We start from the raw sequence: 59,921 nt of genomic DNA on the forward strand, positions 1-59,921 counted from the left end.
TTTGGGGAATGTGTTCATTTGCTTTCAGGCTAAACTATTTAAAGTACCAGCGTGTAATTCTCTTTTTCTATTTTTTTTTCCCTAGAACTACTTTAGCTTGCCACATTGGCTTGTCGTATTTTATGGAAATGGAGTAGCTTCATTAAAAAAGGACGAGTTTCTGAGCTCTTACTTACTGATATTTTCTTGAGTTAAACAGGTATTTAGTTAGCTGCAATTCCTAAACTGACCACTAGAGGGCAAACAAATGCAACAAATTATAATATAGATTTGAAGATTGAACCAATATAATTAAATAGTAAAATATTGTGTTTAATTTATTCAGTGGCTCAAAAATAACATAGTTTAAATTCACTTTGTTTCAATGATGTGGAGTTAAATTAGCTTCGCACAAAATATCAGCAAACTATTTTGCATTTCGTTCAGCGAGTTAGCCAAACCGCAGGTTAGCTTAGCATAGCGAGGTAAAAATAATACTACAGCGAATAGTTTGTGAGCCGTTAGCATTTTTCCAAAGCCTGAAAGTGAAAGCGTCATATTTCCCAAACTGCCGCGCTATCTCTTTAACCGAAGCTTGTACAGAAACGTGTATTTGACTCGTCATCTCGTCCTGAAGCACAAATGTTTGGATCATATTGAATCTTCCAGTGTAGCAGTGTTTGTGAGACGTAACGCCGCTCGTTTTTTTGTAAATAGGAAACCGGAAAGTCCTTCTGGTTGAACTCGTTCTCGGTGCCATGGAACAAAATGAAAAGAGAAGAAGCTTTTATGTGGAAGACACTTTATTTTTCTGCCCTGTTGATAAAACTCAGAGGTTTCCACTGTGTGTGTGTGTGTGGGAGGGGGGGGGGTGGGGGGGGGGGGGGGGGGGGGGGGGGGGGGGGGGGGGCTGTTTCTATAAACTTTAAAACATTGTGTACTTTATACAAGTCTAATTATTAGTGTAATGTTTTCTATATGTACCAGTTTCGGGCACCATCTGTATAACAACGGGATGTGGATGTGGTGTAACGTCACAGTTTTCTATGTTCTGTAACTCCTGAATACAAATACTGAGAAAACAAAAACTTCCCTCTGTTGTCGTCTTGAGACCCGAGAGCCAGAATCATTCTGACTCTATGAACAATTGATATGGTCGAAGGTCAACGTTGATATTCACGCAATTACCCTGATAGGAACCTTCGTTACACTGATAGGAACCTTTGTTACCCTGATAGGAACCTTCGTTACCCAGACAGGAACCTTTGTTAGCGAGTTAGGAAAGCTTTGTTATCCAGCTAGGAACCTTCGTTATCCAGATAGGAACTTTCATTACACTGATAGAAACCTTCATTAAGTTTGATATTAATTTTCGTTAGCCAGACAGGAACCTTCGTTAGCCAAATGGGAACCTCCGTTACCTAGATAGCAACCTTCATTACCCAGATAGGAACCTTCGTTAACCAGATGGAAACCTTCGTTGAATTTAATAGGAACCTTCGTTACCCTGATAGGAACCTTCGTTAGCCAGATAGGAACCTTCATTACCCAGATAGGAACCTTCGTTAACCAGATGGAAACCTTCGTTAAATTTAACAGGAACCTTCGTTACCCTGATAGGAACCTTCGTTACCGTGATAGGAACCTTCGTTAGCCACCTTTGTTACACTGATACCCTTACCCATATCGGAACTTTTTCAACGATGACATCAGCACTGCCGAACACTTTACCCGGCTGCACCAGCAGCAGCAGCACCACCAGCAGCAGCAGCAGCACCACCAGCACCAGCAGCAGCACCACCAGTAGCACCAGCAGCACCACCACCACCAGCAACAGCAGCAGCACCAACACCACCAGCAGCACCAGCAGCCAAAGTGGCTGAAGTTCAAGACGTTTTGTTGCTGGAAAAGCTACAAAAACAATAATTGCAGGTAAGATATAGTTTCACGTTTAATGATAGTAAATATCCCACGGCTGTAAATATCTAGAAAGGTTTAATGTGACTAATTATGATACCGGTTAGCATCAACTAACTAATAGCAAACAATGTCATGTTCTCTTCCTAACTACTGAAGTGTCTTTTGGACAGCTCGTGGTCACGTTTCTTGGTTTTGAAGTGTTTTATATGAGAGAAAATGGAGCACGATCCCGAGCGAAGCCTGTGGAACTGCTTCTACAAGAAGGTTGAACGTTTTGAACGTCGGTTGTTTCCAGCAGCAGCGACGACAGACGCAACAGGGAGTCGGTCACCAGTTAGCAGGGGAACCAGTACATTTAAAACACCGGGTCAGAACCCGAAAATCATTTCAACTAGTTGATTTTCTAATGACTTGGAGTTCTATAGGCCCCCCGGGTTTACCTGTTCAATTACTCACGTGAGAGATTTTCAAACGAACTATTTATTGGAAGAATGGAGCGATTAGAAATCTACTTAGACGTTATTCTAGGTCACTGTTCTGTTTGATGCTGTTGTACCTCAAACGGCCACTAGACGGCAGTAAAACCACTTCACCAGATCTACTGTAAACAAACAAGAATACAATTAAGTTTATTATTCAGAAATAAAATTAGAGGAACGTCAACATATTTTACATTGATTACCCTTTTTTCCCACACAATATTGATTGTAGAAATATATAACAAATCTATTCAGTTTTCTTTAGATGCCCTTGTGTTTGTGTGTATATATATATATAAATAAATAAATAAAATGTCATAGCTACATTTTAATGACTTTATTCCAGTTAAAATATTATTATAGGACGTCAGTCGATCACAGAACACTGTAAACAGAATATTTGGGAAATTAGAAGTTAAAATTTTTACTTGTATCAAGAAAAAAAAGAATCTTGAATTTGACTTATAAATACAATGTACAGAGTATAAAATGAGACGCATGCTCAGAGAAGATAGTATTTAAGGTGAAGCAGGTTAAAACAACAGAAAAGTGTAACACAGGCTCAGAGAAACAAACTGGAAAAGTTTTGTGAATTTTATTAAGAAAACAAAACCATTGGACAAGATAAAAACCAAGCACTACTGATGGAATAAATAAGTCAAAGCAAACCATAAATCTGTACAAGATCTAAAGAAAAATAAAATGGTCCCAAGAAAAAAAAAAATTACAAAGATTTAATATCTCACAGCTCTTTTTGTTTGTTTTTCTCTTAAAACAGTCATGAGCAAACTAAAAGCGACTGGCTCGACAGGGTGAGAAGCTACAACAGAAGTGAGTGAACGTGAAGCCGTTTTTTTTTTTTTCTTTTTTTTTCTTTTTTTAAAGTTCCAGCCGGACTGGGAATGAGGTATATGCTAACCGTCCTCTGAAGCGTCGGTCCGAGGTCGGGACGTCAGAATCCACGCCGGGAAGTTCAAGTAAAAAAACCGAATCTGCACAGGAACCGGGAGCGCCGCACCAGCACCGTTTAATTCAAGACTCCAGTCGACCTGTTCTTCTTTTTAGCTACACAAACATCTGCAGGTCGGCTCCACAACAAACAACCAGGAAACTTCACTCAGTTCTGCACAGAAACTCAAAACGTTTCAGTTGGTGTGGAAGATTCACTGAATTATTCTGACTGATCTTTGAAGATGCGCCGTCTGCGGCAGGCCCACGGCGCCCTCTGGAGGCCGTTTTACTTACAGCAACGTAGGGAGGATCAAAACGTTCAGACGCGTCTCAAATCGTCAGAATATCTACGAAAAGTTTTGTCAGTTTGTTTTTAAACACAAAGATTTTTAACATTTTAAAAGAATTCTGATGACAAAAAAGGTTTGTGAAAAGATTGAAATGGATTTGATGATTTAGGCGACGATCATTAAAAACTAAACTTTTCTGCCGTCGTAACAGTTTGAGATGCGTCCGTTCAGGAAACAAGTTAAAACTATAAAACACGAGTCGACTTCCGGTGGACCAAAAACAATGTAAAATAACAGAGAAGTGGAAGTGACTGCAGATCGAGGAGTTTCAGAAAAACGAGCTTCGTGTTAGTGTTTGAACTCCAGTGGAGTTCTGAGAGCTCAGCGAGAAGATCCATTCAGTTTCAACAATCAAAGGTTCATTCTTATCCACGATTCACAATATGAACTTCCTTTAACCTTCCCGGTTGGTTGATAGAAGATTTGATTTGGGATTTTAAAAAGATAAAAGGTTCAGAAAATAGAGAATTTTAAGACTGAATTTCTTCAGGCGATTACTTTTTGCTTTTAACTGATTTAGAAATGGATCATAGCATCAAGAACGAAGAAAAATGTTCAATATCAAGAATAATAATGAGAGTTAAGAACAAATGTTGGGATTTAAGCATAATCAGAAAATTACATGAAATTTTGAGTAAAACCAAATGTACTTAGTCATTTGTTGGGTTTGTGAGGAAACGCTTTCCCACGTCACATTTTTATTTCATCTTAAATGTTTTGATTAAAAAACTAAATCAGAGGGAAATTATCTGAGAATTTATTCATTTTCTGAAAAGAAATTTTGGAATGAAACTCAAATTTCTTTCAAATAAAATGTTAAATTTGACGTCAAACTTTCATTATTGTTTTCACTGACATTTGTTAAAGTGATGTTAAAAATATAACGGAGGATCGTTGGAGAAGAAGGAGAAGAAGAAGAAGGAGAGGGAGAAGAAGGAGGAGGAGAAGAAGGAGGAGAGGGAGGAGAAGAAGGAGGAGAGGGAGGAGAAGAAGAAGGAGAAGGAGAAGAAGAAGAAGGAGAGGGAGGAGAAGAAGAAGGAGAAGAAGAAGAAGGAGAGGGAGGAGAAGAAGGAGAAGAAGAAGGAGGAGAGGGAGGAGAAGAAGAAGAAGGAGAGGGAGGAGAAGAAGGAGGAGAATGAGAAGAAGGAGGAGGAGGAGAAGAAGGAGGAGAATGAGAAGGAGGAGGAGGAGAAGAAAACGCATCTGAATGCAAACTTCCCACTTTTCTCTCAGGAATGTTCCCCACGTAGAACCGTTCCATTAAAAGAAGGATTTTGTTGTTGTGACAAACCAAAAGTGACGACGAGGTGAAAAAACCCAAACAACAACAAAAGTGACTCAAACCAGTTTGACCTAAACCAGATGGACCGGTTCTACACTGGCTGGTTCACCTCACGACTACCAGAACAACTAAAAACTGCAGGTTGTGTTTCTTAATCTTAAGATCGTCTCCGACCCGACATAACGACGTCGTCAAGAAAAAAGTCAAAATGCTGAACGAGAGAAGAGAGAAAGTTTAGTTCAAACGATGAAATGAATCGTGACGCTGCCAGTTTGAAAGTGGAAGAACAAACGACGTCACGTGAAAAAACTAAATGACCGAGTTGTTTGAAAGTTAAAATTATTCTTAATGTTGGAAAAAGAGACGGAGGCATGACTGACGGAGGACTAAATAACTCGTAACACCGGGACCAGGACCAAAATGTTGGTTAAGTCTTTGTTCTTGATGTTACGACTTATTTATGGCGTCATAACGACCCGATCGAAGACAAGTCCAAGGTAACGTCGGAGAATAAAGACGCAGAAATGTCAACCCAACATTTCACACGTCGAGAACAAAGAAGAAGAAAGTCTGAACTTTCAGTCCGTCAATTAACTCTGAGCGCCGCCATTTTGACTTTTCTCTTGATTTAACTTGATCCTCGCCCTCGTGTTTCACACTTGTAGCCGTTTGGGTGTTTTGAGTCGTGTCGCCTACGAACCACAGACTCGTTAAAAACGATAAAAACAGGTAATCGACCAGGCGATGAAGAGGGAGAGAGAGAGAGAGAGAGAGAGAGAGAGAGAGAACACGACTTCCACTACAGCAGCAAATCTTTCTGTGATCGATTGTGACAACCTTAACAGTGCATTGACCCTCCTGAGAAAGGAACCCTAAACTTTTCCTAAACAAGCGGAGAACATCAGGCAAACAGGAGGCGGATCGGGAGGGTTGAAGCGCTGCGGTCTGGACCCCCCCCCCACTCCCAAAACCCCCTCGCTCCGAGGCCACCGCTCGGACTCTGGTCAGCCTCCACAGATCCTGAGCTAAACCAGCGACACGAGAAAAGAAGAGGTTTCAGAGTGACGACCTGATGGAGGTCTGGAGGAGTCCTGGTGGAGACCTGTTGGGGGCCTGGTGGGGGCCTGTTGGAGACCTGTTGGGGGCCTGGTGGAGACCTGTTGGGGGCCTGGTGGAGGCCTGTTGGGGGCCTGGTGGAGGCCTGTTGGGGGCCTGGTGGAGACCTGGTGGAGACTTGGTGGAGACTTGGTGGGGGTCTAGTGGAGGCCTGGTGGAGTCCTGGTGGAGACTTGGTGGGGGTCTGGTGGAGACTTGGTGGGGGCCTGGTGGGGGCGGAGATCTCCGCTATCACCTGCTTTAAAACGCAGGCCAGCGACCAGGTTGATGCGGGCTGTCGGCACCGCCCCCTGGTCATGGAGGGGATTGCATGGTGGGGGGGGGGGGGGGGCTTAGGGCGCTTCTCTTGGCATCAGTGAAAAGAAGGACTGGAAGGAAGCACGGAGGGAGGAGGTGGAGGGAGGGGGGTGAACAGAGGTAATAGCCACTCTCCGTCTGACTGAAGCAGACCGGAGGGCGAGGTGGAGGGGAGGGGGGAGTGAGACGGAGTGTCCATTAGCCCTAAAGATCTCTAGAGTAAATGGGGGGGTGGAGGGGGTGGGGGTGTCCCGGCCCAGAAACTTTTTAACTCTCCTCAAAGTCCTGAGACGAGGACTCAGGTTTACTCTTCTTACTGGGTGGGGCCTCGTCCTCTAGATCCTGAAAAACACAAACACGCTGGGATCAGAGTCAGAACGCGTTGGTCGGGGGGTTCAGAGTGTTCAGAGCGTTGGTCAGAGTGTTCAGAGCGTGGTCGGGGCATTCAGACCGTGGTCGGGGCGTTCAGAGTGTTCAGAGCGTGGTTGAGGCGTTCAGAGCATTGGTCAGAGTGTTCAGAGCGTGGTCGGGGTGTTCAGAGTGTTGGTCGGGGTTCAGAGCGTTCAGAGCGTTGGTCGGAGCGTTCAGAGCGTTGGTCGGGGGGTTCAGAGCGTGGTCGGGGTGTTCAGAGTGTTGGTCGGGGTTCAGAGCGTTCAGAGCGTTGGTCGGAGCGTTCAGAGCGTTGGTCGGAGCGTTCAGAGCGTTGGTCGGGGGGTTCAGAGCGTTGGTCGGGGGGTTCAGAGCGTTGGTCGGGGCGTTCAGAGCGTTGGTCGGGGGGTTCAGAGTGTTGGTCGGGGTTCGGGGCGTTCAGAGCGTTGGTCGGGGGGTTCAGAGTGTTGGTCGGGGGGTTCAGAGTGTTGGTCGGGGTTCGGGGCATTCAGAGCGTTGGTCGGGGCGTTCAGAGCATTGGTCGGGGCGTTCAGAGCGTTGGTCGGGGCGTTCAGAGCGTTGGTCGTTGGTCGGGGCGTTCAGAGCGTTGGTCGGGGGGTTCAGAGCGTTGGTCGGGGGGTTCAGAGCGTTGGTCGGGGCGTTCAGAGCGTTGGTCGGGGGGTTCAGAGCGTTGGTCGGGGGGTTCAGAGCGTTGGTCGGGGCGTTCAGAGCGTTGGTCGGGGCGTTCAGAGCGTTGGTCGGGGGGTTCAGAGCGTTGGTCGGGGCGTTCAGAGCGTTGGTCGGGGGGTTCAGAGCGTTGGTCGGGGGGTTCAGAGCGTTGGTCAAGCTTGCAGTGGGAATGTTGTGAGCTAGTTTGGGGGAATGCTCAGCATGTTGCTGCCACGCGGAGCAGACAGTTGGAATGTTTTCCTACACCGGAATACTGAGAGCAACTTTGTTAATGCTCATCATGTAGTCGACTCATTGAGCTCCGGTATCGGGATGAAAGTGGGATCCAGTCAGGATGGTGTCAGGATGGTGTCAGGATCCTGTCAGGATGGTGTCAGGATGGTGTCAGGATGGTGTCAGGATCCTGTAAGGATGGCGTCAGGATCCAGTCAGGATGGTGTCAGGATGGCGTCAGGATCCAGTCAGGATGGCGTCAGGATCCAGTCAGGATGATGTCAGGATGGCGTCAGGATCCAGTCAGGATGGCGTCAGGATCCAGTCAGGATGGCGTCAGGATCCGGTCAGGATGGTGTCAGGATCCGGTCAGGATGGTGTCAGGATCCGGTCAGGATGATGTCAGGATGGCGTCAGGATCCAGTCAGGATGGCGTCAGGATCCAGTCAGGATGGCGTCAGGATCCAGTCAGGATGGCGTCAGGATCCAGTCAGGATGGTGTCAGGATCCAGTCAGGATGGCGTCAGGATGGTGTCAGGATCCAGTCAGGATGGTGTCAGGATCCGGTCAGGATGGTGTCAGGATCCGGTCAGGATGGTGTCAGGATCCGGTCAGGATGGTGTCAGGATCCGGTCAGGATGGTGTCAGGATCCGGTCAGGATGGTGTCAGGATCCGGTCAGGATGGTGTCAGGTTGCTGGGAGCGCAGCGGGAATACCGAGGGAGGTGGAGTTGTTGGCATGAGAATGTTGGGATACAAGTTAGAATCGGATTAATGCTGAAATTTGGCAAATTAAAACAAAATAAGATTCTATAAATTATTTCCAGGGGATTGTTGTTGGCTGTTGTGGCTGTGGGGTACCTGAGTGGCTTTGCTGTCAGAGTCCTTGTCCCCGGAGGACAGACTGTCCCTCTTGGCACCGTGTGGTCGCTCTGAGGTCTCCGATGACGGGACGGTCTTATCTAGAACATGGAAACACACAAACACTTCAGGAACTCCTCCGACTAGAACGCTTGGAGGAAGAAACGGAGAGCTGAAGCTGTGAAAAGACGCTGCCTCTTTTTAACAACGCTACAATGACACCGTGTGGTCAGGTGGAGGAACTGCACTCAGTCATGGAGGGAAAAGTCTTCATCCACATTAGGATGAAGTTGCATCATCAACTGCAATTAATCCTTAATTCCTAATCCAGAATGCTTCTGTATTCAGTGAGGTTGACCACTTCATGTTTTATGTCACATCAGCAGAAGATTCTCACTTCAGACACTCTGATATCGAGGCAGATTGAGTTTCATTGGTCAGAATCTGCAGCTAAACACGAACATTTCCATTTCCATTTCCTGAAGCACACTGTAGTCTGTGCTAATCTGAGCTCCCAGATTCCCTTTAATGACTTACTGCCCTGGACCTTCTCATCCTGTCCACCATGCACTGTTCTGCATTCTGGAAACGGTTTTGATCTTTTTTACAATTGTAAGATTAATTTCGACAGCCTCAGATCAGACGAAGCTTAACAACTAAGAAGTATTTTATCCTGAAGACACGTTTACGTTTCCATGGAATCAGCAGAAACACTGAAAACGATGTAGTTCTCATGTTGCGCCACTAGGTGCTGCTGTTAGTTTTAGTACTGAACACACACACACACACACACACACACACACACACACACACACACACACACACACACACACACACACACACACACACACACACACACACACACACACACACACACACACACACACACACACACACACACACACACACACACACACACACGATATTGATATGTTATTAAAGTGACTGTCAAACTAAAACCACCAAGTTGGATTGTTATTAAGGTGACTGTCAAAATAAAACTACCAAGTTGGATTGTTATTACAGGGACTGTCACAATAAAACTACCAAGTTGGATTGTTATTATGGTGACTGTCAAAATAAAACTACCAAGTTGGATTGTTATTATGGTGACTGTCACAATAAAACTACCAAGTTGGATTGTTATTAAGGTGACTGTCAAAATAAAACTACCAAGTTGGATTATTATTAAGGTGGCTGTCAAAATAAAAGTACCAAGTCCAGGAGAATATGAACTGGGAGTCATGGCACCACGAAGGAAACTTTGTTCTGATTGGCTCTACTGAGCATGTGCAGAAGAACTACCATAATTTCCAGACTATTAAGCACACCTGAATAGAATGTTAGCCTGTGCGTTAGCCTGTGCGTTAGCCTGTGCGTTAGCCTGTGCGTTAGCCTGTGCGTTAGCCTGTGCGTTAGCGGCTGGCGTCTCACCCCTCTTGCCATCGGGGCTCGGCTCACTCTTGGCCTCGCTGCCTTCGCGGTGCGCGGCACCCTGGTTCTCCGGGGCGGGGCTTGTGCTACAGCTGTTCTCCTGCTTCACCGGGGACGAGTCGGCTATGGAGCTCTGGTTACTGTTGTCATCTGAGGACAAACACACACAAACAGTAAATAAAACCAGGCCCGAATGTAGAGGAATCAGAGAAAACGTTAATACTGCAGTTGAAATGGAACGATGTGACGTCTTCCGATGAAGATCACGACTCCAAGGAGACTTGGGCTCCATTGAGACGGCAACATTTTCAAGTTAGAACACAAAACGTCTGTTTACGTCACAACGATGATCAGAGACACTGAGAATGCAACTTTTTGGAAACACTGGTCCTGCGCAGTGACGCAACTTTAAAGAAGAGCAATCAGAGAGTTCTGACGCCCCACAAAATTTGGTGAAAACTGTCTTGTGGTTCTGACGCAGTCCTTAGAGCCTGTAAAATATGATCCTGATTCAGAATCCGAATCCGGATCCGGATCACCCCCCCCCCTCCAAAATGAAAGGGAATCTTCCACGGCCTAAACTCGATCTGTGGGGAAGAGTTCAACCAGATCTGTGCTGCAGTTTTGACGTAATCTTGCTCAACAGACAAACAGATACATGTACGCTGATGATTCGATTACATCCTGGACAGATGAGTACTCTACAGTACTCTACAGTACTCTACAACAGTATCAGTCTCTCAAACTGCAAGAGAACAAAAACTCCACCAGAAAGACGTCCAAAGCTATAGATGTTCCTGAGGTGTTTCATCGGACGTTTACGACAAAGAAGCATTTCAGCTTTTCCCTCAAACATTTGATCATACAAGTATTTTTTTTTAACAATTTTCTCTTTTGTGTCTAGTTATGTTCTTTAACATAGTTTCTATAGTTTCTTGATTTCACTTATATGTAGTTATTGATTTTGCATTTTTTAATTTCCCCCTCGTGGACGAATGAAGACAAAACTGATCGACTGATCACTTCCTAAATACTTATCTGTGTGTGTGTGTGTGTGTGTGTGTGTGTGTGTGTGTGTGTGTGTGTGTGTGTGTGTGTGTGTGTGTGTGTGTGTGTGTGTGTGTGTGTGTGTGTGTGTGTGTGTGTGTGTGTGTGTGTGTGTTCCCACCATGCATGTCCATCATTCCCGGGGAGGAGCTGTTCTCCGGAGTGGTCAGCTCTGATCCGTACTTCTCATCTTTGCCCTTCTTCTTGTTTTTGTTCTTCTGAAACAGAAACAAGTTCACGTCACATCAGTGTTTCCAGAACCGGCGCCGCTTCTCTTGCTCCGCCGCTCGATGTGTTCAAGGTCCGACCGACAACCGGGACAATCTGTTCATCGTCTCCCTCTGTTCACACCCGATGACCTTCCAGGTCCACAAAGTCGCACTGAAGTTAAAATAAACTCACGTCGTCTGATTTGGGCTCCGTCACCGGGACCCATTTGTAGATACGAAGAGACGTGTCTCCGACAGTCACCCACTTCTTCTCCCTGAGACGGACAAAAGAACCACATTTAACGTGAGACGACTTCACACCAACATTACAAAGTAAAAGCAGAAACTGGGACAACAATTATTTCCACTTGTGGAGATTTTCAATTCAGATAAATCCAGAGAACGTCTGAAAGAGAAACAAACTTTACTTTGATGTAATCGAAGTAACTTTTCATGTTTTGTGGAAGGAAAACTTATCGACTAATAATTTTCATTTGAAACATTAAAAAGATCTTAAAGTGCTCTGATTTCAACCTGAAGCACTTTCCATCATGACTGTTTAATTTGTTATTAAAAAACAATCTTTTTTTTTGTGAGTAGAGGCAGTAAGTTGGAGCTGGGGGCGTTTGATTAATCCACCTTGTTGTGGACGTAGTGTGGGACTGACATGAGGGTGTCGAACACATTTTAAACTCTGTTTACGCGACAGAATTTCCAGTGAAAACGCATCATTTTTGTGATTTCGTTTTGGAAAAGTTGTGTTGACACGTTTTTGAAAATGACACCAGTTTCCACGGAAACAGTGAAAATGTTGAAATCGTTGTAGTGAGCATGCCAGGCCTCTAGTCGGTGCTGTTGTTTGTTTTTGTCATTTTAAAACCACATTTGGTTTCAAAATGTGGTCATTTTTCTGCCGTTTCCAAAAAAAACAACATGCAGTTTCACTTGAATTGCTGTCGTACAAAAAGAAATATATTCAAGATTACATTAGTAGATGTAATAAATATTGACATTTTAAACTGAGAAATAATAAAATGTAAAAAAGGTCAAATGTCTTCCTGAGGTTTCTATGTTGTATTTCCATTTTTGTGACGTTTATTATGTCTTTAATTAAGTTATAAATAAAATGTAATAAATTTAAGAAGTCTGCAGTGAACAAAGCGCTCACTAAATGTGATTACAAACCATGATTACTGGATGTACTAATCAATTTAACTTAATTTTAAAGTATAAAGTAGCTTTTATACTTCAAACAAACACTTGGAAAAAAAGTTCAAAAGACTAAACTATTTTACATTTATCCTCAGGAGCAACTTAGACTCTCTTAGTTCGATAATTTTATTAAAGTTTTTCTTAAAGAGTCTGAGAGTCTAAATTTCCGTTTTATTGTTTTGAAAAACATCGTGAAAAGGTCAAGGAAGACATTTGAAATATTCATGATATTTAGTTTTACAAACACCAGATTGAGGGTTTTATTAATGTACAAGAGGAAAACTTTGAGGTTTAAATAGGGTTTTCAGTTAAAAACAGTAACTTTGAGCTGGGGACGTTTGATTTCTCCACCGGATGAAACAAAGGACTGAAAGTAGTTCCAGCGGGCGGATGCACGCGGCGGGGACAGACAGCGGTGGGTCTCTCGGGTGAAAGTGTGAAAATTACCGGATTAAAACAAGAATAAATGTGTGTTTTTGTGTAATTCGAGGAGAAACACTGAGTCACTCGGTGTTCGGCCATGCTCCGCTTCCCTCCTCCCAACCCCCACCGAGCCTCCGGCTCTGCCTCGGCCGCGAAGGGCGACTCAAAGCGGCCAATTTAAATCTCCGCACGGGACAAAGCGGCTCCGGCGGCGGGGCGCCGGGGACCGGAGCGCCGCGGCGGTCCGCTCCGCCGGTCCGAGCGGCTCCTCTCCCCGCTGGAAGTCGCCGCCCGCGCTTGGAGCCTCGGCGGCGGTTAGCAATGGCTTCATGTGACTGCCTCGAAATGGCTTCTGGTCCAACCCTCCACCGCGGAGCGGAGCGCCGCGCCGCGGACACCGGCTCCCGGGCGCCGGCACCGGGCCCCGCGGGTCGCCCCGGAGCTGCCGCGTGTGGAGCCGGTCCGACACACCGAACAACCGGGAGACTTTTCTCCTTTATCTCATCCCCCGCTCCGTCCCCGCTCCTCTCCTCTCTCTCCTCCCCCAACAAGCCTCTCTCCCCCGGTTAGATAACCTCCCGGCTCCCTCGCTCACCATTTCCGGACCTTCTCGATCGCGGCCATGACCCTCTTGATGTCATCCTTGGCCCTGCTGCGGGTCTCCGCTCGGACCGACCTGCCCGACATGACCGCGGTGGAGGAAGAGTCGAAGGCTGCCGGTGGTTCAGACACAATGAGCGGAGTGGAGCGGAGCGACCACGGCGCATGCGCGAGGGGGGAACCGGCTGCGGCTGCAGCTGCATGAGGAGGAGGAGGAGAAGAGGAGGAGATGGTAGACGAGAGAGCCTCCCCGCTGAGAACCGCAGAACAAAGAGGCTCCAGAGCACCTCCTCCTCTCCTTTTCTCATCCAGAGCACCTCCTCCTCTCCTCTCGTATCCTCCTCTTCTCCCCTTCTTCTCTTCTCACCTCCTCTTCTCTCCTCCTCCAGCCTCTGGAGTTCGCTCGCACACAATCAAACTGAAAAGTCCTTTTTTATGTTATTCTCAGAGATTTAAACATTTGAACTCCCTGATCTGATTGACTCATTTCATCATTTGAAATCATTTGATCACTTTAAATTTTGTTGTTATTTTTAATCTGTATTTTCTTAGATTTTGTTTGCAGTTGTTCAGTGTTTGTTTTTTAATTTCTCTATCGTCCTTTGGAGTGTTTCTCTGGGTCTTTTGGTTCTTAATCAGTTGTGTATCGGTTATTTTACATATTTTAAGTAGTTTTATAGGTATTTTGTGTCTGATCTTGATTTTCAGCGTATTTAAATTAATGTGTTTGTTATTGACGTATTTCAGTCATTTTAAATGTCTTTATAGTCCCTCGAAGTCTTTTTGTGACTTTTTTGTGTAACTGTGTTTTAGTTATTTTAAGTTTATTTTAGCCACTTTTTGTGAGGTAAATCGGTAGATATCGGATCGGGGCCGATATCGGTGATTTGTGACTGATCGGGAATCGGCCCATCCAGCCGATCCCCCCACCGATCTAAATAAAAAACAAAACAACAACAACTTTTCCCGTCAGCTGCCGTAAAGCGAGCCCCGTTAGTGACCTGCCGTAAAGCGAGGTGAGCAGCCTGAAGCCACTGAGAGGATCAACCAGCAGTCTGGAGGGAGTTTAAGGTGGATAACCAAACCAGTCCTGAGAGGTGGAGCACCAGAGCTTCACCACAGTCCCGAGAGGTGGAGCACCAGAGCTTCACCACAGTCCCGAGAGGTGGAGCACCAGAGCTTCACCACAGTCCTGAGAGGTGGAGCACCAGAGCTTCACCACAGTCCCGAGAGGTGGAGCACCAGAGCTTCACCACAGTCCTGAGAGGTGGAGCACCAGAGCTTCACCACAGTCCTGAGAGGTGGAGCATCAGAGCTTCGTTTTACACAACTAATCTGATAAGACATCTAAAAAGGAAACATGCGGTGGAGTACGCTCAGTTTACAACAACAACTAAAGAAAAAGCTGCACTGAAGCAGCAAACTCTCCACTTTAGAATAAAGGATTTTAAAATAAAGGATTTTAAAATAAAGAATTTTAAAATAAAGGATTATAAAATAAAGGCTCAGTCCCCACAGGGGAGCGATATGGTGAAGAAAAGAACCCAGAAGGTTCCTCTAGTTTGAAGGGAGACTGAGATATTCTGAATAAGTTTTTGAGAGTACTATGTTCAGAGTACTTTAGTCAAACAGGTTTTACCACTTTGAAGTGGAATGAAGTGTTTATACTTCACATTGAAATGTAAATGTTTAGTGACATTCAGGTCAAACCTCTCATACTGCTTTAAGGTAAACTGGAATTTAATACACAAAGAAGTTACATTGGAGCCTCAGAGTATTTATGTTTAAGATTTATTTATTTATTTTTATTATTGTTTTTGCACTTTCTTAGGACTTATTTTCAACCCAACCAGCCAAAGACACTTTGAAGTGGAACTGGTTTTACTGAATACTGTTTTTGTTGTAGTTTTTTATACTTTATATGTTAGTCAAACTGATTCTCTGGGTTTCATTTTTTATTTTTTTTATTTGCCACAAAATCCAGTTGAAGTAGTTTAAGTTAAGATAAATAAGAGAAACAAGACTGCAGAGTGTAACTGGGTTTTTGTTGTTCCGACTGAATAAAGTTTAAATAAGTTCTTAAGTCGTTCTGAGAAGAATTTTGATTCAATAAGTGAGTTTTACAATAATTTCTAGCTAAACAAAGCTTCTGCCAATAGTACTTTTAGCTTCAGACATCTTAGTTAATCCAAAAATACACTATTGAGTATCTTTGCAATAACAATGTAAGTATCGGTATCGGCCGATACTCAATTCTGAAAAATCGGCTCGGTATCCGGGGCAAAAAAGTGTGATCGGGACGTCCGTACTTTAAACCTTCTGATGTTCTGAATTTATACTTTGACACTTGTCCTCCTCGTCAGGTTGATTGTGAGATTTCCGAGCGCGCCTGAACACAGCCCGTCTGACGTCATGATTGTGCGTCTCGTTCCCACGCGAGGCGCAGGATGAGCTAACGCGGTGCAACTCTTTAAATATTCCAACATTTCGTCTTTTAAACTCTGATTCACGTCTCAGTGACATTTTAAAGGCTTCATCAGGAGCAGCGGGACTCTGTTTCACAGCGTTTGGCGGCAGTTTCAGGCTTGTTTTGACTGAGTTAGAGCTTCTAGGATGAACGAAGAAGGTGAGCTGAGTCAGAAGTCGCGTTTTTAGCAGGTTGTTTTTTTTGGGGGGGTTAGGGGCTTGTTGTGTTAAATTAATGATGTGTCGTTGTGTGTGGATCAGAGCTGGTGGAGTACTTCGGGACTCAGATGAGGAAAGACCCAGACATGGCCTCAGCTGTGGCTGCGATGCGGACTCTGCTGGAGTTCCTCAAGAGGGACAAAGGTGGGTGCCACACCGGTGTTTCAGGTCAACTCGTTCCCCTGTTTCCTGGTGACATTTCATTTACTGTCCCCCGTTACTGCTGATAGCAGAGGCTAAAAACGCAGACAGTGGGGACTGTCTGCAGATTTGCATTTGTTTGTACATGTACCTCTCATTTATCTCATATTTGTGTTTTCATGGTGGTAAAGTCAGTTTTGGTCGTTTTACTGTCCAGATCAAATGATACTGAACCTGTTTTCTCAGATTTCTACCTGAAATGAGGAGCTTATGTATGTGTGTATATATATATATATATATATATATATGATGAATATAAAATGTTTAGAGCTGATTGTTGGTGGCGTGTTCCTCCAGGTGAGACCATCCTGGGCCTGAGGGAGAGCCTGACCTGGGCCACCGACTGCCTGACCGCCAAGGACTCCTCGGTGGCCGTGTCCTCCGGAGGCGAGCTCTTCCTGCGCTTCATCAGCCTCACGTCTTTAGAGCACCAGGTGAGCAGCGACGGGTTAAATTAGTGGTTCAAACCCAAAGGATCATCTTCAGTTGTCTGACAGCGATTCATATTCATATCAGGGAGGCGGAGCTCAAGAGTTCAAGACACTTTATTGGTAAATATGTGTGACTGTCAAGAGAGCAGACGGTCTACATCCTAACAAATAAAGATGCTTCAAAAGAATGTGACCGTGGAACCATTCAAAACCATTCAAAAATGAATAAACGTCAATAAAAAATGTAAAAACGTGATGAGAAAGAATAGAATTTAAAGTGTTTTAGTACAAAGTGAAAATGTTGCAACAAACTTTAATCTCAGAATGAAGAATAAAAAACAAACAAATAAATAATCTCTCTCTTGATTTTCCCTAATTTTGGCCAAAAAGCTTTGTCTATTAAATTTCAATCCTTAAAACACCAATTGGGGGTAAGAGTTAGTGGAAACACCTCGAGGACGGCCCCTGAATTTAACACATTATCACTTAAGTGACGATTCTTAACTTGAATAATGAAAGTTTGAGGTGAATAAAACCTTCAGGACGTCGCCGACGTCACAGGATGAAACTTTAAACGCTGTTCAGGAGTTTTGTCATTGAATTTAAGGATTAAAACTGAAATTTAACACTCAAATTCGACGATGGGGATGAAAGGGTATGCTTTAGTTTAGAAAATAAAAGTTAAAGGACGGTGTGTGTGTCTCTCGCTCTGCAGGATCTGTCCCGCTGTAAGAAGGTGATGGAGGAGCGAGGAGAACTCTTTCTGGAGAAGATCTCCATGTCCAGGACCAAAGTAGCCAAACTGTGTCACACCTTCATCAAAGACGGAGCCGTGAGTCTCATCTTCCTCATCCTCTTCCTCCTCATGCCGCTTTACCATGAGATAGTGCCAGCACTACTGGACTCAGCTTTGCTCTTTCTCTATTACAATATGTCACCACATATTGAGTCATCAAGAGCTTTTCCAGGTCGTTCCGACCCCCCCCCCCCCCCCCATAGAATCTGTCCCCCCTGGTGCAGATCGCACATCCATTCTGAAGGGCGGCGCTATAACTCCATGTTGGACATCAAATGAAATAATAAGAATATTCCAAAATGTGGATTGTTACGATGGCGCTTCCCTGTCCAGTGTTTCGGTTTCACTGGTGCCCCTGTTAACTCGTGACTTATGCCGCCAACCGTGAGCAGCAGCTGATGTTAAAATAAGACAAATAAAAACACTGCGATACTTTAAACTTGGTTAAACGGCGTTCTCCAGGACAGCTACGGGTTCTGGTCGGGTTCATAACATCTGATGTGATACGGGGCAGCCCGTCACTAGTTAACAGGGAAACAGGTTAATCCGAAGCATCAGTGGGTGGGAGACCTCCTGGTCCTGGTAGCGTGTCGCTCCGTGGAGCTCCTGACTCCTCCGGTCGCCTCCAGACACGTGAAAGTCTGCAGCTCCTCGCTGCTCCACTAGTTGAGTTCTGTGCTTCATCTCTGTTCTTGTTCGGAATTTTAAAAATGGCGGGGGAACTCTTATGAACGAGCCACTCTACGCACTCATCTAGTGACATCACGCCCCGGCCAATCAGTGGCTGCCGTCTGCCCAGGTCACATTTTCGGCTCGCTGGGAACCTCGAGGAGGTTCTAGAAAAGTTTCTTGTGTCAGGTACTAAAACAGAATGGGAAACCCAGAAACCCATGGTGAGTAAGTACTAGTGGAATAGGCCTCAGTAGACTTCATCTTCCTCCTCATCCCACCATCAAGTAACTCAGCAGTTTCTTTCCCCTCTTCCTCTCTGTAGAAAATTTTGACTCACTCGTTCTCCAGAGTCGTTCTTCGGGTTCTGGAAAAAGCTGCAGCAGAGAAGAAGCGTTTCTCCGTCTACGTGACGGAGTCGCAGCCGGACTCGGCCGGGTGAGGGGAGGGGAGGGTAGGGGGCAGCAGAGTGGGGGAGGGGTCGTATCCCCTCCGGGCAGCTGCAGGTGCTCATTGGGCATTTGGTTGTGTTCAGGCGGCAGATGGCTGAAGCTCTGAGGAAGCTCAACGTCCCGGTGACGGTGGTGTTGGACGCAGCAGTGGGGTGAGACCAGCTTCATGTTCAGCCTAGTTGTTTTAATTCACCGGTGTTTTTGGAGCTCTGCTGCACCTGTTCATCTGCCCGCCGTCCCTCTTCAGGTACGTGCTGGAGAAGGTGGATCTGGTGATCGTTGGTGCCGAGGGAGTCGTGGAGAGCGGAGGGATAATCAACAAGGTGGGCTGCAAGGTTTAGCCCCGCCCACACACCTGCCTCAACTGCAACGTCACGTAGCGTTTTGAAAGCATCAGACACATTACAAGTTCTATTTATCATTTATTGTGAAAGTCTTAATATTCTGTAATGTCAGACTTCAGTGATAAACAGTTAAATGAATGTTTGAACCCCTCAGATCGGGACGTACCAGCTGGCGCTCTGCTCCAAAGCTCACAACAAGCCGTTCTACGTGGTGGCGGAGAGTTTTAAGTTCGTGCGTCTTTACCCGTTGAACCAGCAGGACGTTCCCGACAAGTTCAAGGTGAGGAGTCACTGCGCTGCCCAGTTATTTTCTTCCTCCGGAGGTTCTTCACCAGTCGCTTCCTCTCGTCCGCAGTACAAAGCAGACACCCTGAAGACGGTGACCAACCTGTCGGAGGAGCATCCCATGACCGACTACACACCGCCCTCCCTCATCACGCTCCTCTTCACCGACCTGGGCGTCCTCACGCCGTCTGCCGTCAGCGACGAGCTCATCAAACTTTATTTATAACGTCACAATAAAAAAAAAAAGAAAACTGTCTGCGGCTTCATTAACTCTCCTCCGGTGTTGTGGCGACTCGTTTCTCGAAGTCCTCCTCGCTGATCTGACCTTTCTTTAACTTCTTCAGCAGACGAGTGTCGTTCAAAAGCTCCTTCATGTCCTCATCGTTCACGTCGGAGTCCTGCAGCAGACGGAGAGACGTTAAACTCCTTCACCATGTCAGACCAGCAGCACAAGCTGAGCGAACCAAACGCACCTCGTGGTGTTTCCTCTTCGACGCGGTCTTCCTGCGCCGATCCTTCCTGCTCTTCTGTTTGGACCACGACTTGGTCCTGGTGAAGATCCTCCTCTGAGGCGGGGCCTGCTCTCGCTCCCTCAGCATCTTCTGCCGCTGCTTCTGGCGGTTCTTGTCCTTGTAGCGGATCGTCTCCGTGTCCACGTCCGTCTGGGCGAAGCCCGGGAACGTCTTTCCCCGCAGCTCCGGCATCTTGGGCAGGCGGAGGAGCGCAAAGCCGCGGGCCAGAGAGGCGAAGTCCAGGTCTGGACATGGATCAGACCAGGTGAAACACAATTACACCTCGTTTACACGACAACAGTGGACACCATGTCATTGGCTTGCCAAGCCCAGTGATCTGAAAATCAAATTGCTCCTTTTTGTGAAACATCAAAATCCATTTTTAAGGGGGTGGGACACGTAAATGTTATTGCTATCGAGGATATGGTTAGATTACTGTGGAACCGTATTGGAACCAAATGTTTCACTACTGCAAAGAGGAAATGAATCATGTCTGATACAAAGAATTGGTGATCGAGATGTTCACTGCTTTTCTAGAGGTTTGACGAAGAAAGGAACCAGGCTACAGTTGGTATGAGAAGGACTAGTGGACGTAAGGTGACTCTACATGAGAAGTAACACTGTAGTTTACATGTCAGGCCACTAGTAGGTGCTGTGTCTTTGTAATATAACCACAGAACAGAAGGAAGTGAACCCGTCGGCTCATTTTCTCTGTACGTCTTCATGGTCCAGGGTCAGTCAGTATCTGGAAGAAACGTATCGCCTGTAGGCAGATGATGTTTTTCAGGAAGTTTCCTCCGACTCGAACGACCAAAAGAAAAGTTTATAGGTTTCACTTAAACACAGTTGCGTCCACCTCATCTCGACTTCTCCCACCAAGAAGGAAACAAACAAACAAAAAATATGGCGGTTTGTTTCTTCAATATGCTCCAGATCTCCAGATACTTGAACCACGAAGTAACAACCTAAGGTTAGCCCTGGAGCGCTAAAGCTCAAGGTGTAAATCACCAGCTTCATCACGACACGATGTCGATATGTTTGGATGACGACGTTTGTCGATGTCACGATACGATCGCGATTCGATTCACACGCCTGCGATCCATATGATGTGATACTATGAGCTCATCTCACACAATCATATCAACTCATAAAAAACAACTGAAATATGAGGACTATTTTATTTCTAAGGTCTTTCAGGTATCAGACATTAAATAACAGTGTAAACAGTCGGGGTGTAACAATATAACTCTAACGTCTCATATCTTTACAAATGAAGTGGCTCCAGTGATCCTCAGTGTTTTTGTAAAGAACCTGGTCAAAGCCGCCGTGACATCAGACACGGTTACGGCGGAGCTAGCGTGCGGGTCGAGCTCGTGCTCCTTCTTTAGGTGCCCGGCCAAGTTGGTCGTGTTCCAGGTATTTTAACTCGCACTGACACAGTTTGCAGATGGAGAGTTTTGTCTGTTGACCCGTCTTTCTGTCGGAATCCGAAATATTTCCATCCCGCCGATTTATTTCCAAGAGGCGAGCGTATGTCGTCCTTTTTTGGGCTGCTCGCGCTCACAATGATGCCGCCATGCACGTTGTGTGAAGGTGGCGAGAGTGCGCAGGAAATAGTGACACCGACATATAGACATGCTACGTGAATTTCAAAATAAAGGCGTATCTTAAAGATGACGATGTGAATCGATGTTGTCATAGTACATCAATGTATTGTTACACCCCTATTTAGCGCCACCTGCAGTCGAGAAAAGCACCAATTTAAAAACGACGGTAATGTTTATAATGTTAGACATTTAGAAAAGATCATTTTAAATCGTCCCCGTGTGTCGAACCAGTTTCATTCAGAGATGTGTCCTCACCTTTGACCCTGAAGATGAGGCTGCACTCGTGCTTGGCGTACGCCTGGACGTACGAGACGAAGGCCCGCATGCCCTTATCGAACATGGCGCGGTCGGCCAGAGACATGGCCTTGACCTTGGGCAGAACGTCCACCACGTCTCTCACCGGCGCCATCGACTGGAGCGGACACTGGAAAACCACCACAAACAACCTCCAGGGGTCAATCTGGGATTTTCAAGCTCATTTACAGGAAACGTCACTGAAAACTCGAGCGTCAGCAAAAGTTAAGACCCCTGCATCCTCCCTTATTGAACCCATAAGAAGAAGAAGAAAATTCGTCAGTGACGTCAGCCAGCTGCTGAAAAAAAAAGCTTTTTCAGCAGGACTGTTCATACTCCAATAAGAAGCTGTCAGGCCACGCCCCCTCACAGCAGGCCACGCCCCCTCACAGCAGGGGGAGAGGAAAGGATAGAATAGACAGAGAGATAGATGGGGGGGGGGGGAAGAACGTCTGGTCTTAAAAGTAGAGCCTGTTTCAGCCTCCCTAACTGAAACTGGGATCTGGTTCCACATCAGAGGAACCTGAAAGCTGAAAGCTCCGCCTCCATTCTACTTTTAGAAAAGCTAGGAACCTCCAGTAAGCCAGCACTCTGAGAACCAAGAGTTCTTCTGGGGAGAACTGGGACCAGCAGTTCTTTAAGATATGATGGCGCCTGGTTGTTAAGAGCTTTAGAAGTTAGAAGGAGGATTTTAAATTCTCTTCTAGATTGAACAGGGAGCCAATGAAGCGAGGTTAGTGTTGGAGTGAGGGGATCCCTGATGCTGGTTCTTGTCACGACTCGGGCTGCAGCATTTTGAATCAGTTGAAGACTTTTGAAGCAGTTATTGTTTCACCCTGATAATAGGGAGTTACAATAGTTACTCTGGAAGTAACTAATGATGGATTACTTTTTCAGCATGTTTACAAGCTAAATATGATTCAAATACGACTGGTAGTCATTAGCGAGCTGGAACATGGATGAGCAGCACACGGCAGCTCGTACACAGTCGGGCCAGGGCGGTTGGTACAGCTGAAACTAATTCAGCCAGAAGGAGCTGGTAGAAGGAAAGTGCCGAACGTGTGAGGATCTAGGATCAAATCGCTAGTAGCTCCAATAGCTAATGTCTAAAATGATCAAGTGCGCTGGAATACTAACTTCAGAAATTTGACAATAAAATCAAAGGTAAAGTTTTGAAAAGCTCACCTTCTGGTTGATGGACAGGAAGTTGACGTAGGATTCCTCCATCGGCAGCAGGAAGACGAGCGCATTGCCGTAGTTACCGATCCGCGCCGTCCGACCACATCGATGAACGAAGGCGCTGAGACACAGAAGAAAAAACTATTAGCTTTATTCTCATTAAAAACAAAGTATGTAACAACAAAAGTATAAACTAAAGAAAATGTCGGCCTTTCTTTAAAAAGTTACAGGATGATATTTTATATTAATTAAAACCTAAATAAGCTAAAAACAACCGTTGATGTCGAGGTGTTTAAGCACAAACACCTCGATGGCGTGCTAACCAGCTAGCCTCAGCCACTGACTCATTACTGCCACCCAGAGGGCGGGACTGGAAGCTGCTGTGTGGTTGGTTTTGCTCACGTGGCGCAGCTGGGCGGGTCGTACTGCAGCACCCAGTGAACGTCCGGGATGTCGATGCCTCTGGCCATGACGTCTGTACACACCAAGATCCCACTAAAACACAAACACACGTCACATGCAGTCACACACACACACACACACACACACACACACACACACACACACACACACACACACACACACACACACACACACACACACACACACACACACACACACACACACACACACACACACACACACACACACACACACACACACACACACACACACACACACACACACACACACACACACACACACACACACACACACTTTCTGTGCACACAACGTGACTTTTTTTTACCTCGTCAGACTCCGGAAGTCTGCAAAGATGCTGTTCCGCTTGTTTTTCATCTTCCCGTGGATGCAGCGGACGCTGACCTTCTTCACCAGCGCCTCCAGCGCGCGGCCGAAGTACTCCACCCCCGCGCAGGTACTGGAAGGAACCAGTCAGGAAAACACCAGTCAGGTCCTGAAGGTGTCGACAACAAACACACAACCATCCTGAAGGTACCTGAAGAACACCAGGAGCTTCTCGTGCTTGTGTTGTCTCAGAAACGCCACCAGGTTGTTGAATTTATCCTCCGACCTGCAAATCTGGGAGAAGAGGAGGAGGAGGAGGCGGTTTTGAGGAGAGGCTGCAGATGTTTCACAGATGTTTCAGAGCTGACGGGGAGAGACTCGTCTCACAGTGTAGTAGTTGGACAGCCTGGCCGGGGTCTTCTGGGAGGCGGCGGCGGCAGCGAGGCCTTTCTCCTTGACGGTGATCCGGACTGGGTTCCTCAGTCCGGCTCTCACCAGCTTCTCCAGCTCCTGAGTCTGAGTGGCTGAAAACAAGCCGGTGCGCCGCTGCTTGGGGAGGTAGCTCAGGATGGTGTTCAGGCTGGATGGACGGACGGACAGACACACTCTGTTAAGTCCCGTGTCGCACAACTCGCACGTCGCCAACACGAAGGAACGACATCTTTACCTGGAGTCACACTGAAGCTGTGTTTTACATATCCTGCACAAACAATCACGTCTTTCCTGCAACGTTCCTGCTTGTTCAATATTGCCACAAGTTCTGCCCCACCTAATCCCCCCACGACGCCCCGTCCACCGACCTTTTCCACAGAAATCACTGGAACTTTCTTTGTCTGTTCCTCTGACCGTCGCTCAAGGTTGCCTGACATTCCCTCATCTTCCCCCCATGCCATCGCCACAACACGCTCAACATTCAATTCAGTCGTACACTGTTGTCATGAAGTGACATCTAGTGGTCATACAGGGTATGTACCAGTATCTTTTAATATACCGTTTGTTTCTTTAAACAAGTCAAACCTTGAGCCAAACAACGAGAGAAAATTGTGACTTTTCGTCTAGAAAATCCAAAACATGTATAAAATACGACGTCACTTTAGATCTGTGGTTTTCCAGCACGCCGCCTCACCTGGCCTCGAAGCCCATATCCAGCAGCCGGTCGGCCTCGTCCAGCACCAACACCTCCAGACTCCGGACCGAGCCGGCTAAATCCACACCGTCAGCTTTCCTCCTGAACATGTCCTCCAGCCGGCCCGGCGTGGCGATCACAATGTTCGCCCTGCGACACACGCAGCAGGACAACTGCTTCACCACCATCCAGGCTCAGGGAGCCGTTTCATTACAATTTTCTTTCCCAACAAAAACTGAGTGTGTGATCTTTAATGTGCGCCGTGGAGCGAGAAGAAGAATCCGAGACGGTCACGTACCCTCGATCCTTCAACTTCTCCACGTCCTCGATCGGGTTGCTGCCACCGATCAACAAAATCTGCCTGGAAACAACAACGGGGAACAAAATCTGTTTGAAATAAAACTAAAGTAACTCTTTAGTTTATTTCGACAAGTTCATCAGATAACGAGCGCAGCGAGTTAGGAGTCACGAAGCGAGTCAGTAAATGACTCAGTCGGTCTCCAAAATCTGTGACATGAAAGTGAAGCTCAACCATCTGAAGTTTCTTCTTCTACTGCATAACTGCATGTACGACGATCCAGATGACACACAAATTATATTTCATACTTTCATATCAGATTCATCCCGAGTCGAGAAACGTCAGAACAAATAAAGTTTTTTCTTGGAAGGAATCCGAACGCGCTCCAACAGATCATGAGACGTACAAGAGGAAATTCAACAGACTTGATTTTGGTGTTTTATAAACTTTAAGTACGTCTGACTTCAGGTTACAGGTGCAGTTGACCTTTGTTATGTTAAATATTGGAGGTTTTTACTCACGTGAACTCAGGAAACTTGTTGAGGAACTGTTGCATCACCTCACTGATCTGCAGGGCGAGCTCTCTGGTGGGAGTGATGACGAGGGCGCCCACCTGGAAGGGAACGCCGCACGTCAAGAGAACCAGGAAAACAAGAGAAGCAGGAGAACAAGAGAAGCAGGACAAGAGAAGCAGGGCCTGAAGGCATTATAGGATATCCAGTAAAGTTTATATCACATCACATCTGTTGGTTCTAATCACTAAATCCCCTCAAAACTGTAGAAATTCCTGAACTAAACTGGGAGGCTAAGTTGTGCCGAGAGCAGGATGGAAATATCACAACAAATGATATAGAAAAAATATATAAAAACTATAAAGCTCAAAAATCAATAAACATCACAGGCATCGATAAAAACTCGAAAAAAAAAGTCGATAAACTGGTTAAAATTTTCGACAATTAGAAGATAAAAGTACAGGTTAAAAAAAAAACTATATTACAGTAAATAAATACTGAACAAATGAATGAATGCAGTAAAGAAACTGTAAAATGAAATAATTCACCTGCATCTTCTTCAGTTTCTCTTCTCGCTTCAGGAGCAGCTCGATGATCGGAATCACAAACGCCAAAGTTTTCCCGCTGCCCGTTACCTGACAATCAAAACGTTAAAACTAGAAGACTGTTCATAGTATTATGGCCGGTATTGTTAAGCTTTACTGCAATTATATATTTAATGGGAATTAATATGATTGCTTTTATTATTATTGCAAATTTATATATTTAAATACGGGAAAAGCCTTGATGACGGCAACTACAGAAGGTTAAATAATTTATTTTAAGTTTTTTTTATTTCACTTTTCTCTTTTATTCAGGCTGAGTGTTACACTGGTGACACGAGCACAAAATTTTGAGCAACATGTTTAATGTATGTTACTTTTTTCAAATTGAAATTCAATAATTAAAGACTTCCGCATTGTGAAACTTGAAAACTCAGATTAAAAACTTCTGGGACAGAGAAGCTCTGCTCGGTACACTTTTTTTTCATAATAAAAGCTCCTCAGCAATAAATGTTACACCACATGAAATCAAGATCAATTCCTTTAAATATCGTGCCAGGCTTGTAAGAAACACGCGTTTGCGGGTTGAACAATAACTCTTTACTTTTAGACTCAAATCTTAAACTGGAAAAACTACGAAGAAGAAGAAAAACAACAGTAAAGAGAAGCAGTTTTGCCTTTGCAGAGAAGATCTGGACATTTTGTCCTGATTTAAAAAGGGAACAATCCGAGGTGTTTACACCAGGAGGTACTGCTGATCCGGGATCAATGTGACGTGTTCGGAATGTGTTTGATTGAAATGAAGAACTTTATGAACTCACCGCTTCAGCAGCAACGTCCTTGTTACCGATGAACAGCGGGATGCAGGCGGACTGAGGCGGAAACGACAGATACCGTGAGAAACTTCACATTCCCCTCCCGTGTGTGTGTGTGTGTGTGTGTGTGTGTGTGTGTGTGTGTGTGTGTGTGTGTGAGATCGTTATTCACCTGTACAGGTGTCATGTGGCTGAACTGCAGCTCGGAGAGCGTCGATAAAACGCTCTCGTGCAGCTTCACAGGTAAACTGTCCCACGTGCCGTCCGTCGTGTTGTCCATGGCCGCGAACCGGAGGCGAACCGGAGGGTTTCAGCAGAATGTGACTCGTTTCAGCTTCACTTTAGCCGCCACGCGTGACTCCTCGGCTCTGTCCGTCGATGTTTACACGCCGGGTAGGAACGAAAGCGCTACTGCGTCCAAGGTTCCGCTTCACCGTTTTTTCTTCTTCTTCTGGTATTACGGCAGTTTGCATCCATGTTTATTGCATTACCGCCACCTGCTGGTTCTACCTCTCCATGTCATTCCCACCGCTCTATATTTGCCCCAATAACCCCGTTGCCTTTAGAAACCTACCCAGGTATTTCCTGCCACTTTCCCCCCACACCAGTATCTCCTTCACTCCTCCTCCTTCCATTCCTTCTCTCCTCAATCCCTCCATCATGTCAGCCTTCTCATTCCCTGTTAAACCAACATGCGCAGGAACCCAGAAAAAACCCGTTTCTTAGCCTCAGAATGTTCTGCCAGTACTTTGTACAGCAGGTCTTGTCTGCAGTGTGATGTCCCCGACCTGAGGCTCTTCAATACAGCCACCGAATCACTGCCCACCACAGCCTTGCTTCCTCTCTCCTCTCTCACTCACTCCACTGCCACCAAGATGGCAAACACTTCCACCGGAAACACTCTCAGGTGATCTGATGTTCTTTCTCTCATCCCTCCGTCATGCCCGGGCTCCACCTACGGTTACGGTGCTTCGGTCGGTCCCCTCTTCAAGCTGCCTTCATCTTCCTCTTCTTGTGTTCCGGTCGTGTTTTGCACTGAGAACATGCACCTTGCCTCCACACACACACACACCACTCATACTGACACACTGTCCATCAGGGAGGAAATGTTGATAGTGGATTTTTACATCAATAATTTCAGAAACAGACTATTTTATTAGCTCATTGCTAAGATGTAACTTTGAACACGATCCTCAGCACCGTTCTGATCCGAGCTTCAGCTTCCTAAGTGAAGGAGTCCTGGTGTTGTGTGGTAACCGTTTGGAAAAGTGAGATTAACAAGCTGCATTCTTGTTGTGAAGACATTCACATGATCGTACAGAATATCGGCTTTATTATGAAACCTGGGGCTTTTTTCTTCCACAGACAGCCGTTCGACATTTGTACAGATTTATTGAGCAGTTTTTATTGAAATCACCAAAAAAAAAACTTGAGACCGTGTACAGAGCAGCTGAGCTGCCTGAGCCCGTGGGAAACGGAGCGCGTCCGGTGGCGTGGAGCGGCGGCCTCTGGACGTGTGCACGTGACCGGGCGCGCTCCGGGGGCAAAGACGAACAAAACAGCTGATAATCGTATAATTTAAAATCCCCCGACCCCGTCAAACAGAACTAGCGTAAAAGCCACAAAAGCACACAGCAGTCAGTAGGACTCGAACCCTCAACCCGCCCGCTGATCCGTCCCTCCACCCCGATAGCCTCAAACATCCACGCTTCACTTTTTCTTAAAAACTGAAGGACAGAATGTGCCGGAAGCCGCAGAGTTTCCCTTAAAAAGAGCCGAGCCGCATTGGAAATCCTTCAGCAGGGCAATTTAAACTTCCAGGGCGGCTCACCGATATTTGACGCTGTAAACCTGCAGACCGACGGCGAGTTACGTTTTTGTTTTTAACACTTTTATTCTTACACTTCAGTTTAAATCTGAATAGGTCTGCAGTTACTTCAAATTGTCATTTGTTTGGGCAGAAGGGTGAAAAACTAACTCGGAAAAATTAACAAAATTGGACTAAAAAAAAAAGAAAAAAAAAACTTGGCCGTTTCTTTTCTCTCAGAGTAAACGAGACATTTACAAAGAAAAGGAACCAAAATGTGTAACAGGAAAACAAAACGTCCAACATCCAATCATATGTAGGCTTTACTAGAAAACTGCCAGTCTCATTTTCAGAGTGGAAAGAACCGTCTCGGTGGCGTGGAGACAAAATAAAATAATTAAAAAAAAGAAAAACAGTAGTGGAGGGCAGAGTTGGAGGAGGGGAGGTTAGATGGCGTTACACCACTCGCCGCACTTCAAAAAATCTCTTCAGGTAGTAAATCTGTCCGAGCGTCATGGCCACCAGAACCAGAGCTTCGAAGAACGACCACAGCACCACCCGGCTGTTCGTGTTGTCGTTAACTGGAAGAAGAAGAGTGAAGGAACCCAGTGAGTTTTCTTATTTACTCCAGATGGAACCAAAATATAACAACACAGGACGAAATGAATCAGGATGCCATCCCCCCCCCCCCCCCCCAAAATTTCACGAGTTATCCAATTAGCCTCAACCTGTTTTGGCTTACATTACCCATTGTCACCACAGGGTGGTTTGACGATTCACCTAAACTGTATTCTACACGTATATTAGTTGGATTCTTAAGCCACGCCCCTTTATAGTGACGCACAAGCAGATTTTCAGGTGTCAGAATCACGTGACTCATGTGCGTCATACCAAGGATTTCGTTGTTTTTAACGATAATAAAGACTATTCTGAAAATCCCATGTACTCTTCGTGTTGTCTGAAGCGGTTCCTTTACGTCTGCGACTGTGAGCATTTCAAAGAGTCAGTTTATCAGCGCAGACACTCACTTGCTCTGTGTATCCTCTCCCGGACCTCCATGTACTCCTGCTCGTGCTTCACGGCCGTCATGGCAACCGCCAGCTCGTTGATCATCTCCTCCAGCTTGTTTTGGTGAGCTGGAACGTACAAGAGACCACCCATTAGCCAAGCAGCGCTGAACCCCCCCAGAGGTATGAAGTCTGGACACAAGTCCACCATAAAACTGCTTTTCCTCTTCAAATGCATGACTTCCACTCCGGAGTGTTTCGCTGTGAGAGCAGTAGAGCGAGAGGCTGGACCTTGTGTGTTTGAGCTGCAGTTACTCCACTTAAAGCACCAAAGTCACCAGATATTTCCTGTGATTTGATCCTCGACCGCTCAGGAAGCTAAAAGAGTTCAGACACATCAGGAAGCTTTACCTCCCTGGGTGGAATAAATCAAAACAAAAATAGTAGAAATCAGCGGATTTCAGTCGATCCAGGACAGAATTCGTAAAAACCAAAAGGAGCCGGAAAGTTCAGTCCAGTGCACACATTGTCCTCGACACGTACAGCTCGTTTATGGTAGACTTTGTCTCGTTTGTCATGTGCAAAGCCACTTAGCTTAACTCAGCAGCCAGCTCAAAGTGGACATTCAGGCCTCGCTTACACGACAACGTTTCAAGTGAAAACTACCCGTTTTGGTGTTTCCGCTTCAGAAAAAGTTCAGGGCAATGTTTTGAAAACCAGGTTCGTTTCCACAGCAACGGTAGAAATGCTGAAAACTATAAAAGAGTCCTCTTCACTCATCTACATCTTCAGTGACCGAGCACCGCCGTCGTGTAAACAAACACCCAAAACGCAGCTGAGATGGAGCGTTTTCACTTGAAAAGGTTGCTTTGTAAAGAGCCGGTCACACCGCCCTTCTCATGCTGCTCATGCTCTTAAAGCTTTTCACTGATCCAACGTCACACCACCCGAACATTCTCTGTGCAGACGACTTCTAATCCTGAAAATACGGTACTTTATGGCCGGAGGCCGTTTGATCAGTAGAACTCTACGTGTACTAGCTAGACCAGGGGTGTCCAACCTCGGTCCTCCAGGGTCCCTGTCCTCCAGGGTCTAGCTCCTCCCAGTTCAACACACCTGATTGCAATGAGGGGCTCGTTATTGGGCTTTTTCAAAACCTTGGTGATGACGTCATCATTAGACTCAGGCATGCTGAAGCAGGGAGGAACTAGAACATGCAGGACAGGGGTCCTCCAGGACCGGGGTTGGACACCCCTGAGCTAGACGCTTTGGAATCACTTTATATTCAGTTAAAGCTTTGCACTCAACCTTTGTTTACTTTGACTTCACGCAAACTCACTAACAATCTAGTTTTACGCTTCATTTTTGCAAAAAAAAAAAAAAAAAAAAAAAAAAAAAAAGCTCTAGAAAAAGTCTGAAACACCACGTGCATGAGCTCGATGCAACACATGCAGTGTCTCCACTCACACAGTGATTCTGTCTCGTTACAAACTCTAAATGATCCAAACATTCACAAACACCTTGCCTCGTCGTAAAGCTCCATTATTAGTTCAAACTCATTAAAAAAAAACAAAAAAAACAACAACAAACCAAAACAACACAGGTTAGAGAAAACTGCAGTGCAACTCAAATTCAAAACTCCACCCACGTTTCCTGGACAAAAGGTTGGCACGCTGCGTTCCATCAGAATGTTGGCGAAACTGACCTGCCCTGTTCTTGCATTGAGGTTTACTGCAAAACAGTCGCAATTTTATTATTATTTTTTTAAAAAAGGACTTGAATCTGATGGTAATGGGAGCAGGTGCCCTCTGGTGGCTGCTGTAATTATTACAGGAACAATGGAGATCATCTTGTCCCTCCAGAGGAGACTGCGTTCTGTATTCATGTGAAAACACTTGAAGTGTATAAAAACAGAACAGCATAGTCTCTCTGGGGGATCAATGCTTCATAGAAACATACAATGCCAACATTTTCCCAGCAGAACGAGGCGACTGAAAGCCTGCCCTGTGCCCTACCATCCCAGCTGTCGCCACCTAGAAACGGGCAGAGGAGAGCCCGACACAAAGTGGGACGGAAACAAAGAAAGACGATTAATGAATGTAGTGAGAAAGAAAAAAAGAAAGAAGAAAAAGAAAGAAAAGGAAGCTGTGGAAAACGGGCTGAGCTGCTCGTACCTTCCGTCTCCATGTCCTGGCCTTTAGGCGCCTCGCCGATGTCGATGGTGAACATGACGATCTTGGGCGTCATGGTGGACATCTTGTTGCTGAAGCAGAACTTGTAGGTCCCGTCCATATGCGCCGCCACAGAGTATTTCCCGCTGGACTCCCGGTCCCCTTTGTAGATCTGTTTCCCGTCCGGCCCGGTGATCTGCAGGGCGGAGAGTCAAACGGCAGAGTCAGCGCCACCGTGTGTCGCCGTCTTGTTTTCATGTGGAGTTTGAGGACAGGACCGTCCAGGACCGTCCAGGACCGTCCAGGACCGTCCAGGAACCAGTGTGTCTAGTATCCTGCGTACCAGACTGCAGTTTCTATTCAAACCGGAAGCTTTCCTCTTAAATCAGGTCATGGAAACCCTATCTCCTTGGTGATGTCATACCTAGGCCTGTCGTGATAATCAATAAATCAATTAATTGCATGATAATTAAAAATGAGCTGGATCAGTTTGCCAGGCTGGAGAATGTTTCATTTACCAAAGACGTCACTGTGAGCGGCGCTCACTCTGGTGTTAGTGAGCGGCTCTCACAGTTTAATGTTATTTCAGAGTTGCCAGATTTCTGAGCCTTCCAGTGAAAACCCAGTAAGACTCACTGTAAACGGGCCTTATCATGTCGGGGGAAAACAGCCAATCTGGCAACAGCAGCCACCAGAGTGGCTCCGCCGCATACATCATCAACATGTGAAGCATCACGACAAAAACAAGTAGAAGACAGCAGCACCGCCTCAGACTCTGTCTCCACCATTAATACTTCATCTTCGTATGGTTACAGTACTTTCTGGACGACAAGCCACTACTTTTTTTCTTTCCATGCTTTGAACAGGAGGACGACTCGGCTTTTTAAGGGTTAACAAGCTTCCTGCTGCTGATACTGGGTGATGCGTTCAGGTGCATCACGTAACTCCAAAGCTCACAGCAACATATTGAAAATAAAGAATTATGAACTCCTTTTATTCCATTTACAATGTCGTTTTTCATAATACAATTCCAATTTTAAATATTCTTAATAAACAAAAGTTTATTTATCTTTAAAAGGGTATACTTTCATTATTATACCATTATTAATACATTAGTGGAGAAATGGTATCAAAACGGCAATGTTATCGTTTATCGCAATAATTTCTGGGACAATTTATCGTCCAGCAAAATGTGTTATGGTGACAGGCCTAGTTCTCCGTGCGTCGCTATTCACAGTAACTAACCATTCACAGGTAAGTTTATCAAAAAATGCCTCATGTCATACCTCATGTCTTTGAATTCGATTTTAGTTTTTACTGCAGCGATCAATTCCAAGTACAGTTGATCGGTTTGTGTTCTATAAAGTATTCATTAATCCATCTGAAATGGATTTAAAAGTCAAAGCATCCTTTTCTGTTCATAAACCAAAAACCTGGAACATTCTTCTTTAACTGGAGCGGTGGGGAGTGTTCACACTGTTCTGGGTTTTCTACCGGTTCCCTTTGTGTTGAAGACACTTTGTGTTTATTCTTGGTAGTTTTTAATTGACAGTATTTATCGGTGAGTTGCTGTTTGATGAGCCACCGGTTGTTTCATTCTATAAAAGCAGCTGAAATCTTAAAATTACCTCAGATAACCGAAAAAGACTTGAAGTGTCCCTTTGTAAAAAGGTTTCTCGCAACTTTTTCTTCCTATAAAAGACAACCTGAAGCATTTCTTTTAACTTGTTCCATGGGCGGGGAGTTGAAAACATTCCTTCAACATTTTGATCAAAGATTTCAAAAACATATCGAAAATAAATAATCGCCACATGATGGAACTTTAGTTTTCTCTGCTAACAAACTTTGTGGCATGTCTGAAGAATGTATATAACAAGTAAATCAATTAATCCCCTGGAATGGTGTTGATGTGATCAGATTGAAGTTTAAAACTATAAGTAGAATAACACCTGTGAGTTTCTGAAGTATCCACTTTGTCTTATTGTCAGGAATTACTTACAGCTTTAGTGGTGTACATTCTCAACACAAACTTGATTTTCAATTACTTGCAGCAAAAAAAGTAGGTGATGGTTCACCTACTACGAAGACCTTTCACTGATCAACACATCTTGAAACAAGGTACTGCATTTATTATTTATTCAAAGCTAAAATTGACTAATAAAAGCAGTAAAGGATGAAAAGAATGATCGACTCAACACTGTTACCTGATGCACAATAGTGTCACAACCAGGGTTTTACTCCGTGTACCTTTACAGGTGACCATTTGAAACCTTAAATTAGGTGGAGGAGGTGGAATGAGTCGCAGCTCTGAATCTGCTCCGTCCTCCTCGTTATCTCTCATGCATCCACGTGGCTTCAGTCATCACTTTAAATTAATAACATTTCACCGGGCTGCTTCGTCTCTATTCATTTTAACATTTGTATAATTTTAATTCACGAGTAGATCTAATTCATACACCTCACCTGTGTATCATCGTCTCATCAGAGCTGAAATCAGACTTTTTGTTGGCAAAGAAACTTAAAACCAATTATAAATGGAATAAAACCAGAACACTGTGGAAACCTTTTGTTTTTCTGAGTTTCAGCTCATCATTTTCCTTTAGTCTTTTTAATTTAACATCACTTTTTGGTGTGTTTTGAAATGTTAATTATTGTCAAATTTGGTTAGATGTGCGCATACAAGCTAATATACGAATAACATATCTAAAATACAATTATATGTAAGAATTGAAATCTGTTGTATTCATTTATAATAATAATACCACTACAAGATACATGGCGAGATTAAAGAAACATATGGCAGCACCAGGGAGCCAGAACCGCTTCACTTTTACAAATATGAGCAAATCAAAACATCCAAAAAGACCTTGCAAGGCTGAAGTTGAGCTCAACCAACCCCAAAGTGCTATAAGAGCTGTAGATTTTTAATTTAGTTTATGATTAGCAGCTCGAGCACTTCCTGATTCATAATTCACGCGGAGCTGCTTTCACCAAAGGGGGGAAAATAACACCTCCATCCTGTTCCTATGTCGTAGTTTGATTGTAATGCACCAACAAAAACGAGATCATCGATTTAAAACTTGAATTGGTTGCCGTTTGGTTTAAAGATGACGTTACGCAGACTGAGCTAACGGCTAGCAGCTACTTAGCTTTTTAACGTTACGAGGACGGAGCTACCTGCTAATGTTCGCCGCTGTTAGCCATTAGCTTCGTCTGCGTAACGTCAAAAGGGTACCGTGTTCCGGATTAACTGGTTTCTGTGTTGACTGGTGACCGACTTCCTTTAGCGTCCGTTGTATACTGCTAGTAGCAGGAAATGTTAAAAATAAACGCACAAAATGCACGACATTTCGAAATTTTATTATAAATGCGGTTAAACGGCATTTTCCAGGAGAGCTACGGATTTTTAACATCGGTTGTTTCTCGCCCAAACAACGGGCGCGAAAGGAAATTGGTCACCAGTTAACAGGGAACCCACTAAATACAAAACACCGGCTACCGGCTAACATCAGCGGAGGCCCGCCGCGTCTCTACTGCAGGTGCCGTCTCCTCACACCGTTATTAAAAACCCTTTACAATCCTTTCGGGGACGTTTTACCTCCACGTCGATGTCCAGGAAGCCTCCCTCCGCCACCTCGAACATGAGGCCCATCTTGGTGCCGGAGTTGACCCGCTCGTAGAAGCACTCCTCTGCATGGGCGTCTATGCTAACAAAGTAGCCGGACGCGGTGGCTGACAGGACGGCCAGCAGGACGACCAGCTCCGACGCGGTGAACATGTTTACCGGGGGTGGGGGGCGATGCACGGACACTCGGACGGGGTGCTCTGCTTTGGTAGGTCGCGGAAGGAGGTGAGGTTTGGGGCTGAAGTGAAGCCGGACAGGAGCCGCACCGACCTCAACTACTCCAACTGCTCTGGGACTGCCACGTACGGGCTACAGGTACGGCGAACGGCGAGGGACAAACTGAGGGAGACGCGAAGCGACCGAGAGAAGCTGCTTTTTATCATCCAGAGAATGATTCTTTATGTTACAGAAGCGCATTACATTCTTATATAATAAATTAAATTGACTCATTTTTTCTGAGTTAATGAAATCATTATATCATAATTATGAGAAAAAAATAATTAAAAAAAAATAATGAGATAATGGTTTTCTGAAAAAAATCGGCTGTTTTTGTAAATTGATGGGACAGTAGTGCCTCTCATTCCAAGCAGAAGCTTCGCTAGACCATTATAGAAAACAGGCATCATCTTATATCCCTGAGGAATACCATATCTGTCCAGTTCCTGGAGAAACTGCAATGTCCAATTGATCCGAGTCGTGTTTATGCCTGAACAGCAGCACAGAAATACAACTGGGTTCAACTTAAAAGTCGGGGCATGCCTGTTTCCTTCTGCGTGGGATGTGAGGTACCATTGTTGCATTGATGTACAAAAACAGTCGATTTTTTCCCTGAAAACCATTCTCATAATTCAGAAAAACAGTCATTATTTTTCTTCAGAAAACCATTATATCATTAATTCAGATAAACAGTATATTTAAAAAATATATATTTTATTTTTTCTCATAAGTATGAGATAATTATCTCATTAATTCAGAGAGGCAGAGTTGATTTAAATGTCCATGTGAATTGCAATACACAATTCCAAACAAAAAGCACACATATGTTTACTTTTATATTCATTCCAGACATGTCAAAAACAATCAAACTACAGATGTGCAAAAGAAAAAAATCAATTTGTGCTAAACTGAATTCCTCTATAATTTTTCTTTCCCAATATACACACATGCACACATATACTGTACACATAGGTAGATACATACTTACATACACAAATAAACCCCTTGTAAAGAATCTATACAAACAAATCTATATTTTATGAAAATACATATACACAAAATAAATAGGCTACATGATATCCAAGTACACATACATTTATCTAGAAATACATACTTAGTATATATCTATTTAGGTGTGTGGATACTTGGATATAGATCATTATAATATTCGATATATATACTAAAAAAGGAAAAAGAAAACATTGAAAAACTGACAAGAAAAATAGAAAAAGACAAAAGAAACAAGGGAAAATTTAATTGAGGAAAGAAGCAATACTAGAAAATGTAAACATAAAGGCCTAAAAATTGAAAATAAAGAAAAGACAAAGAAACAATTGAACAAAAAAGTTGGAAAAGACACTAGAGACAGAAAAGAACTGAAGAAAAAAGAAGCAAGAAATAACAAATATGTAATGAAAATAAAATTACATCCCAGTAATCAGGAAAACCTTTGTTTAAAATTAGCATTTCATTTTAATGAATGTAACGTTTTCTTAGTTTCTTTGCAGCGAAGCGGGTCGGCGAACTTTCTGCGGACGTTCGGCGGACTTCGGCTTCGCTCGGCGGATCGTAAACGCCGCCTTTAATGAGCATGCGCGGAGTGAAAGTAATCGGACTCTTTAATTTGTGTCACGCTGTTTGCCGGACGGGCCGAGGCTCTGTGGCTTTATTAACTCGGGGCGACGCGGCGGAGCTAATTGGCCGCCCGCGGTGAGGAAATCCGCGCGCCCTCTGTTTTGTCGCATGTTCGGTGACGGCCACTAAACCGACTTGGTGTGAAGTCTCCGGGACCGAGGCCTAAGGAGTCCCTTCTTTTCCCCTTTAGTAACGGACGCCGCCGTCTAAAGCCGCCGTCGATGCTTCACTAGGCTTCGGTGGCCGTTTGGACCGGGTTCGGACCGATGAGGCGCTTCAGGCTGTGAACGGAGCGGAAACGGTCTGGAAACATTAGCTCGGTGTGGCTAACAGCTAGCTGCCAGCGAGGAAGTGAGCAGCGAAGGAAAAATGACATCTCGGAGGTAAGAAGGAGGGGAACGGCTGGAAAACAACGTCCGCCCGGAGCGCTGGTGGGGCCGGGGAACTTCGCCCGGACTCGGGCAAACTTTACCCGGACGCAGCGGGGTTTTCTGGGCTCGGGTTTGTCCGTTAGCCGAGCTCCGGTTGTGGAGGAGCGGCTAGCTCGGCTCCATGTAGCCGGTAACTTTAAGCCCACTGTGAAGATGTTCGGTAAACAAGACGAAAACATCAATTTAAGACCCGCAATCCGCGTTTTATCTGTAATTTACAACTTCAACCATCTATTCTCCTGTCTTGACCTCTGGAAACTGAGTCTATCTGCTTTAATAGAACCAATTAATGGGTTTGTTTTGCTATCAGCTGCTTGGAAAACTGTGTAAATCAACATAATCCGAAGGGTTTCTAATCCCATTCATCCTTAATTTACTCCAGCTACAACACAGCTCGCAGATTAAATGTTCACGAGGATCTATTAACTAAAATACAACCATGAAAACGTGTGAAATCACATCTATACACTTTCTTGAGACAAAAAAAAAACCTAAATCTGTCATTAATTATTCTAGTTAATCCTGTTTATTTACATCCATCAACATGTTTGGCTGGAGAATTTATCGACACCGAACTGTATTTGACAGCATTTCACATGGCAGAGGTTCTTTGTCTGGTTGGTCAAAAAAGAGACCTTTTTGAAAGTGTAAAACACGTAAACATGATCTGTCTTTTTTTTTTTTGTGTATTTGTAAATCTGTAAAATTCTCAAGGCAGTGGTGACCTCGAGGCTACAGGAGAGAACTTGGGATCAGGAGTTTGCTGCTTTGATTCCCACAGCATGACCTTTGACCCCCATCAGCTCCATTACATTCTACACCTAAATAGAATGGGGGGGGGGGCCACGAATCGGGAACCTTCTCACAAGCCCAGAGGAGGACTTTTCTTAAGTTACTCTCACATATAAGTCCAGCCGACTGTGCCTCCTCTCCAAGGAGAATATATATATTATATATATTACCTGTGTATAAATAAAATTATAGGGGCCTGATTTCAAGTGAAAACGCAGAACTTACCCTGGCTGTAGTAAATACTTCTTCTGCACGTTTGTGAGTTGACGGACAATAACAAACATGATGGCCTCCAAAGTGTCATGACTCCCAGTCCTTAGGCCTCATTTACACAACAACGAATACGGTTGTATCCGCAAAACTTTCTTCACCAGTGTTCTGATCCACTGTGTCCACAAAGTTTTTAATCCGGCTCCCAAGGTGGAAAGATTCTTTCATGGTTGCTAATCCCACCTGCAGAGTCTGATTGAGGCTACTGAGCGCTCTTACTGCGCATGAGCACATCTCTCCCCTCCCTTCTGCTCATTCACTTGTAAACAAACATGGCCGACCTGTAGTGGTATTAATCTTTGTCCGTATTCTAGTTTTGACATCCATGTCAGTACTTTTATAGTTGAGACTCTCCCTGATAACATCTGATGTGTCATCAGTCCATACAGATGTCGGGTTCTCTCCATTTTCTTCACAGTTATAGCGTATTGTTCTCTGGACACATCTGTGTGGTTCCATTACAAAATCAAGCAACAGCGCCCTCCAGTGGCTCTGCAGACTAACTACATTGTCAGTGTGTCTGCTGCTGCAGTGTAAACACGTTCCTTTTTTTTAATGGATCGAGGGTTGTCGCGTGAACGGGGCCTTATTGTCCTCCTTTGATACCCCCTCACTATGGACTAGTTTGAGGTTAGCTTTGAGACAAGTGAGTTTACAACTTAATTTTAATTCCATGCTAGTTGTGGCCCCGTTCACACGAGACAAAACCATCTTTTTTTCTCCCAGTTGTTCTTAAAAAGTTTCACGTCCACCCGGGAAATGTCTGCGTCCACGCTGTAACGCTGCCACAGAAATACTGCAGAAACAGAAGAAAAGGAGCATGAAAAAATGTAGAAATGGACAAATCCAGCATATGGCCTTCTTAATAGTTATAGGTCGAGAGGCGGCGCCATGACATCATCATTTTCAACTGATGAGTATTTTGTCCGTCCGCACGTCAAAGCCGAGGCGGCGTTTTCTAATTCCTCCACTCTGGAACCCGTTTAAACAGAAAAACCTGTTTTCGGGCTCCTAAAACGCTGTCCCTTGTGGATGATCGGACAGAAAATATGGTTATGTGAAACGCTGTTGTCATGTGTGCGGTCCCTCAGTCAAGTGTTCTAATAGGCCAGATTTGGACTCCACTTAGTGTAAATTTGTTCTGTCATTTTTATTAGCAATCCTTTCTTTTCCAGCCTCTTGCTGTTCCTTTCAAACTTTTCATAGTTGTCGCCATCAAAGTCGTAGCTTTCCTAAAACGGTAAACTGTCAATTTGGTTATGGACTCATGGTTGTTTCCATTCTCCTCCTCCTCTTCCTCCTCTTCCTCCTCTTCCTCTTTCTCAGGTGGTTTCATCCCAACATCACTGGTGTGGAGGCAGAAAACCTGCTGCTGACTCGCGGGGTGGACGGGAGCTTTCTAGCTCGGCCCAGTAAAAGTAACCCTGGAGACTTCACCCTCTCAGTCCGGTAGGAGATCACGCAGTCACTCACTCACTGAACAGAAATTCCTCTTCTCATAATTAAAACAATTCAAAACCTAAAATGTATCAGACATTTATTTCCCTTCTTGTCTTATTGTCTTCAGTAAACGTACAAACAAGTCGGTGATATCTGTGATGGTGACTGCAGGAATGAGCTTCAATGTTGGTATTGATCCATTATTCTGATCAGGGACTCTTCTCGAAGAGAAACTCTTGTCAGGGAGGATTTCAGACTGTTGCAAACCTGTTGAGTCAAAATAAACACAAAGCCAGTCGTTGTGTTGTGGGTTGCAACTAAATTTTAAAAGAGAATCCGGTTGTGGAACGGAGGAAGTGACTGTCTGGACTATGTTATTCTTCTCGCATCAGGAGGCGTCATCAAAAGTCTGGAAATGTCATTTAGAAATGGCAGGTTTTGTAAAAAAGACCTTAAAAGAAAAAGTCAGTATTTGTAGTGATGCGCCGATGCCACTTTTTAAAAGACCGAGAACGAGAACTAACCTTTATGACCCGTTTACACGTTTTCAAATGAAAACGCAAAACTTGCTGAAAATTGCCGCCATGGTAGAACTTTTCAAAAATACTCTGTCTCCATGGGAATGAAAGAAAACGTTACTTTTCTGAAACGCTGCGCCCTGTGATGTGCACTATGACCCTGGTAAATCATTCTTCTGCACATGCTCAGTAGAGCCAATCAGGGCAAAGTTTCCTCCGTGGTGTCATGACTCCCAGTCCATATTCTCCTGGACTTGGTACTTTTATTTTGACAGTCACCGTAATAACAATCCAACTTTGGTGAACCATCTGCGTCACCGCCAACATACAAATTAACAGCGAGCTGGAGCGTGTGGTGGCACACTTGGCATGTAGCATGTAGCACAGCTCGGAGTTCCATGCTGAGCAGTTAAACGCTTGAGCGACGTCAGGCTAACTCTGCTGGTCCAAATGTCTGGTGATTAAGTTGTTGGTGTTGTACGAACTAAAGTTTCTCCTCCTCTTGATAATTTGTCAGAACATCATTTACAGTGTCTTACTTCTGTCGTTTGAGCATAGTTCGTGCTCTCTTGCGTACCTCGGGGCAGCATTGAGCCGTCACGTACTCACCTGGTTGTGTACAAGTACGCTGTACATTACTGGGCCCGTTACCGGTATTGGTGGTCCCTGTCTGCTATCAGTCAGTGGTCATAATGTTATGGGTGATGGTTGTTTACTTGTGGCAGTTGTAAAAATGCTGGACTCCATAAAAATGTTCCTCATGTTGAACGTTGGCCAAAGAATGAGTCGACTTCTTGTAGATTTAAAAAAACAGTTATGGCCTCTGACCGTCGTCCGTATCAACGTCTCCTGGCAACGGATCGAGTCTCTGCCTCAAATCCAACCTGGCCGACCCCTTCCCTTCCCTTCTCTTCCCTTCTCTTCCCTTCCCTTCCCAGTGCCAAGCTTCAGAGCGGCCGTCACTTCTCCTTTTTCTATTTTCTGAGATCCTGACGGTCACGTACGGTGACTCAGCAGCTTCAGATCCACTTCTATGGCTCCACTTCTTTCATTTTCCTCTCAGGCTTTCTGACACTTGCATTTAATTTAGAAACACATGAAACTCAAGATTTATTCCACAACTACTGTATTTTCCAGATTATAAGTCACTTCTTTATTTAGCCATGAATATTAAAAAGCAAGTTTTATTGATAGATGCTGTTACATTAACACAGAAGTTTGTAACGCCAGAAGTTTCTCATTAATATTCCTACGTATAGAGCTGCTGGCTCATTAAAGCAGAGGGGAAACCTGGATCCCTTCCCTCTTTTTGATGAGGTTTTTCCTCTGGTTGTTCAGGCGAAATGGAGCCGTCACCCACATCAAGATCCAGAACACTGGGGACTACTACGACCTGTACGGCGGGGAGAAGTTTGCCACGCTGGCCGAGCTGGTGCAGTATTACATGGAGCACCACGGCCAGCTGAAGGAGAAGAACGGCGACGTCATCGAGCTGAAGTATCCCCTCAACTGTGCAGACCCCACCTCGGAGAGGTCAGTGCTCTGTGGACTGTCCCCAGGAAGAGAAACGCAATTGTGTTTAAAAAAAAAACAAAAAAAAAAAGCTGCGAGAAGCGGAGGAACAAATTCACAGATGACGAAGGAGCAGTTACATCTGGACATAGACAATAAAATGTCTCCTATAGTCCAGGAAACATGGTGCGTTTCATGGGATCTCACGCTTTCCTGCACCTTTTATTTTTCCAGATGGTTCCACGGTCACCTGTCGGGACGGGAGGCTGAGAAGCTGCTGACGGAGAAGGGCAAGAATGGCAGCTTCCTGGTGCGGGAGAGCCAGAGCCACCCGGGGGACTTTGTCCTGTCCGTGCGCACTGGAGACGACAAGACGGACAGCAGCGACAGCAAACCCAAAGTCACACACGTCATGATTCGCTGCCAGGTGAGGAATCAAGTCACGTCCTAATGAGCGTATGGAACATCCAGTCCACTCAAAAGTACGAGGCTTTTTGGTCTCTGGTTATCTTTTCTCACATACGTCATGTATGCTGGAATCAAATTTATCTGGCCGAGTTTGAGACCAAAAGTTTTTATACTTTGTGTTTCTATTCCAAGTTGTTCCAGTTTCAAGTTAATTTCTCCCTTTTTAAAAAGTTTCAGTTCCCTTCATGTGCCACTAGAGGGAGTTGTTGTACCACAGTATGAGAATGAGTGGTGGAGACTAAAGGGAGAATAGTATCCTGTAGAAAGTAACGTTACTTCGGTTTGTACTCTTTGAGGACTGATTGTACAGTTTTAATAAATGAGACTAAGATCTAAATGAAGAACTCTTTCCCTGACGTTTCTGTCTCTCCTCACTCAGCATGACCTGAAGTACGACGTAGGCGGAGGAGAGAAGTTCGACTCTCTCACAGACCTGGTGGAGCACTACAAGAAGAACCCCATGGTGGAGACTCTGGGCACCGTGCTGCAGCTCAAACAGGTCCGTTGTCGTTGCGTCACTCGCTCTCCGACCCCACCCACTCTGTCTGTGACCCCACCCATTGTTGGTGTCCTCCGCAGCCTCTCAACACGACTCGGATCAACGCGGCAGAGATCGAAAGTCGAGTTCGGGAGCTGAGTAAACTGGCCGAGGCCACAGACAAGGTCAAACAGGGCTTCTGGGAGGAGTTTGAGGTGAGACCTTCAGCTTTTATACACGTTAGTTTGACACACTTTTATTTAAAGTGGCAGAAAGAGAAAGACATCAGCTAAAAACCCTGTGTGATCCGCAAGCTGGTTTTTTTAGTTTTTTAATAAAAACTACTTTTAGACTAGTTTGAGGCTGACTGTGGACTAGTTTTATATCAGATTGAGGTTCGTGTTGGACCAGTTTGAGGTGAGCTTTTTTACTGCTGTCATACTGGCTGATACAGGTGGAGTTGATCTTTTCAACAGACGACACATTAAATTGTGTCTATTGTTTTCTGGCGATTCAGACTCTCCAGCAGCAGGAGTGCAAACTGCTCTACAGCCGTAAAGAAGGCCAGCGAGCAGAGAACAAGAACAAGAACCGCTACAAGAACATCCTGCCCTGTGAGAATTCCTCCTCTCGTCCTGCTTGGTGTTTTTTTCTTTCTTTCGTTCACTGTGTGTGTTTATGTTTCTGTGTGTGTGTGTAGTCGACCACACGCGTGTGGTTCTGAACGACGGAGACCCAAACGAGCCGGGCTCTGACTACATCAATGCCAATATCATCATGGTAATGTCCACTGTCATGGTAAACGCACACTCTGCACACACACTCTGCACACACACTCTGCACACACACTCTGCACACACACACTCTACAGTGTAGACCAGGGGTCTCAAGCTCGCGGGACGATATTTTGTGGCTCCCACCTTGATATGAAAGTGTGATATTAGTGCGGCCTGCCAGGGGAGTGGATCTCTGGCGTTGCCACTCAGGCAGCTCCCATCCACCGGCTTCAGGCACTCCACGTATGCAACAACAGCACGGCGTGTGATGAACAGCCAGACAGCAGCCACCTTTTGTGAGCTCGCCACCCCGGTACTTTATACCGTCTACAAATGCCATGGTCGAGCACAGTTTTCCAGGCTGGATAATGTTTCATTTACCATTTACCTGGCACACCTGAGAGCAGCATGAGACCCCGTGAGGAGGAGAGGGAGAGATGAGGTTGTTTTGATTCTTTATTTTGGATATTTACATCTTTTTTCATAATACAATTCTGATTTTAAATATTCTTAAGAAATAAAAGTTTATTTATCTTTAAAAGGGTATACTTGCATTATTATACCATTATTAATATTAGTGGAGAAATGGTATAAAAACGGCAATGTTATCGTTTATCGCAATAATTTCTGAGACAATTTATCGTCCAGCAAAATGTGTTATGGTGACAGGCCTAGTTCTCCGTGCGTCGCTATTCACAGTAACTAACCATTCACAGAAGGTAAGTTTGTCAAAAAATGCATATTACAGGCTGTAAGTATAGTCAGAAAGTTCAGTTTAGCAACATTAGCCTTTCTGCCAACACCACAGTAGAACGCATTTCTGACCTGTCAAGTAACATTAATTTGTAGTGAGCTTTGTAAAGAAGAACTCAAGAAGTTGAGCTTATCTTTTATGCCTGCTGTAAGTGGCAAAGGCTTTTATTTTGACAGTAAAACCAACAGGAACACGATGGCAGGACGACACGACACACAGAACCCTCTTCACCCCCGGTTGCCAACTTACAACTAATAAACTAAACTAGATGAACTAACTAACTCCTTTAACCAAGCAACAGAAACACACTACAAACCTAATATAACCTCCAATACTTACATCTAAAACACGATGAACAGAAACTCCCATAATGCATTGCAGCGATCCGCTCCGTGACGCTACATATTAGAACGGTGGATATATGCAGGAGATCGGGGTTTTAGAACCGTGAGTGTGAGTGCTGTGGCTTTCACTGTCTCTTAGTTGTTGTGTGATTCATGATTATTTAGCATTAATAGAGCATTTGCCGCTCTGTGGCTGTGAGCATCAGCATGAAGCATCGTTCCTCCACACGTAGTGACGATCAGCACTCTCATCCCGTATTGGTCATAAACGCCGCTTTGCACTCGCTGGTGGTTTTGTTGACCGGCTTTATTGAAATGTGTTGAAATCCGGAGCTCACAGCTTCGGACAGCCGCAGAGCTGAGGATCCGGCCGCAGAGCTGAGGATCCGGCCGCAGAGCTGAGGATCCGGCCACAGAGCTGAAGATCCGGCCACAGAGCTGAGGATCCGGCCACAGAGCTGCGGCCGCAATTCCACGTTCTTCACGCCACTATTGTTGACGTTACATCCCCGCGTCGTTCACAACCCCGCCTACATTTTACCGTACTCTCTGTCGTGGGACCGCGCAACACAGTCGGTCTGGGTGCGCTTTGCCTTACCGGACCGTACCGTCCGGCCCACCGCGCTCAGGGATGTACTGCAGTGGGACCGAGGCTCAAGGAGCCGCAGCAGAGGAACCAGAGAGCCACATGCGGTTCCAGAGCCGCGGGTTGCCGACCTCTGATGGAGGATGGGGTGGCTGTTCCTGTGCTCAGTGATCCCGAATGGCTCATGGGTTTAGCTTTTCTTGTCGACATCACGCTTGAGCTAAATGTACTGAACAAGAAGTTACAAGGCCAGAGGCAGCTTGTCAGTGCGGCCTATGACAAAGCCCCAGAGGCCTGTACCAGGAACCTGATCAACATATCCAGGATCTCTGTTTCCTGGTTGACTTATCCAGACGTGTGCGATCCTGATCACCGTTCCTACCAAGCAGGTTATCAACTCACTAGTTCAACCAAAACCTACGTGTGCACGTTCACATGAAGTTTGCAGCGTCTGACCAATCACACAGGGAGAAACTCTACAGAGCAGTTTACAGATTACTGAAGGATCAGTTAATCTCTGAGATTATGAAGAATTCAAACTCATCCAGCAGCTCAAAGCAACACTGCTGCTGCAGCCAAAGCCAGAACCTTCCTGACTTGTTAATCCTGACTTGGTGAGATTAGAGCAGATTAATTCATCAGTGATATAAAGGAACAGCACTGTGATCACTCAGTTTCTCTTTATTCCAGCAGAAAGGTTCCAGGCTGAACTTCCTCACTGATCTTCTTTTACTTTAGATTCTCCATCACTTGTTCTGAGGCTGAGTTTCTCTTGTGTTTTGTGTTGGAATATTAATTCATCACCATGACGACACGAGTAGTTCTGGTTCCATAAATTCATGGTTCTGCAGTTCTGTCAGGTGTGATCATTCACCTCATTATTCCAGATTAACAGACCTGGAACAAGTCAAGAACAAGAACATCCTTCAGAGCCTCAGAGACCAGGATTTATTTTATTATGTCAAAAAGATTGTTCTGAATTAATTTATCATCTCCTCTACGCTGCTGCTCAGCCCTGAACCCGTCCACCAATCACCATCATTTAAGAATGGGCGGAGCATTTCCCAAGAGATCTGATTGGTCAGGAGGCGGAGCTCTGACCTCTTATCTAGAACATATCCTGCTCCAGAGTAGGTCAGACATTCAGGGTCAGTTGCCGGGGTGATTCATCCTGGTGAGAAGTGAGTGAGCATCGTAGTACAGAAAACCAGAGTTAATCCTTGAAGTTATCTGGATAAGAGAAAATTCAGCTTTGTAGTACAGGCCGCAGCTCTCAGACAAAGAGAGATATGTTGATGCTATTTTGACGGTACAGAAGGAATTTGATCACAGATTTGCAGACTTAAAGAGGCACAAAGCCACTTTTCCAATGGAAATTCTGAGGGTCTCAACTGCTTCTTCTTCTCTCAAGACAAATGTGGCTCAGATATGTGAGAAGAAGAGCTGCCCAGTCTCTGGCAGCAAGGAGGAGGCAAGAGGAACCATGTTCAGAAGAACCGTTCATGATCATCACTTAATGTTCCATTTATGTTCAGGACACTTCATGTTCAGAAGAAATCATTAGAACTGTTAATGACGTTTGAGGATTTTTTGTACAACTTTTTTGGTGGGATCCCTGATGCGGCCCAGCCTCAGCCAGACTCTGCCTCCAGCGGCCCCCAGGTACACTGAGTTTGAGACCCCTGCTGTACACACTCTGTACACTCGAGGTCTCCAACCCTGGTCCTCCAGGCTCCCTGTCCTCCAGGGTTTAGCTCCTCCCAGTTTCACACACCTGACTGCAATGAGGTACTCGTTATTGGGCTTTTTCACAACCTTGGTGATGACATCATCATTGGATTCACGTATGCTGAAGAAGGGAGGAACTAAAACATGCAGGACAGGGGTCCTCCAGGACCGTGGTTGGACACCCCTGGTCTGCACACTCTGCACACACACACTGCACACTCTCCACATACACACGTACATATTTAAACGCACACACACATTTGTATATATACACACACAGTAACTTTCAATCTTGATGTTTTGTATTTAGTTTCAGTTCAGCAACATATGTTTCCTTTATTCTGGAAATTTGCTGTTGATTACCAGTTGTGCGTGTGTGTGTTTAGCCGGAGCTGGACTCGAAGTGTAACAGCACGAAGCTGAAGAAGAGCTACATCGCCACTCAGGGCTGCCTGCAGAACACCATCAGTGACTTCTGGAGGATGGTCTTCCAGGAAAACTCGCGAGTCATCGTCATGACGACCAAGGAGGTGGAGCGAGGGAAGGTGAGCACACACACCACACACAACTGTAATGTTTTAAAGGCTGTGTCACTAATGGTGTGTCTGTATGTGTGTGTGCGCAGAGTAAGTGTGTCAAATACTGGCCTGACGTGTCGGCTCTGAAGGAATACGGTGCGATGCGCGTTCGTAACGTCCGAGAGACGGCGGCACACGACTACATCCTGAGAGAACTGAAGCTGTCCAAGGTCGGACAACAGGTCAGTGGAGCTACACACACACACACACACACACAGATCTTCTGATTAGAAGTCCTGCGGTAACATAACTTCACTATTAAGGCTTTTCCACCAACAAGAACCAGGTTCTAGTTCAGGGCCGGTTCTTAAATGAGCCAGAGAACCGGTTCTTTTTCCTCCGTTAACAGAGCCAGTAGAGCCACGTCACTGCGTCACTCCAAAACGTGAAACGTCACTGATTTCAATTTCTCACTGACGGCGCTCATCCAGGAACCAGGAGACGGACTGGAACCGTGGTTTGGTCCGGGTCGCTCCATCTAGTCGGACCTGAACCTCGGATGAAAACATTGAGTCTCCTCGTCGCTCTGTTGGGGTTTCATCACGTCCGTCTTGTTTTAGTCCGGAGCCCCAGAGTGGACATGGAAAAACTTTTTAAGAATAATAATAACCTGAATGATCTTATTTTTCACCATTCCAACATTCCATAGTGACTTTCTGCTCCTTTCACTTTATTTCTGGACGCGTCTGAATCAAAAGCTTCAACATGGAGGTGTAGAATGATAGAACGCTGCTCTACAGCCGTTTCCATGGCAACCTAGGTAAACACTCTGATTAAAGTTCTCTTTCACATGAAGCCATTAAAAGACTCATTTTATTGTGAAAAACTTCAAGCTTTCATTTACAGTAGTTTGTAGTTTGATTAGCAGTTCCTGATGAACCAAAAGTCTGACTTCATTATAAAGAAGTTCTGTGGAGCGTCTCATAGCAGAGCGCCATACAGCCACACACTGCCTTGCTCAGCAGCTGCAGCGGCTGCAGACCTCAGCCTGCGGTCATAAGGCGACACAAGACCTGGAAGTGAAGTTAGTTACAATGATGTCACTGCGAAAAGCCTGAAAAAAACCACAATGGAAAACTGCTTCTAAATTATATATCGACGTAGCTGCTTGCTCTCCAGAGCTGCGGCTCCACGATCGCGGATTGAATAATCTCATTCCCTCGTATTATTAACTTCAGGGAGCAACTTATTATATCGTTATCATTATTTTTTCTCTAGAACCACTCTGGGGCTCCGGGTTCACTGTAGTTTTCAGAAAGCCGGTTCAACCTCTTCTCCGCCTTGTAGGGAGCGATAACTCCAGAGATAACTCCGCCCCCAGCTGACGCGTCAGGCCCCAGTCTAGCTCCGCTCTGGCCCAGCAGCGAAGTGGGGCCAGCGTAGCACCAGTTTAGCCCCTGATAGGCCTTGGTGGTGGAAAGACGAAGAACTAGAACCTGGTTCTTTCTGGTGGAAAAGCCCCCATAGTGAAAGCTGGTTTTGAGTAGTTGATGATGATGATGATGCCGCTCCGGTTGCCAGGCAAACACGGAGCGCACGGTGTGGCAGTACCACTTCAGGGCCTGGCCCGACCACGGAGTGCCCACCGACCCGGGCGGCGTCCTGGACTTCTTGGAGGAGGTGAACCTGAAGCAGGAGAGCATCCTGGACGCAGGGCCCATCGCCGTGCACTGCAGGTGACACGCACACACACACACACACGCACACACACACAGGAGGATACCCGGACTCACTAGGTTCTGTCTTTCAGCGCGGGGATTGGCCGGACGGGAACCTTCATCGTGATCGACATCCTGATCGATGTGATCAGGGAAAAAGGTGAGTGAGCCGTTGTCATGGTGATGGGGCCTTGGACTGAATATAAGCAGCAAACAAGTTCAGCAGAGTTGAACGTGTCTCCTTCACCAGCTCTTGATTATGTCAACGGCTTTTTTCCACATGTTTTTATTCTAAAAAATGAAATTCATCTTTCTATTACTTTGTTTTCGTAATAACAAGATTAGGCCTGAAAAACCTTTCTCCAAGTCTGAGTCTTGTGGTTGGAGGCGTCTCAGTATATTTATTGGAACGAATGCAAACTTTAAGGTCCCGTTAACACCACAATGACCTCCGGTGAAAACAGAAAACTTTCGTGATTGAGTTCATTCCCACGATAACAAGCTCCGACTCCCTGAAAATACTCTGTCTCTGTGGAAATGAGGGAACATATTACACTCTGAACCTCCTTCTACTCTAACGAATGTACACTGACTTTTAAGCTGATTTAAATTCTCTGCTATCTTTTAGGGGACATAAAAGAAAACGTGTATTTAGTTTCAGTTCAGCAACATATGTTTCCATTATAAAAAACAAAACATTGTGAAAAATACAAATAATGATCAAACGGAAACCCAAAACATCAAAAATGGACACCAAATGACGAATAGACCAAAAATCACTCAAATGTGATGCAAAAGGGACATAAGGTTTCTGACATTAGACTCTAAATAACACAAACCAACCGAAAGGAGAGAAATAATCTCATCAAGTTAATGCAACAATTAAGAAAAAAACACTTGGAAAGTTCGGTGTTTTCACTTGATGCCCATTTACACAATGGAGCTCGGAGTCCCTGAAAACACACAATTTTTGAAAGAGTAGAACTTTTAGAAAACGTTCGAACTCCGTCTCCATGAAAACGGTAAAACTTTTCTGAAACGCTGCTCCTGCACATGCACACCACGGTCGTAGTAACTAGTAGTTCTGCACATACTCAGTAGAACCAATCGGAACAAAGTTTCCTCCGTGATGTCATGACTCCCAGTCCACGCTCACCGTAATAACAATCTAACTTGGTGGTTTTATTTTGACAGTCACCATAATAATCCAACTTGGTGGTTTTATTTTGACAGTCACCATAATAATCCAACTTGGTGGTCTGTCCACTAGAGCAGTGATTCTCAACCGGGGATCCGCGGACCCCTAGTGGTCCGCGGACCCCTAGTGGTCCGCGGTGTAATTGCAAGTGGTCCTTGAAAATCAAACATCTCTTAAAAAGAAAAGCTCCTATGACAGGAGTCCTCATTAGGCAGCCCGTGGGAGCCACCGGCCTTGCCCGCGGCGGCCCATTAGCTGAACATCAACCAGAAATAAAGTGCGATTTGTGGATAATGCGCTGCTCTACCTTTTTAATCCTCATCCCACAACGTAGTCGAAGCCAGAGTCTAAGCACATCTGACGTAATTCCGTCATTGCTGCTCCGCTCGGATGTCCACGGATTTCAATTTCACGACCCGGGAAACCCCCCGTCATCCAACAGTGAGTCCAAATTTAAAGAAAGAAACATGTTCCGCGGTGTTGCAAACTAATCTGCCCAAAGCTGCGCGCTGCGGTGGGCTGCTGTGCGTCGGTGGGCTGCTGTGCGTCGTTGCGCAGCGTCGCTTTCATTAATCTGTTAGGAATGTGGCGACTCGGGAGAATTTGTTACATTCAGTTGTGGATTTTGCTGTGAGAGATGATTCCAGCCGCCAGGGAATGAGAATCCCCGTATCAAGTGCGTCTCGTGGAGGCGGGTGTTCTGCCAGGGCGTAAAACAAGTCAGGTCCGCAACTGAGTTTAATAATGTATGACTCCACACACCCCAGTTATTCTACCAGCACCTACTGAACAGTTCACACAGCATTCAGAGAAATTCCATGGAGTTGATCAGGGAGGAGGATTTGCTTTTTCATGTGACCCTCAACACAAGTTTTGAAAATCTCAGGCTTAAATTATTACAACAACCACCTTGACGACTACTACTGTAATAAAAATGATAATAACAATAATAATAATAATGGTACCATCAGCTAAAACTTTTACTGACATCGTGCAAAAAACTGTTCTGGCCCCTGGTTTATCATGATGCTCTGATTTTGGCCCTCGGGGGGGGGGTAATTGAGGACCCCTGTCCTATGACATTTACAGGGGTGGGGGTGGGGGGTCCTCAGGGTTGATCTTAAATAGTGTGTGTTTTCAGTACTGAAAGTAAAAACAGCACCAACTAGTGGCCCAACATGAAAACTACATGCTTTTCAGTGTTTCTGCTGTTTCTGTGGAAAAATATCCTTTTTTCAAACGTTGCCATGTAAAATATATGAATATGTATAAAAAATAAGCCCCATCTCAAAACAAGTACTTTTCCTTGAACTAGTAGAACTGAGAACTTGTCTTTGTGAGATTTCTGGAAATATGATTTAGAAAATTGAGTTCTTAAAATCAGCACAGAAAAACTTAAAATAAGTTATTTGCTGGTATTTTCAAGCTTGGTGTCTTAGAATTATCCATCTTATGCAAATGACCTCCAGCTTGAAAAAAAAAACCCGTGTGGCCTGTAAAGTAAACCGTGTTTCTTCTACAATACAACTCAAAACAAGATCGTTTTAAGATTTTTTAACTTAAGACGGTATTTAAGATGTATCGTTTCAAAGCATGTCCTTCCAGCTTGCTGAAATATTATTTGTTCTGTGAATTTCTTAACTAACACGGGACGAGACATTTTGACAGAAAATGATAAACGGTAGGATTTGGAGTTTCTGTAGTAAAACTGTTCTGAAACAGAAACACAAACCGGAGGTTTTCCTCTTAAACGTTGTGGCGTAAACGACGTTCCACGTCCAGAACGTTGGTTTTGACCTGTGTAGTGTCGCCGTGCTGCAGGAGTGGACTGCGACATCGACGTGCCGAAGACGATCCAGATGGTTCGCTCGCAGCGCTCCGGGATGGTGCAGACGGAGGCACAGTACCGCTTCATCTACATGGCGGTGCAGCACTACATCGAGACGCTGCAGCGGCGCATCGAGGAGGAGCAGGTGAGCCGCCGCACGCCGCATCACGCCGCCTCACGCCGCCTCACCCTCTCACCTCCCGCCTCACGGTGTCTGTTTCTCTCCTCTGCAGAAAAGTAAGATTAAAGGGCGCGAGTACACCAACATCAAGTATTCGCTGTCCGACCTCACTGGAGGAGAGCAGAGCCCACTGCCTCCCTGCACTCCGATCCCCACCCCCACCTGCACAGAGTAAGATCCTCTTCCTCATCTTCATCACCCCAGTCTGAAGAGAACCTGGTCTCACTTCTGTCTGTCTGTCTGTCTGTCTGTCTGTCTGTCTGTCTGTCTGTCTGTCTGTCTGTCTGTCTGTCTGTCTGTCTGTCTGTCTGTCTGTCTGTCTGTCTGTCTGTCTGTCTGTCTGTCTGTCTGTCTGTCTGTCTGTCTGTCTGTCTGTCAGGATGAGGGAGGACAGCTCCAGAGTGTATGAAAACGTGGGACTGATGCAGCAGAAGAGCTTCAGATGAGACTGACCTTTGACCCCGGTGCTCTGTCAGTCCCAGGTATATAAATAAACGACTCCCGAGGGGACATCCTAACAGTCCCTCCTATCTCCTTTCCTATCCACTTCTCCTTAACCCCGCAAGGGTGTAAGTGGCGGCCATGATAAGGAGCGTTGGAATTCTCACTCAGCTAAGGAAAGGAGGCTCCATGCTTCCCTTAGAACCTCCTTTAGCCTAGGAGACACTGATGCTCCCTTTAGAACCTCCTTTAGCCTAGGAACCACTGATGATCCCTTTAGAACCTCCTTTAGCCAACAGTAAAGTCCAGTTTTAGTGCAGCCTCTTCTCACTCTGATTGGTTCTTTATTCACCTGCCAGCCGTTTCCCTTTAGTTCCTCTTTTCCTTTGATTTACATTCAAACCTGAGATATTTGACTTTATATCAGAGGTTAGAACCTCAGAGGAACGTGAGAGGAACCACCTTTATACTACTTTTTATCACATTTCTACTTGTTTTACCACGACAGACGTCACTAACCTTCACCGCCGTCGCATTATTATTACGCCACCTAGTGGAAGTGTGGTCCGATTGTCACAACAACATGATCGCCTTTCCTAACTCCTTTAGGAAGCCTCCTAACACCTGTCACTAACTCCTTTAGGAAGCCTCCTAACACCTTTCCTTAACTCCTTTAGGAAGCTTCCTAACACCTTTCCTTAACTCCTTTAGGAAGCCTCCTAACACCTTTCCTTAACTCCTTTAGGAAGCTTCCTAACACCTTTCCTTAACTCCTTTAGGAAGCCTCCTAACTCCTTTAGGAAGCCTCCTAACTCCTTTCCTAACTCCTTTTAGGAAGCCTCCTAGCACCTTTCCTTAACTCTGGGATGTTGTCCCCGGGGTTAAGGATAAGGGGATAGAAAAGCAGATGGGAGGGACTATGAGGAAGCACCCCTACTCTCGGTTCTCAGCCATTTAACCTTTGACCTCCGCCCTCCTCTCTGCCCTCCAGGATCTCCACCCGACAGTTTTTCTCCAGCCACACCTCGACGCCCGAGACTCCATCGTACCGGAGGGGAGGGAGGTCGTTTTTACAAAGCGACACCCAAACCGATGAAACCCCAACAGGAGGAGCAGCCCAGACGCCGGGTTCACCTCCTGCTCTCGCTCCTCCAGATTCCTTCTTCTAAACCACTGTGACCGTCAGAGGAGCCTTTACCAGAAGCCTAACGTCTAAATCCCCGACTAAAACACAGACACTTTTCACGGGTCGCCTTCACAACGCTCCAGCGCAGCGAGCGCCACCTGGCTAACCCTTTGCTCGTCTCTCACTCTCTTCTTCTCTGTTTTTCTTTATTAACCAAAGGAAAGTGACTTCAGTAGTTTGTAGATAGACGTGAGCAGTTTGATCCAGTTGGAGGCTCTTTGAAGGTACAGTACGTCAGGTTTCAGTAACGCCTCCGCCGTGCAGCAGGGGGCAGTAGTGAGCTCTCGCTGCCGCCATCTGTTGCCTCTGCTTTATATGGACTGAATGCTGGCGGAAAGGCAGTGACTCGCTGTTTCACCTGATGGCCCAACGTGGTATAACAAGACCAACTGTTTAGCTTTGGTAGATTCTCATTTAGTTTTTAGTTTTCTTTTTTTTTCTTTTACTGTAAATCTCACGTACTGTACCTTTTTTTTAAAGAAGACTTGTCGGCAGGTCAAAGTGGAATCCACCGGCTCGTCCGTGTAAATTCAAACTTGGCCATCAGGGGCATGAATATTTCTTTATTTTTTTTTGTTTTTGTTTTTTGTGTCTTTTCGCTCACGAGTCAAACGCCGTGGCAGGATTCAGTGTGTGTCTGAACCATTCCGGAGCTCCAGCCGAATGTCCTTAAACCGCCTTCATTCACCTGCTGGACTTCATCCCGTCTGGCCTCCTGCGCCGATCGCACACCCTCGACGGCCAGAAACAACCTGTTTTTAAAAACAAACTTTTTAAAAGTGCATATTACTTTGTTCATTCTCGTTCTCTTCCTTTAAAAAAAAACTAAACTAATGCCTTTTTGTGTACCATTGCCTACTCGCAGCACCACATGTACTTAAGTTTTCACTTCCGGCCACGCGGATTCCTCAGATTGTAGATTGTTGACGGCCGGATCCTCACGTTACACACACACACACACACACACACACGTTGATAGGAGTGGTTTCTGGCCTTTTCACGGTTGAAGGTGTAAAGAAACAGTTTTGACACGCAGGGAAAAGCACGTCCTCATTTTTCTGTGACGCTCATGGGGGGGAAACGTGTTTAATGTTCATGACGAGGATGTTCACCTGGAAACTTTACCTGGAATCTTTCTTTTTCTTTTCCATTGGACCAAAAGAATCATTTTTTTGCCCTATTGTGATTGGAGTCTTCTGCACAATGTGACAGAAAGCCACAGTACTCACTGTCTGGAGCAGAGCTCGTGATCTCTGGAGTGTGACGGAGCGTCCGCCGCTGTTTTAAGGGCAAAAAAAAAGGAAAAGCTGGAACCACTAATTTACCCGACGTGACACAAGTTGTTTAACTGCCACAATGGAGGTGCTACCTGCTGCACTAGAAACACTCTGTGGACTTTGGGCCGGTAGAACTCCCTGTCCACAGTCGACACAGCAGCAGGGAATGCTCGACTTCCTGTTCCTTCACAATAAAGGAGAGTAAAAAGGACTGTAGGAATCTCGCTGCATAGTTTATATACTTCAATTCATTCAGCTCTAAAATGTGATCTATTAAGCTGCGTATCAGTTTTGACCTCCACTTCAGGTTTTAATCATGAGACGGTGTGTCCTCTGTGGGGCAGAGCTGGGACGCTGCAGTCCAGACGAAGAGTGAGGCATTGTCACACATTGGTGCTTTTTTTTTTTCTCTCTCCAAAAGTCAAACTGTTTCTTTAACCTCCCCGTGGCGCTCGGTCGTATCGTCTGGAGGAATCGCTCGCTGGTGTTTCTCCAGCTTTCTGCTCACGCCGCTCGCCGCCTTGATCACAAAAGTTCGGACTTGGATTTGAGGAGGTCCCTCCTCTTCCTCCTCCTCCTCGTCTCCTGGCCTTGTGGGACGATTCTCAGCATCGCTGAGGAGCTTCATTCTTCCTGTAACCTTAAAGTCATGAAAGCAGTGTTTGTTTTTTTTACTCTTCGTGCGTGCGTGTTCTCACAACCTTCAGCTCCATTCGAGAACCCCTAACACTCAAATGTGAATCGCAATGCAAACAGACTTATTTTTTAACGTGTATATTGTACATGAGTACCAGGTAGAGGAGAATGTACTTACTAAAACATATCTACTTGTCAATAAAATATACTGTATGTATATTCCTTCAGCTTCCTCGCGGGGAGGAGGCTCTCACCAGGCTTCAGAGGTTTATTGTATGACTTTCAATGCAGTTAACCGTGTTAACTTCCTCAATAATACAATAACAATAAAGCTCATGCCTCATCCAGGCTCTGTGTGTGTTGTTGGATTGCGCTTAAGAAAACTCTTAAATAGAAACTTTAAGAAGTTAAATTGGACATGAAATTGATAAAAAAAAAAAGCAGGAAATAAATGCTGCCTTCATTTGAGAATGTCACATTTTGTAAAAAGACCTTTGAAGAAAGGAGAAATGTGTTTGTCATCGGCTCCCAGTGTCCATCACTTCACTCATCTCAAGGAGGGAATCCATCGCTCAAATGAGACAAAAGACGAGTACGAGAAGGAACTTTTAGGCCCCGTTTAACATGTTTTCAAGTGAAAGCGCAGAACTTCCGTTACATTTTGAGTTTCTGTTTCCTCGGCAACGGTGCTCAGAGCGGGTGAAAAGTTCTTAAACGGCTCCTCTCTCTGCGTCCCCCCCCCCGTGAACTGAGTGATGGAATCAGTGGCTGTAGTCCAGTGGTCATGCCCTGCCAGGGTTTGAGTCCTCGCCATTGCTTTAATTTATTTAGATATTTAGTTCATTTTAAAGTTTGTTTTTTTCAATCCACCATTTCTCCGTATTTTTATGAAGTACAGAGGTTAAAGTCGATATCTGCAGTGTTACTTTACTTTTTTATGTCTGAAAGATTTTGTGGCTCAAGAGTTTTTGTTCAGTGGGAAACGAGTTCGAAGGTCACGACCTCTGGCCTGAATGGTCACTGACCGCATCATGTCCTTCACCGTCCACTGTGTACGCAGCACTACACAGCACCCTACTCTGTGTACGCAGCAGCACACAGTGCCCTACACTGTGTACTCAGCGGAACACAGCGCCCTACTCTTTGTACGCAGCGCCCTACACTGTTCACTCAGCGGAGCACAGCGCCCTACAATGTCTACACAGTGCCCTACACTGTGTACTCAACACCACGCCACACCCTACACTGTGTACACAGCGCCTTACACTGTGCATGCAGCGCCCCACACTGTACGCAGCGGCACGCTGCGCCCTACACTGTGTACACAGCGGCACGCTGCGCCCTACACTGTAGCAGATCATGAGACTTTCTGTGTTTCCCCAAAGTCAAAGGGAGGTGGCGCTGTCCTGGGATGCCCTTTGAGAAGGAGGCCACTCACTCGGGAGACTCATTTCCCAGCCAAAAGGAGAAGAGCGGCTCCACCGGCGGCGGCGGTTTGATCGGTCGTGACATCGCTGCAGTGGACAGACTCAACACTTCAGGGATTCCCCAATGAACCGCCTACTCAGGGTTACTAATGACATTACTGAGCCACACACACACACACACACACACACACACACACACACACACACACACACACACACACACACCAACCACTGACCTTCAGCTCTCGGCCTATGCGTTTGGCATTTATCCGTCAGTCATCATTAAGCATGCCCGGTCACTTCCTGGTTCTTAACGTTTGGCTGAAGGCACCTGCGTCGCTAACGCGCTGTCCCAGATTTCATGATTATCTGATGAAGGATTAAGTGCTGCTGTGTTCCACAGAGAGAGAGAGAAAAAAATTATCCTGGAGCTAAAGAGACCATTCAAAATCCCTTTATTCCTGCCTTCCAGGTCCCTGGGCTCCCGGGGGAAATATCCAGGGCCAATATGCTGAGCAGCTAATCGCTAACTGTTTCTGTTTAGTGCTGACGTCTGGCTGCTCAAGCTAGGTTTAGTCTATGTTCCCTGCAGCCATGGCAGCCCCGTTTCAGGCCACCGTAGACAAAACGGGATGGACATGAGGCAACGCAGGGGGATGGGATGGACGTGAGACATCACAGGGGGACGGGATGGGCAAACGTAACAGGTCGTGATTGCCGTGGGCGCCGTGCCAGATTTTTAAACTGTCAAAAAATGTGCCAGAGCGGCCACGCGGTGGATGAGAAACTTAGTAGGGAGTAGCAAAATGGGATGAACGTCACCAAACGTGGCAGCACGTAATTGGCCGTGATAGAACTTGGAGGCGGTCCGTAGTGGGATGGGAGGCTTACAGGAAGCGATGTTCTATCACGGTTCTATCACGGTTGTTTCGTGTTTTATCACGTCGCGCCGTGCTTCGTCACGGTTCTCACGGCGTAGTTACGGTGTATGGTAATTTCATCATGTTCAATCGCGGCTTATCCCGGCGCGTGACGGTTTGTGGACTCGAAGCGTTGGGTTCTACGCCGGTCTGCCACGGCGCAACACGGTCTGGGAGGAAGCCGGGCCCGGAGGGGAGTTTCATTGGAGTCTGAGCGATCGACGACAGAACACCTACAAGCTCTGCCACCGAAAAAGAAATGAGGAGGTATGAAGGCCACGGCGCGTTACGTTTGGGACAAACAGGGCTGCCGGGAAAATAGTGCACACCTAGCTGAAAAGACTTTGCTCAGAAAACTGCTGGAAGCTTTTAGCTTTTATTAGCTACACTGGACATTTCTCCTCATCAAAGTAGAAATGTGAGACTTCAACAAAATTTGTATGTTTTTACGTCATTAAAAATTCTTATATTACTATGGTAGTTTCTCAGATTACAGTTCAAGATGACCCAACCTGAGAGAAAGACTTTAAGGGGCCGAGTCACGACCTCGATGATGTGGCCTCCAGACCAAGACTGTTCTGATTATATTTTTTATAACTGATTATTTCATATTTTCGGCAACCAACTCGGGGTCCGCCCACACCACAACGCCGTTTCCTGTCACCGTGGTTTCTGTTCAATCATCCTCACAACGTTTTGTCTCGTGTGGGCGGGGCCAAGAATGCCTTGCGTCTTCATTGAGATAACTAGCTTAGTAATTAGCGTTACCAGATAGGCCTCTCCATATTCTCCTGCTCCTCACTACCGACATCCTCGGCTTCATTACAGCCTCTTTAGCCTCATTAGCATTCCACGGATACTAGCTGATGTTCTTGGCCTTCTCGGTGTTGTCACTAGCACCGTAGCGTTATTATTAGCATTCCCGTCGCAGTGCCTCGTGTCACTGGTAGCTTCATTAGCATTTCTTCCCGTCTCATGAGAGATGGAATGACATGGTGCTTGAGAAGGGAATAAAACCTTCAGGTAATAGAATCTTTAATACTCAAATAATCTTGATGTGAGTGAGGATTAACATTTGCTAAAAGCTAGCTTTGAGATGCTATATG

At 45.5% G+C, this 59,921-nt stretch overlaps 5 protein-coding genes across 10 annotated transcripts; 2 read left to right on the top strand and 3 right to left on the bottom strand.

Annotated features, from left to right (window-relative positions):
- Positions 1 to 6,438: 6,438 nt before the first annotated feature.
- On the bottom strand, positions 6,439 to 13,635 carry bcl7a (BAF chromatin remodeling complex subunit BCL7A). The gene is made up of 6 exons (XM_080477727.1): positions 13,428 to 13,635; positions 11,391 to 11,472; positions 11,110 to 11,206; positions 9,942 to 10,091; positions 8,508 to 8,608; positions 6,439 to 6,716 (listed from the first exon to the last, which is right to left on the bottom strand). Exons 1-6 carry the CDS (start codon positions 13,517 to 13,519, stop codon positions 6,642 to 6,644), a joined length of 597 nt encoding a protein of 198 aa, XP_080333853.1. The 5' UTR covers positions 13,520 to 13,635; the 3' UTR covers positions 6,439 to 6,641.
- A 2,209-nt stretch (positions 13,636 to 15,844) lies between these two features.
- Positions 15,845 to 19,527, top strand: eif2b1 (eukaryotic translation initiation factor 2B, subunit 1 alpha; the record flags this gene model as incomplete). Of its 2 annotated transcripts, XM_080477721.1 has the most annotated exons (9): positions 15,845 to 16,058; positions 16,160 to 16,261; positions 16,616 to 16,752; positions 17,465 to 17,581; positions 18,540 to 18,652; positions 18,750 to 18,818; positions 18,914 to 18,989; positions 19,165 to 19,290; positions 19,366 to 19,527. In XM_080477721.1, the coding sequence occupies exons 1-9, from the start codon at positions 16,046 to 16,048 to the stop codon at positions 19,519 to 19,521; spliced, it is 909 nt and encodes a 302-aa protein (XP_080333847.1). In that variant the 5' UTR covers positions 15,845 to 16,045. The 2 variants fall into 2 exon arrangements, with proteins under 2 accessions (XP_080333847.1, XP_080333846.1); XM_080477720.1 differs by having other exon boundaries at positions 15,851 to 16,058; positions 19,165 to 19,521.
- ddx55 (DEAD (Asp-Glu-Ala-Asp) box polypeptide 55) lies at positions 19,076 to 27,325 on the bottom strand. The gene is made up of 14 exons (XM_080477718.1): positions 27,100 to 27,325; positions 26,934 to 26,984; positions 26,119 to 26,205; positions 25,580 to 25,671; positions 25,059 to 25,121; positions 24,761 to 24,910; positions 24,022 to 24,214; positions 23,846 to 23,928; positions 23,636 to 23,767; positions 23,290 to 23,382; positions 22,894 to 23,008; positions 21,670 to 21,838; positions 19,769 to 20,052; positions 19,076 to 19,693 (listed from the first exon to the last, which is right to left on the bottom strand). The coding sequence occupies exons 1-14, from the start codon at positions 27,205 to 27,207 to the stop codon at positions 19,562 to 19,564; spliced, it is 1,752 nt and encodes a 583-aa protein (XP_080333844.1). The 5' UTR covers positions 27,208 to 27,325; the 3' UTR covers positions 19,076 to 19,561.
- A 906-nt stretch (positions 27,326 to 28,231) lies between these two features.
- tmed2 (transmembrane p24 trafficking protein 2) lies at positions 28,232 to 35,889 on the bottom strand. Its single transcript, XM_080477722.1, has 4 exons — positions 35,511 to 35,889; positions 31,916 to 32,108; positions 29,763 to 29,870; positions 28,232 to 29,315 (listed from the first exon to the last, which is right to left on the bottom strand). Exons 1-4 carry the CDS (start codon positions 35,688 to 35,690, stop codon positions 29,191 to 29,193), a joined length of 606 nt encoding a protein of 201 aa, XP_080333848.1. The 5' UTR covers positions 35,691 to 35,889; the 3' UTR covers positions 28,232 to 29,190.
- Positions 35,890 to 37,337: 1,448 nt separating this feature from the next.
- ptpn11a (protein tyrosine phosphatase non-receptor type 11a) lies at positions 37,338 to 56,811 on the top strand. Of its 5 annotated transcripts, XM_080477713.1 has the most exons (18): positions 37,386 to 37,463; positions 37,579 to 37,771; positions 40,208 to 40,330; positions 42,178 to 42,372; positions 42,586 to 42,778; positions 43,199 to 43,318; positions 43,399 to 43,512; positions 43,815 to 43,911; positions 43,998 to 44,095; positions 47,387 to 47,419; positions 47,872 to 48,030; positions 48,111 to 48,245; positions 49,585 to 49,739; positions 49,814 to 49,881; positions 52,741 to 52,892; positions 52,981 to 53,099; positions 53,308 to 53,410; positions 54,361 to 56,811. In XM_080477713.1, the coding sequence occupies exons 2-17, from the start codon at positions 37,758 to 37,760 to the stop codon at positions 53,372 to 53,374; spliced, it is 1,842 nt and encodes a 613-aa protein (XP_080333839.1). In that variant the 5' UTR covers positions 37,386 to 37,463; positions 37,579 to 37,757; the 3' UTR covers positions 53,375 to 53,410; positions 54,361 to 56,811. The 5 variants fall into 5 exon arrangements, with proteins under 5 accessions (XP_080333838.1, XP_080333841.1, XP_080333840.1 ...); XM_080477712.1 differs by having other exon boundaries at positions 37,338 to 37,771; XM_080477715.1 differs by lacking the exon at positions 47,387 to 47,419 and having other exon boundaries at positions 37,338 to 37,463.
- Positions 56,812 to 59,921: the final 3,110 nt, after the last annotated feature.

Source organism: Lipophrys pholis (assembly GCF_963383615.2).
Source record: "Lipophrys pholis genome assembly, chromosome: 12".
Taxonomy (NCBI): domain Eukaryota; kingdom Metazoa; phylum Chordata; class Actinopteri; order Blenniiformes; family Blenniidae; genus Lipophrys; species Lipophrys pholis.

What these genes read in the sequence shown, in the direction of transcription:
- bcl7a (XM_080477727.1), bottom strand. Translation starts at nt 13,519, where the DNA reads ATGTCGGGCAGGTCGGTCCGAGCGGAGACCCGCAGCAGGGCCAAGGAT. An exon ending in ATCGAGAAGGTCCGGAAATG is followed by an intron (nt 11,473 to 13,427) that starts GTGAGCGAGGGA and finishes TGTCCGTCTCAG; the next exon opens with GGAGAAGAAGTGGGTGACTG. An exon ending in GAGCCCCGATGGCAAGAGGG is followed by an intron (nt 8,609 to 9,941) that starts GTGAGACGCCAG and finishes TCCATGTTCTAG; the next exon opens with ATAAGACCGTCCCGTCATCG.
- ddx55 (XM_080477718.1), bottom strand. Translation starts at nt 27,207, where the DNA reads ATGGACAACACGACGGACGGCACGTGGGACAGTTTACCTGTGAAGCTG. An exon ending in GAGAAGTTGAAGGATCGAGG is followed by an intron (nt 24,911 to 25,058) that starts GTACGTGACCGT and finishes CGTGTGTCGCAG; the next exon opens with GGCGAACATTGTGATCGCCA. An exon ending in GGCTGTCCAACTACTACACT is followed by an intron (nt 23,929 to 24,021) that starts GTGAGACGAGTC and finishes CTCTTCTCCCAG; the next exon opens with ATTTGCAGGTCGGAGGATAA.
- tmed2 (XM_080477722.1), bottom strand. Translation starts at nt 35,690, where the DNA reads ATGTTCACCGCGTCGGAGCTGGTCGTCCTGCTGGCCGTCCTGTCAGCC. An exon ending in TCCTGGACATCGACGTGGAG is followed by an intron (nt 32,109 to 35,510) that starts GTAAAACGTCCC and finishes TCCGCCCTGCAG; the next exon opens with ATCACCGGGCCGGACGGGAA. An exon ending in GGAGAGGATACACAGAGCAA is followed by an intron (nt 29,316 to 29,762) that starts GTGAGTGTCTGC and finishes TTCTTCTTCCAG; the next exon opens with TTAACGACAACACGAACAGC.
- ptpn11a (XM_080477712.1), top strand. An exon ending in CCGTGCTGCAGCTCAAACAG is followed by an intron (nt 43,319 to 43,398) that starts GTCCGTTGTCGT and finishes TGTCCTCCGCAG; the next exon opens with CCTCTCAACACGACTCGGAT. An exon ending in AGGAGGTGGAGCGAGGGAAG is followed by an intron (nt 48,031 to 48,110) that starts GTGAGCACACAC and finishes GTGTGTGCGCAG; the next exon opens with AGTAAGTGTGTCAAATACTG.